Source organism: Arvicanthis niloticus, chromosome 5 (genome assembly GCF_011762505.2).
Source record: "Arvicanthis niloticus isolate mArvNil1 chromosome 5, mArvNil1.pat.X, whole genome shotgun sequence".
Lineage (NCBI taxonomy): Eukaryota > Metazoa > Chordata > Mammalia > Rodentia > Muridae > Arvicanthis > Arvicanthis niloticus.
Genome location: NC_047662.1, coordinates 92,321,444 through 92,393,532, shown reverse-complemented (window position 1 = coordinate 92,393,532; position 72,089 = coordinate 92,321,444). Strand labels below are relative to the sequence as shown.

General features: G+C 37.4%; 1 protein-coding gene across 1 annotated transcript; it reads left to right on the top strand.

The window, feature by feature from the left end:
• Nucleotides 1–22,517: 22,517 nt before the first annotated feature.
• On the top strand, nucleotides 22,518–67,320 carry Smc2 (structural maintenance of chromosomes 2). The gene is given in 27 exon segments (XM_034502727.2): nucleotides 22,518–22,660; nucleotides 23,617–23,839; nucleotides 24,973–25,122; nucleotides 27,757–27,879; nucleotides 29,487–29,525; nucleotides 30,725–30,776; nucleotides 30,779–30,834; nucleotides 31,014–31,058; nucleotides 32,275–32,455; nucleotides 32,458–32,507; nucleotides 32,707–32,856; nucleotides 36,990–37,223; nucleotides 38,160–38,319; nucleotides 38,771–38,888; nucleotides 39,741–39,879; nucleotides 40,571–40,690; nucleotides 42,311–42,515; nucleotides 44,793–44,928; nucleotides 47,753–47,877; nucleotides 48,974–49,167; nucleotides 49,976–50,119; nucleotides 54,442–54,636; nucleotides 56,209–56,409; nucleotides 57,754–57,870; nucleotides 62,141–62,301; nucleotides 64,557–64,704; nucleotides 67,022–67,320. Coding segments are annotated over 26 exon segments (3,570 nt in total). The 5' UTR covers nucleotides 22,518–22,660; nucleotides 23,617–23,671; the 3' UTR covers nucleotides 67,181–67,320.
• The last annotated feature ends 4,769 nt before the right edge of the window (nucleotides 67,321–72,089 follow it).

Genomic DNA, 72,089 nt, shown 5'->3' with positions numbered 1-72,089 from the left:
TTATTGTTCAAAAGGTATATAAAGGTTCTTAGGGCTACAGGCAGGAAAGGATAATTGGTCATAACAAACCACCAATCACACAGGTGGGGGAAAGAACAGTGCTTGCAAGAAGCTTTGTGCAAATACGGCCAGGCATTGTGCTCAGAGACACTCTCCAATCAAGGTTCAGCAGAGAAGAGGAAACCCCAACTAAAAAAAAAAAGGAGTCCTCCATTTGACACCAAGCTCAGAAAACTATGTGGACATGGTAGACTGCAGCATTAAAAACAGGGCCTAAATTAACATTTGTTGAATGTCTAGAGAAATTACACCAGTAGAAACATTGTAATAGAATGGGAAGATCCTAGATTTGAAACTAGATCACAATGGTCTTTCAAGAAAGCTTCAATTGATGTGAGACAAGATCACATGGGCAGACAGCCTTCTCCTTCCTGCACACTGAAGGCCTGACTCAGCTCTAGTTACCATTCTCATTTTTAAAGATCTACTCAATTTTTAAAATGTATATGAACATTTTATATACATGTATACATGTGCACCACATGCCTGCCAAAGTCAGAAGAGGGTGTTGGTGGAATCTCTGGTACTAAAGTAATAGTTGTGAAGCACCTTGTTGAAGCTGGTAATCAAGTGTTCATAAACACTGGGCATCCCCAGCCCTCATAATCATATTTCTTAAGGCCATACTCCTGTTGGTTCATATCTCATGACAGATCTATGAAAGAATATAAGTGCTGGAGCACTGTCTTATTTTTGTCAACTTGACACATTCTAGAATCACCTGGGAACAAAACCTCAAGTATGGAATTCTCTAGATCAGACTGACCTATAGGCATGTCTATACAGGATTGTCTTCAGCGTTAATAGATGTAGGATCCACTACATACATCCATTGTAGGCGGCACCATTCTTAGGCACATGGTCCTAGGCTATAGGGAGAATAGTCAACATGAGCATGAGTCACCAAACTTTGTTCTTCTGTAGTTTCTGCTTCATGTCCCAGCTTGAGCACTTGCTCTAACTTCTCATACTGATGGACTGTTGCCCAGAAGTATAAGCCTAATAAATAGACCTTTTCCTCTCCTAAATTGCTTTTGGTAAGAGGGTTTTATCTCAACATCAGAAATTAAGCTACCGTAGGCATCTAGACTTAGTTTGGTATGATGTTGTAAAGAACACTGAAGAATCATCCTGGTGGCATTTCCTATCCTTAGGACTTCCCATAGCACAGCTGTTCCCTGTAGTCAGTACTGTGCTACTCTTCCTGTCTTCACAGATGTTGATGTCAAAAGTTAGTCTTTAGTAAAGAGTCCAGACTACAATCCATGCTGGCACCTGCTCTTCAGAGTACCCAGCTCACAATGTCCCATGTTATTTTTCAGTTCTATTATTTACTACGTAAATATATTTGTGGTTGGTTAAAAATCCATTCACTAAGCTTTTGATACTATGACTAAATGGCAGAGCCTCCATCTCAACCTGTAAAAATGGGTTACAGCTCTTTCAGTGAAAAAAGAAACATAGTAGGAAAGGCATTAGTGTGATATATGATGCTAGAACTAGGAAGTAAAGGACATGTGGCTCTGTTTTTGTTAGGACATTCATTCTGAAAATCTTTTGCTATCATGTGAGGAATTTAACTTCCATGTAGCTGCTATGGATGTATAACAAGCAGTGAGACCATAATAAAACCCATATCTGAAGAAGTCTGTTCTTACCTCCCAGATGTTTGCATTGTCCTTGAGCAGTCACAAAATGTGAGGTAAACTCAGTTCCACCCAATATGAAGTTGCAACTTCATGAGAGCCACACCTAATGAATAGCAAGAGATTGCCTTGACTGGACAGCAAATGCTGCCAAATAAAACTACTGTGGTAGAAATGGGTTTCATCTTTTTAAATTGTTTTCCAAAGGTGTCCTATTAGATGCTCTTCAAACCTTATAGGTTGTTGTCAATGACATTGATTACCTTCTTCAACCTGAAAGTCAAAATACCTCTGAGGAGAAAAGTGATTATTGATTTTACTCAGGTATAGACCCTTTGCTGTTGTGATAGCAACTTGCCTACAAGATAAGCCCACTGATACAATAGTGGCACAGATGTTAAAGAAATATTGAACCACTTTTTAAAATTTGATTTAAGGCCTGTTCTGTGAGATGTAATTCATACCTGATACTGTTAATGAGGCCAAGAACCTAAGACTAGATAGGCTATGGGACCTAAGGAAAAGAAAACCTACTTCTGCTAAACAAACAAAACAATAGACTGACTTCTAATGACACATCACTATACCCATAGATCAGCTCAACCATCATCAGAGAAGACTTTTTTCAGTAGATGGTAATTGACATAGAGACATACAACTGAACAAGTGTAGAAAGTGAGAGACTTTAGAGCACTCAGCTCTAAAGAGGAGTCTTTATCACACTCCTCCTGGAAAGGCTCAGAGAATTAGGCAAAAGAGGAGGGTAGAAATATTAAGAGGTGCTGGACAACTCCAGGGAAACAGCAATTTTCAGACATAACAGAGGTGAAACACTTATGAACTGTGGCAGCATGCATAAGAACTTCACAAGTGCAAGCCAGACAAAATCCAGCATGAAGAATGGGAAGTGGGAACAAAGTCCCAACCCTAGCCAAGAAGCTGTTTGAAACCAATAATTCCTTTGAGAGAGAAAATTGGTCTTCTCTAATGGTGTGACACTGGATATATCAACCATGCCCCAGGGTAGGCTTCATGTTTAGGAAAAGTCGGCCAACATAAGTAAGACTTGTGTGTGTGTGTGTGTGTGTGTGTGTGTGTGTGTGTGTGTGTGTGTGTGTGTGTGAGAGAGAGAGAGAGAGTGTGTGTGTGTGTGAGAGAGAGAGAGAGAGAGAGTGTGTGTGTGTGTGTGTGTGTGTGTGTGTGTGTGTGAGAGAGAGAGAGAGAGAGAGAGAGAGAGAGAGAGAGAGTGTGTTCCTTTTGTTTAATTAAGAGAGAGAAAATATCAAGTAGAAGGAGGGGAGCCTGGAAAAAATTGGGGGAGGGAAATTATAATCAAAATATATTGTTACAAAAAAACCTGATTGAGCCATGGCAAATTTCCATTGAGCAAAATAAATGAATTATTGTGTTAAGCAATTGTTTTAGGGTACGCTGTTTGCAAATATAAAATAGATGAAAAATAATTTAGTGATATTGATTCTCTTATTCTCAATTTCTTGATCTATTACATGGGAATATTTACTAAGCCCCCTGAACTCATCTTACATATAACCATATTGAGGAGATAACATTAATAGTATGTGTAAACTTGTTTTACAAGCTATAAGAGGCATTCAAGGCACAATTTATTATAATTATCACCATAAATCTTCATTAGCTAGGAGTCAATTGTACAGAATACCAAAAAACCCAAGTTGCTAACCTCAAGGAGAATGATATTAGCTCTCAGTTTACAATTATTTACTCTAACCAAAAAAATGTAAATAGCCATTTCTTGAATAGAAATTGGAAAATGAAAAGCAAGTGGATTTAAAAGCAATGATGCAATGTTTGTCTTTGTTAATCTAGTCCTTCAGTTTAGCTCAGATTAAAAGGACATTTCTAAGGATATCTATGGGAAGTACAACTTTATCCTCTCTAGCTTTGAAAATGGAAACTTGGGACTTAATTCCCATATTATTCTTATTGAACACTGCCTGCCAGCCATCTGCTTTTTATTCCCTGTCCTATATAAATTGAATGCCTGTAACTCCAACTAGGTGTAAATGTCTTGAAACAGATAGGGTAGGGATTTTTCAAAGTCATGCCCTAAAAGCATCATGGTATTCTGCGGCAGGGGTAAGATGGGGTGGGGGGGAGTGAGAAGTACTTCAAACATGTTTATATAATAAACTTTTAAAAACACAAATATCTGTGGGGAAAAAAATCTCGTGGGGCAGGGGGAGGGAGAGGGAGTCCAGCGGCAGGGTCTCTCACGGCGGTCTGGCGTCAGGGTGCCGGGCGGGCTTCCCATGCTGCCAGCGGAGGGTCCCACATTGGTACAGCCACCATGGGCTGGCAGTGGGTGGCTCAAGTTTCCAAAGGCTGGGAACCTGGCGGTGGCAGATCAGGCGACACATGGAGTCCGGTTTTCCAAAGCTTTTATTGTTCATGGCATGGTAAATGGATGTAGGTGATACGCATTTCCCAACCCCCCCAAAAGCCAAGGGAGCCTAATTTTATAGGGAGGGGGGAAAGGTGAGGGAATAACTTAGTTAGCTACGCCCCTGGCCTTTTGATACTTCATTAATATTTAAATCTCTGGAGGTGGAGACTTGTTAATCACACCCTCTACCTGTGTCCTACATGACTGAAGGTGGCAGGTTAAATGGAGTTACCTTGTCCAAGGCCCAACAAATATCATTTGATTGATAAGGACCAGTGATTGTTCATTACTAATCTGCTGTTCATCAGAGAATTGAAAATTCAACTACCTACTTTCCCTAGTTCTCTTTGCTTATTCAGTTTTTGAAATTTTCTGTTTTCCAACAACCTACCAAATACTCCAGCTTCAGTGCATTCCTTCCCATCCAGGCTCTAGGCATATTTGGGATTTAGATTTCTGAGCTCCATGATGAAAAGTTGCAGTGAATTATAAATTGAGTGATGTGTGTTCCATTGGGTGGAGCACTTATGAAACCCAGAATTCATGTCTCTTATGTCAGAGACTCACAAAATCCTTGGTAGCTAATCCATTAGCCTTGTGTTAATGTTTGGTTTTTTTGCTTGTATTGTCATGCTAAATACTGGTCTTCAAGACTGGTTGCCCCCAGGGTCAAGGGAGACTGCAACTATCCAAATGACAAACCCAAGAAAGGCTATGTAATCTTGCCCCCCAAGTTATTCCTGCTTGGTGAATATAAATGCCTATAGCCAGTAGCTGGGCAGAAGAGAGATAGGTAGGTTTCTTGGGTTCCTGGGTTTGGGGTTGAAGGCAACCATGATGGGGAGAAGAAGAAGGAGAGAGGTGAAAGCTGCCACAGGGTGAGTTATGAATGCATGACCATGAGGGTTGACCAGTTGAAGTTAAGAGCAGCCCAGATGGAACATAGCAAATTATAAATTGAGGTTATTGATGGGGAAATAGATTCTAATAGCATAGAGAGTAGTTACCTGCCCCGCTCCTGTGCTGATTAATGCATATTATAATATTACAAGTTGCATGTGTTTTATCTGGAAACTGAATAATCAAATGTAGGGCAAAAGCACCTAATTGAGATTAAATATTTTCTACAACACCCCTGCTTCTTTAGTGTTTAACCAGAAATGTCTTCTCCCTCTTCTGACCAGAAACAGAAATGCAGCATCAATAGAAAACAAACTATTGTTGCTTTGTAAGCCTTGATATTTAGTCATCTGCCCTCCCCCTGAAGTATAACTTCCTGAAATAGCCTTGCTGATACACTTAGTGACCACAGTTGATCAATGAGTTTGGCAAAGCTTGATAGTAGAGAAATCACAGTTCAGGTACAATTTCTCTCCATTACAATTCTTTATCACTGCAATCTAAATTGCTTTAGCAATTTAGCACAGAAGTTGGGATGCCAAATTGTCACCGTAGAGACGATATAACACATCTAATGACTGAATCATATGCAGTCTATAGGCTTTCCAAATTCTACATTAAATTATGTTAAAATTGTATCCCAAATTACATATGGAGTCGTCTTTGATAATTTCCTCAGGGTGAAGGCTCAATAAAAAAATTTTATAGAGAGAGTTTCCTTGGGAGAGCTATCCAAAACATTTGTGCCCAAGTGAAGAAGATATAATTGGCCAGCAGGAGAATTTGAACTGCACTGTAGTCAGAAACAAAAGCCTCACCTGATGGGGATAGGGCCTGTTTGGAGGATGCTTTAGTGCTGCAGTGGGTAAAGCAGCATTTTTATACGCTTACATGAAATAGTCTCAGATATGGATCACCCTAGAGGAGGAGGTGAAATTCTCAGTTGGACAGCATCTCTCAGTGAAGGCAAGGTCTGGGGAGCGACTCAGTAGTCAGGTGTCAGTTGTCATGTTCAGACTGAAGGAACCTGTCCTGACAGGGTTTCTGCATGCTACAGTGTAGCACCCATCATATGAGCAATATACATTTCTTTTTCCATTTTATCATTTTTAAAATGTGCGTGTATGTGCACATGTCTGTGAGGGTACATATGCACATGTGTGCACATATAGGTGACAAAGATTAACACTGGGTACCTTCCTTTATTCCCATATGCCTTATATTCTAAGAAAAGTTCTCTCAACTTAGGCCTTACTATTTCTGCTAGACTGGCTGGCCACAGAGCCCCTGGTATTCACCTGACTCTATCCCCTGGGACCAAAGTTACAAGTTCATGTCTCTATACCTGACTTTTCTACATGGGTCCTAGAGAGTCTAACTCAGATGTTCGTCCCTATACAACAGTCATTTTGCCATCTCCCCAGCCCCATAAATTTCTAATAATATGATGGACAATTCAACACCAAGTCAATTTTTTCTTAAAATTATTACCTCAGTTTTGTCTACCATGGCATGTAAGATTGACTACTATTTCTGTCTCCAGCTAGAAAAAGTATATCTATAATAAAGATCCAGCCCAACTGTCACCTAAGAAAATTATTCCAGGAAGTCCTGTCTTGTGGCCACTCTTTTACTCTGTACTAATCCCATTGGATAAGTTTGATATGTATGATGAAAAGACTCTGTAAATGGATGATAGTAGAGCTGACATCTCCTCAGCTTTGAGAAAAATAATAAAAATGACAGGAGCCTGGAGCATGGTGGTAACAACATTCTAGGTCTCATGTGTTTTCTGAAGCCTTACACAGATAACTCTAATCCCGTGCATCCCAGATTATTTTCTAAACAGACATAATGTAAGCTAGATTCTCCTCTTTTCATCTCTTTCTGCAAACTGTTTCTCCAGTGTTACTCACAAAGCCTTGACTAAGGCTTCTTTAGTCTTATTGTTAACTTCAGGTCTCTAAACAGAACAGATCAGATTGTTGCAATTCCATCTTAGGCCTTTGGTCTTCTATCTTTGGCTTAATCCCTAGCCCTGGCTGCAGTGTGTGTGGTAGTCATGGTACTGATTATTGAAGACCTGTACCAAGGAAAAAGGCCACACTAACATCTGGGATGCATGGGATTAGAGTTTTCTGTGTGGGCAGTATGTCTGGGCTGCCATGCCTGTTTTTCCTAGTCCAATGTCTTCTTTTCCTATACAGTCAACCTTTGGTTATTTGTTTTAAACTTTATTTTCCAGAAAAGCAATTACTTCACACTTAGAATGAAAATTATTTGTACACAAGTTTTACTGCCTCATTAGACCTGAAGTTGCTTGAGATAAAAAGTAAATGTGGAGAAATCACCAGAAACCTTAATTTCCCCATTTGTGAAAATGAGTAGCTATAAGTGTGCAAAGGCCCTTCCGTCCGCAGACCTTGCTGATTGTATGTGAGTCAGCCTGACATGATAGGATTCAGCCAGGGTTCAAGGAGGATGTGAATACCGTTTCCGTGGTTCCCACATCAGTTTGCCAGCATATAGGCTGCCTACATCATTTTTGCTGCTGTCAGGAGAAATAACTGCTCTGGAAAAACACAGCGGGACAAGGCATCCTCACAAAAGCCGTCATTAGAAACTCAGGGGCAATTTGACTTAGAGCAGCTTGATATTTCAAAGGGAAAGCAGAAACCGGCAATCTGTTTTCTCATTTGCTTCCTGCTTCCTCTTTACCCAAGCAGGCTCTATCTCCCCAAAGATTTTCCCCTAAACAGCAAACACATTGCACAGCTTGACCTGTAATTTAAACCACAATTAAGCTTCCAGTTAGAATGTATCTTCATCATAAATCTGCTCTGGATCTCCCAGTGTTCTGTTTAATTCCCTTATCCTCTTAAACAGCATGACCTGAGTTTTATTTTCCCTCGACATAAAATGCTGAATTATAGCTTATTTATGAGTTTCATGAATAAGACTAATTTCGTTGCCATTTGCAGAGAAGTTCTCACCAGGTTATTATACTCCTAGATCCCATTAACTCATAAAATATACAAAAAATAAAAATTACTCTAAATTAGTCTTCCAAGCAGAATTGCAAACAACATTTCTTTGTATAAAAAGATGCCACCAACCAGCACTGATAGGAACATCTTGTCTTTCTCCCTTGCTCAGCACTGATACCTATACTATGTTCAATAGGGTTTTTAGAACAATTTCTAAAGCTGCCTATTAACTTGTTATAGCTATTAAAAATGAGGACATGATGAATATTGCAGGTAAATGGATAGAACTAGAAAATATCCTGAGTGAGGTAACCCAGATCCAAAAGGATGAACTCACTGATAAATGGATATTAGCTAAAACATACTGAATACCTAGGGTACAACCCACAGACTGGAAGACATTTAACAAACAGAAAGGTCCAAGTGAGGATGCGTCACTCCCACTTAGAAGGAGGAACAAAATAATCACAAGAAGCAGAAGGAGGGAGGAGCCTGAGTGAGAGAGGGGATGAGGAGAAGAAAACGGGAACAGGATCAGGTATTGAGGGGGAACAGGAGAATGAGGGTCAGCAGAATGAATGGAAATATGCAATCTGGAGGGGAGTAGTTAGGGGACCCTTTAGAAAATACCAGAGATCTGGGACATGAGAGACTGTCAGGACTCAATGGGGGTGACCTTAGCCAAAATGTTCAATGGTGGGGAGAGAGAACTTGTAGAGCCTACTTCCAGTAGATAGACAGGGCCTTGAGAGGAAGGAATGAGTTACTTACCCACAGTCAAAGTTTCTGACCCAGAACTATTCTTGTCTAAAGGAAATGCATGGACAAGAATGGAGAAGAGACTGAAGGAAAGGTGGTCCAATGACTGGCCAAACTTGGGATCCATTTCATGGGGGTTGGGCACCAACGCCTGACACTATTATTGATACTATGATGTGCTTACAGACAGGAGCCTAGCATGGCTATCCTCTGAGAAGCCCTACCAGCAGCTGACTGAGACAGACACAGATACTTACACCCAACCATTGGACTGAAATTGGAGAGCCCTTTGGTTGAATTAAAGGAAGGATTGAAGAAGGTGAAGGGGAAGACAAGCTCCATAGGAAGACCAGCAGCCTCTACTAACTTGGACCCCAAAGAGCTCCCAGAGACTAAGCCACCAACCAGGAGCATACACAGGTACCAGGGCACACTTATTGCAGGACTGTCTGGTCTGGCCCCAGTGGGAGAAGATAATCCTAGAGAAACTAACTGCCTCAGGGAAGGGGGATTCCTGGTGGAGGGAGCACCCACTTTGAGATAAAGGGGAAGAGGAATGGAATGAAGAATGGTAGGAGGGGGGTCTGGGAGGAAGGAAATGGCTGGACTGTAAAGAAAAAAATACATTTAAAAAGTTATCTGAACAGATATTTAGATTTATATCACTTATAACAACATTCTGGTTAGAAAAGAAAATACTTTAGGAATGTAGGCAAATAAGTGAATTGCCTTCTTAATATCATATTTTATTGGCTTTTATGTATGTGCCTAGTTTATACTAGGTCTGTACATTATTACTCGTTTTCATAAAAGCTGTGTTTTTCCCTTAAGTAATTATCCAAGGAAAAGTGGGAGAGGAATCCTTGAAGTAGCCAAAAGAACATGCAAACATGATTTTCATAATACTGAAAAGTCCTAAAAAGAACTAGGCACCAATGCTGATCTTGCCTGAACTGTACTGTATCGTACAAATGGCAACTCTTTTTAAGAAAAAAGAAATCCCAGACTCCAAAAAAATGTATTGATGGCACCCAGTCACATTTTCAAGACCATTAAAGTCCAAAGGGCAAAACCACTCTCTTTCTGGATAAGAAGAGTGGAGATTTAAAGGCAATAAGGAGCAGTGTATAGATTCTCAATCTGTCATCTGCCCACAGTTGAAGAGAGGTGAAACAGAAATCAATGTTCTAAGGTAAAGTCAGAATGAGAAAGAGAGGGGAAATAGTGACCAACATAAGTTCTGACTGCCCATCACTTTATTGTTAATGAGGTATGGAGATAATCACGAAGTTTAAATGTGGGAGAAAGGAATCCCACCAACTACCATCTGAAAAGTAAAGACAGGAAGGAAACAGGTACTCCCTGGCTTGGAAACGATGGCCATCTTTATGACTATGTTTACATAGTTTCTTGCCCACTCAATAAATGTTCATCAGCCATAATCCTGTCTAGATTCTAGATTCCCAGATACTAAGAAGGTAAGAGCAATGATGACAATGTACTCACAGGTAGATTTATAGGGATACCAATGGAGAATTAACTAGATTACTTCCTTTTTGTTGTTGTTGTTTTGTTTTGTTTTTTTTGTTTGTTTGTTTTTTGTTTTTTTGTTTTTTTTTCGAGACAGGGTTTCTCTGTGTAGTCCTGGCTGTCCTGGGACTCACTCTGTAGACCAGGCTGGCCTCGAACTCAGAAATCCACCTGCCTCTGCCTCTCGAGTGCTGGGATTAAAGGCGTGCGCCACCACTGCCTGGCAACTAGATTACTTTCAAATAAACTGGGATGATCCACCCACTTTGGGCAACATGCCCACTGTGATCATTAACTGTACACATAAGTGTTCTAGAAAAGGAGCTGAGCACTGTATGTTCTCATCTTTGTGTTCCTGATTGTGGATCTCATGTGACCACCTTCTTCAAGCTCCTATTGACTGGACTTCCTTGTCATTGTTGAGTTTACACTTGCACTCTGAGTTGAAATAAGCCCCTTTACCCTTTAAGATGGGTTTTTTTGTTGTTGTTGTTGTTGTTTTTTTTTTTTTTTTGGTTGGTTGGTTGGTTAGTTGTTTTTGTTGTTGTTGTTAGTGTGATTTATAAAAACAACATGAAATGAACCCAAGAAAGTGGGAAAATAACTTGGATGGGATATTCAGCAGGATTCTGATATGTGATAACGGTGCACAAAAGAGGGAGAGTGAGTCAGTGACAGCTGTTAAGGAGGTAAACCTTGTATTCCATCTTACAGACTCTTATTTATTTACAGAAAAGGCCATGTGTATCCCAGGCTGGCCTCAAACTCACTCAAATTACACAGAGAACTATCTTGAATGTCTGAAGCTTCTGCTTCTACCTAAGAGCTGTGATTACAGACGTGTGCATGATGTTGGCTTTAGAATCTTATTCTTTTGATCTGAAACTGCACATGACCTATAGCAGAGGAGAGGCTTGTTTTTACTCTATTGCCCTTTCTCCCCAGATGACACACGGAGAAGGATATGATGTGGAGAGTTCTCTGCAGCATAAAGTTGGAAGGTTATTCTGTGGCAGATACAGCTTTCTAAATGTTGCAGTTCCATTGATGGCATTACACAGTCAGTTCATTTAGCCAGTGAGGACTGCTCAAGGTCTTCAATACAAGATCTAAGAAAAATGGCCACTATTACTAACTTTTGGAACCTTCAAGTATTGAGTGTTTTGTGGACTATATATGATATGTGTGTGCATATATGTAAATATTGCACATTGTCATTGTCGGGTTCAAAGTTGGCCCCCAAAATAGAAGTGCCATTGACAATATCCTGAATGACAGTCTGGGCTCAGCTCAGGCTGCACTCAGACTGGGTAAATATGATTGCTAGCAAGTAAACGAAAACCTAAACTCAGCATTCCTCAGAAATCTTCTGAAACAGGTTTCTGTTTGTCAAAAAAAAAGCCATTACTTCCCTTATCTGCCCTGAAACAGCTGACCACCAGCAATGGGCATCTAGTTTCCAGTCAACTCAAACAAGTCTGTAACAGATCAAAATCCCCCACATTAGCCCTCAGGCTGTTCTGGCCCTCCCCTCCCCTCCCCTCCCCTCCCCTCCCCTCCCCTCCCCTCCCCTCCCCTCCCCTCCTCTCCCACTCTCTAACTCCCAAGCTATTCCACCACCTCTCTCTCTCTCTCTCTCTCTCTCTCTCTCTCTCTCTCTCTCTCTCTCTCTATCTCTTTCTCTCTCTCTCCTCTTTCTTCAAGATACAGTATCTCTGTGTGGCACTGGCTGTCTTGGCACTTGCTCTATAGACCTAGCTGGCGTCAAACTCACAGATATCCACCTGCCTCTGCCTCTTAACTGCTTAGATTAAAGGTGTGCCATCACCTCACTCCTTACTAAAACTGATGAAGCTTTCTTTGTTTGGGGGATTTTTTTTTCCTTGGGATGTTTTTTCTAGCTACTCTCTGAAAGACAACCCCAGTGGTTTGATTCCCCAGTAAACTTTCTATCCACAAAGTAGTCTAGTTCAGTGGTTTCACTAAGCCCTGGTTTACACACAAAAATAATAACTTGTTCACATTAACCTATGTTTTGTGTTTTTTAATAGGTGTTTGACATGGAGGTGTGTCCAAAGGTCTATTATAAAAGGAATATATGTCAGAAGTGCATAAAGAGTTAAATGAATAGATAAGCAGTTATAAGAAAATAGACAGAGATGTAAACATCAATGTATCAGGGATATCAAAGTTAAAGTTCAGATGGCACATTAAATGCTTCATAACTGGCTTCTGGACATTTGTTCTTTAATTTACCTATTCATGAGCAAAATTTTGAAGTACTTTCTTTCGTTATCATTTGGTGCTCGGCTACAATCATGCAAGAGATGAAAATCTGAAGCAAAATGACAATAGAAATATGCTTTGAGAAAAGATAATAAAAACTGTTTCTGCACAAAGAAGTCAAGTTTAATACAAATGCTCACCAAAGGTGTTTACAGAAGAGATGTATCATACCTGCCACAGTACCTGAAGAACCAGCCTGCCTCTAGCCTAGTCTTAAAAGCCATCTTACAGTTAAGACAAACTAGGTTTGTTTAGGATTAAATTTCTGTTTTCCAATTGTGCTAAGTTGTACCTGTAACCTTAACTATAAATGGTTTTCTCCTGCCTGTTCCAGGAATGGTAATCATGTCACTGTTTCAAAAGCTTGTTTATAACCTTCTTGCAATAATACCTTTGGTTCAAAAACATATATGATCACCTATCCCTACCTGTTGTTTTGACTACCTTGTTATGCCCACCTTGCAACCATGTCTTTTGTTTCAGGTCATTGGGAATGACTTGTTATCTTTAAGTTCTGCTCCTGTAACTCCACCTATTTTGCTCACCACATCTCCCATTTGGAAACCCTTTACCTTTGATCCCTGTACTGGCTATTTTTGTGTGTCAACATGATACAAGCTGGAGTTATCATAGAGAAAGGAGCTTCAGTTGAGGAAATGCCTCCATGAGATCTAGCTGTAAGGCATTTTCTCAATTAGTTATCAAGAGGGGCGGGCCCATTGTGGGTGGTGCCATCCCTGGGCTGGTAGTCTTGGGTTCTATAAGAAAGCAAGCTGAGCAAGGCAGAGGAAGCAAGCCAGTAAGTAACATCCCTCTGTGGCCTCTGCATCAGCTTTTGCTTCCTGACATGCTTGAGTTCCAGTCCTGACTTCCTTTGGTGATGAAGAGCAATGTGGAAGTGTAAGCTGAATAAACCCTTTCCTCCCCAACTTGCTCCTTGGTCATGATGTTGGTGCAGGAATAGAAACCCTGACTACGACAAGCTCCCAAAGCCTTGTCTTCCTCACACTCAATGCTGACCTCCTGAGCCCTGCCTTAGGAGGAGGCAGCCTGTGTACACAAATTTTAGAACACTTACTTCAATTGTTTCCTTTAATTAATTTGGTCATGATGATTTGTGTTGGTGGTCTTTCTACTCCAATTTATGGGATGAACGAAACAAACACTAGGGCTATAAAAGAACAGAGACTGGCTGCTACCAAGTCTTAGAGTTTCATTTAAAAAAAAAAAAGCTAGAATTTGAACAGGAGCTATTTTGACTGTGGAGGCCTGCAAAATTGTAGAACACATAGTAGAAGAGTATTTGCTTATCTTGTGGGGAAAATTATGTGTGCAGACTCTGATAGCATTTTGTCTAAGCTCCACCCCACAGTTACCTGGCCAGGCCAGGTATACCTGACTCACTATAAAAGGGGCTGTTGGCCCCTCCACTCCTTCTTGTTCTTGCCTTCTTGCTCCCACTCTGCCCCCCTTGCCCCTCCTCTTCCCATTCCTTCCCCCCACATGTTCATGGCTGGCCTCTAGTCCTCTTCTCTTCTCCTCTCCTCTTTTTCCCTCCCTCCCCCCGCCTTGTGCCTTTTTCTGTCTCTGCTACCCTTTCAACTCCCCTCCCCATGCCCTGAAAAAAACTCTATTCTATACCATACCATCATGTGGCTGGTCCCTCAGGGGAAGGGATGCCTCAGCATGAGCCTGAGGAGGCATCTCCTTCCCCCACACATGACTACACATCCACCAAACATATTCCTTCTCTTCCTATCTTTTGATAAACGCAACAGAGTCTATCTGGGGTCTGGTGAGGACTGAGTTAGGTGACAGAAAGAAACCAACTGGTGGAGGGACAGGTGAATCTGGTGTTGATTTAAAAAAACAAACAAACAAAAAACAAAGAAACTCAGTAAGGAGAACAATTAAGAGAAAATCAGGAAGAGGCAGTAAACATCTGGTAAAAGGAGCAGGTACTTGACCAGGAAAGAGAGAGGACACAGGCAGCACTGCCTGGAAGCCAGCAAAGAAGGACATTCTGAAAAAATAAATACAAAATGGGTAAGATCACACTAGATTTCATTAGTAACGCTTAAATATATTTTTGTAAGAGAAGGTACCAGACTTTTTTAGTAGTCACTGGGGTTTAGGAATAGCTATGTGAGAGAATGTGAGAATCTGTAAGTCAGAGTCAGCAAAAGACCATGGATGTTTGTTCTTGTACACAAGAGAGAGACCCACCCAGCAGCATCATTTGATCATCCCCCTTTGTGGCTGGATCTGATCAAAGAGCCAAAACAAAGAAGTTATACCAAGAAAGAAAGAAAGAAAGAAAGAAAGAAAGAAAGAAAGAAAGAAAGAAAGAAAGACAGGAAGGAAGGAAGGAAGGAAGGGGCAGAGAGAGACAGAGAGAGGAGAGAATGAAAGAAAGAAGGAAAGATGAAAAAAGTTTTTAAAACAATGCCATCACTGAAATTATAATTCATAGATCTAAGCATAGCCTTAAAGTGAAAGAGTACAATTATTAAAGGAAGTGGAAAGGTGGCAGAGCTCCATCATGCTAGGCAACCTGAGGGGTCCCACTATCCTTCAGTGACTAAAATTCAGGCCACATTTGTATTTAAATGAAATGGACCACTCCAAGGTATGATTGAAAAGAAGGTTTTTACTGTAGACATGAGGGAGGACAGCCAGAGACATCTGCAAGAGTCCAGACCAGGAAAACAGTGAACTGAGCCCACCAATAAGAGGCAGTGGAAGAGGAGAGCAAGAGAAGAGATACAGGTAAGAGAGAGAGAAAGGGACCGAGAGAGTCAAGGGAACCAAAAGGACCAAGAGAGCAGAGGAGAACACATGGCCAAAATGGCAGGTTTTTATAGGAAAGAGAAGCTAAGGGAAGGGAAGCCAAGCAGACAGACTGGAGAGGTTTAATGGGGGCTTGGTGAGAAGTGCTGAGTGGTGCCATAGGTACTGAAAGTCCTGGCTAGCAGCATGCACTATGGTAAGCTAATGGACACCACAGTGAGCCATCTCACAGTGTTCCTGTTGTTGTTTACCACATAATGACTTAAAGTCTACTACCTGCTCTTTAGGGGTCTGCAGTTTGAAGCATTCATAAGATTTTAGCCCAGGACAATGACACAAGAACACTGACATTCACACTGGATCTCCTTGGTGGTCTGTTGCTAGCCATCTCCTCTCCAAATTAGGGAGGATCACTGGGTTTGTGCCTTTTCATTCTCAATTTTCGATCTCAAAAGGCAAAGCCATAAAACTTTCACCTATTAACACTTCCTCAAGTCCCTCCAAACCACATATAGCAAGAATTCTTGTTTCTGGAATGTACCCAGGCTAAAACTGATGAGATCACAATCTTTGTGAGCAATTTTAATAAACAGTTCTGAGGGAAGCAAACATCTCAATGTCCTTATGCAGAAAAAGTTCATTCATAGACATAAACAGATGTCCAAGTTTCTCTTTTGTATGTTGACTTAGATTTCTTCATTCATAGGAAAAATGAATTACGTCATTTGCAGGAAAATAGACAGAATATGAGATCATCTTGTTAAGTGAAATAAAAGACTCAGAAAGACAAATACTATGTCTTCTCTTTTATCAGAGGTCCTCAACTTGTGGGTTGCAAATATTCCTTTCACAGGGGTCACATATCAGAAATCCTGCAATCAGATATTTACTTTATAATTCATAACAGTAGCAAAATTATAGTTATTAAGTAATTTTATATGTAATGAAATAATTTTATGGTTGGGGAATCACCTCAACATGAGGCTGTGTATTAAAGAGTCACAGCATCAGGAAGGTTTTGAAACACTATTTTATGTGCTTCTATGTGGAATCTAGATTTAAAAAAAAGTTCTTAGAAAGACTATTTAGAAAGAAGGAGATTAACACCAGGGAAGAGGGATAGACATTAAGGGAGGGGTGGTATGAGCAAAGTATATATACTGTACATATGCAAACATGCCATAATGAAACCCATCATTTTATAAGATAAATATAGCATAATAAAAAGTACACTTAAACACTTAAGTACCTGTACATTCTTATCCATTGACTTAAGAATATCACCTAAAAAAATCACCTAGCTATTAATCTATTAAAGTAACTAATGTACTAATAATGTCTGTCTTAATATCTGTCTTAAATTTTTATCCCCCAAGCAAGTTATACAATTTGGAAAAATCCACATTAGATTTGTCTAAAAATCAAAATTCCTTATTCATAAAAAGTGATCAAAGGAATATACCAGAGCTGAAGGTAAAAATGTATAATTCAACAGAGCCAATATAAATAAGTGAAGTCGTTGGAATTCAAAAGCAATAGGAATTATAGCAGACAAAATATCTTTATTAAAGTGGTGATTGCTAATGTCACAGGACAAATTGGCTGATACCACAGGAAAGCAGGTAGCATACTACTATAAATAGATGTACTGTTTCCTAAACAAACCTCCCTAAAACTTAGCTAAAGGTAGATAACAATTTCCAAATAAAAGATCTACACTTGGTCATTTAAAACTGGTTCCAAATTGCTGTAAAGCCAAGAGGGAAATGTTAAAATACATATCCATAATGCTATGATTTAAACTTCTCCCTATAATGTTCACATTCTGAAGTCCAAATCTAAAGCAATAGTATCAGCAAGTGGAGCCTTGGACAACTGATTAGGGATTCACTGGCCTTTATAAATTCAGCCTGCCAAGGCCTGTATCCTTCCAGTGAGTCTCAACCTTCCTAATGCTGTGACCCTTTAATACAGTTCCTCATGTTGTGGTGACCCCCAAACCATACAATTATTTTTGTTGCTACTTCATAACTGTAATTTTGCTACAGTTATGAATTAGAATGTAAATATCTGATACACAGCATATTTAATATGTAATTCCTGTGAGAGGATGATTTGACCCCCCCAATCGGGTTGTGACCCACAGGTTGAAAACCACTGCTCTGGAAAGTATGGACACAGCTAAGCATGAACTAAAAGGTAGACTTCACCATACATTGCCTCTGCTAATAAGTAGGACTTACTACTACTGTCTTTGCATTAGCTCCAGTCTCCAGGTTCCAGCCCTGATGCCACTGATGATTAACTATAATACAGAAATACAAATGAAATTAACTCTATTGCCCCAAGTTGCTTTTGGTCATAGTGTTTCAGAACAACAACAACAACAACAACAACAACAAAAAACAAAACAAAAGAAAAAAAAAAAAGAAAGAAACTTCTAAAAGTAATCACCTACAACAGAAGCCCCATTATAAAGCTAAGCTCCAGATGACAACCCGCAAAGGCCTGTGTTCCCAAACTTCCTCTCTTCTTTGGGGACTCCACAGACTCTAAAACAACTTGCCTAAAAGGTTCTCAGGTTCAGGAATGTGATCTTCACTTCCTCCCTGTTCACCACTGTAAATTTCCCAGTCTCATCCTCAGCCCTATAGCAGACCACCTATAGGGGCCTGCCTTCCCTCTCAGACTTTACTCCCTGGGGAATCAAACAGATCTTCCTGACAACTCCCACCCCTTCCTCCTTGTGGATGCTCTCACCACCCCCCCCCAACCCCCATTTTAGCCATTCCTCCCTACTCCTTCCTAATACCTAGAAACAGTTTCTCCCAAGGACTACTAGTGGCCACACTTGGCAGGGACTCAAAGCACTCCCTACCAGACAGACAACCCACACCTACTACACTCCAAGATCCAGAAACGGCAACAGAAACCAAAGAACCTAAAACCCAGGCAACAAAGAAAACACCTAGAATTACAATCGTCCTAAACCCAGATGCCTAGACACCAGCATAAAAACACAGTGAATAATGGCTAGGACAAGATGTCATCACCAGGACCCAGCAACCGTACTACAATAGGCCATGAGAAATGTTTAAGCAAAACATAAGACAAGGACTTACAACTATTGTGAATATGGTCATAGGTCTGAAAGAGAAAATTAATAAATCCATTAATGAAGTCTATGAAAGCAGAAGCCAAGTGGAATTAAGGGAAGAAAACAGCTCAAGAAAACAGGAGAGTGTTGGTTTTGGGTCTTCTCAAGGAGACTCAAACTGAGGGAAATATGGAAATGAAAAATCTAGAAACCCAAACAGGAACCTTAGAGACAAGCTTTACCAGCAGAATACAAGAAATGGATGAGAGAATCTCAGGTATTGAAAACATGATAGAAAAATATGGATTCCTTGGTCAAAGAAAATGTTAAATCTAAAAAACAAAACAAAACTCCTAACACAAAATATCTAGGGAATCTGGGAGTTGAAAAAATCCCAGATTTGAATTTTGATTTGAAAAAAAATCAAATCTAAGAATAATAGAAACAGAGGATGGAAATGAAACACAGAACAAAGGCACAGAAAACATTATCAACAGAATCATAGAAGAAAAATTCCCTAAATAGGAGATGCCTGTCAAGGTACAAGAAACATTAAAACACCAAATAGACTAGACTAAAATGAAAGTCCCCTAAGCACACAATAATCAAAACACTAAGTGTACAGAACAAAGAAAGACTATTAAAAGCTGCACGGGAAAAAGACCAAGTAACATATAAAGGCAGTTCTATTAGTATTACATCTGACTCTCTCTCTCTTTTTTTTTGGGGGGGGGGGGTCGAGACAGGGTTTCTTTGTATAGCCCTAGCTGTCCTGGAACTCACTCTGTAGACCAGGCTGGCCTTGAACTCAGAAATCCACCTGCCTCTGCCTCCCAAGTGCTGGGATTAAAGGCATGTGCCACCACTGCCCGGCTACATCTGACTTCTCAATGGAGACTCTAAAAGCTGGAAGAGCCTGGGCAGATGTGCTGCAGACTCTAAAGGAGACCACAAACGTCAGCCCAGACTACTATACCCAACAAAACTTTCAATCAACATAGATGGAAAAAACAAGGCATTTCATGATAAAGCCAAATTTAAGCACAATTTATTTATAAATCTAGCTCAGCCATGGTCATTACTACTCTAACCATAGTAGCCAGAAACTGGAAACGTCCATGAACAAATTAGTGGATAAACTGGTACATTTATGCAATAGAATATTAATTAGCTGTTAAAACCATAATGGATTTGGCAGGTAAATGAAGCTAGACAAAATCATGCTGAGTGAAGTAACCCAGACCCAGATAGAAAATATGGTATGTATTCATTTATATGTGGACTTACCTGTTAAGTCCTCAATAAAGAAGCTACAATCCATATAACCACAGAGGTTAGGTATAGCATAAGGGACTAGATGGGACAGTTCTCTTGGAAAGAGCAGGTAGTTCAACTTTTATGGATGGATGGGGTGAAGAGGCACTGCAACAGGAACATCAAATGAGCAGAAAGTGAGAAGAGGGAGGTAAAGGAGAGGATACAGCATGGCCCACTAAAACAAAGGTCCATTAGTGAAGGGTCTTATGGAAATTCAATATAACAGAGGCTTCATAAACACATATGTTTAAGATACCTAAATTGGAATCACCTATTAATGGGGGAGACAAAGCACCAATTAGACATCTCTCAAATGAAACCTCTAGTGCTGGTAATGGATCACGTCAAATGGAGTTTTCAACCCAAGGTACATATAGCAACTTCCAAACAACATGGACTATTGGTTTCTCTCCACAACTGATACTGAGGCCCAAATGCTGAAGACAGCACCTATATAACTCACCCAACACAGAGAAGTCAAGCTGGTGCCTACCTAGAACCTTCACCCCTACGGAATAATGTTCATAGTACAGGAAGGCACTCTGCACACCATCAGATCAGAAAGGTGAGTACCAACCCAGCTACAAAACCTCATTTCTACAATAGTGATCTACCTGTAAAATAAGCTGGTACAATAGTGGCACAAAAGTTGTGGGAGTAACCAACCACTATCTGACTGAAATTAATGCCCACTCCATGAGATGGAATTCATGCCCAACACTGCCTGGGTAGCAAAGAACCTGAGGCTATGTAGGAAATGGATCTAGGGGAAAACCAAATATTACTGTTCTGCTAAAGCAACATAGCAATAGCGAGTCTCCTAACATGATTCTGCTACACTCATATTTCTCAGCCATCATCAGAGAAGCTTCCTCATACAGTAGATGGGAGAATATAGAGACCCACAACTGCATAATGTGTAGAGTAAGACCTTGGGCACCACTCAGCCATAAATGGGATGTCTCCATTAAATCCCTCCCCTCAAGGCATGCTGCAGAAGAGGAGGCAGAAAGATCATAAGAGCTAGTGAGGATGGAAGACAGCAAAGCAAACAAGGTCCCCTACAGGACCTTCAGTTCTAAGCCAGTATTGAGAGGGGAAATAGAAACAATCCTCCAAGAAGCTATATACAATTGATAACTGCTCGCAGAGCAAGTATTTTTTTTCCAGTGATGTCTGAGAGTGTACAAACCGCACTTATGGGTAGTTCCAATGCCTACCAATACATAGCCAACACAAAACGAATTTAATGGTATTTTTAGAGGGTTTTTTTTTTTTTTTTGCTTTGTCTCACACTGCTTTGTCAGGATGTTTTCTTTTAACCTTAAAAATCTTTTGCTTACATATCATGGTTTCTGCCGTTGTTTTTATGTTGTGTGTGTGTGTGTGTGTATCTGTGTGTGAATGTGTCTCATTGTATTTCTAATACTTTCTTTGGGTCTTTTTTTATGTTTATTTGGTCTCATATTTTAAATCTTATTTTATTGATTATCATCATCATCATTTTAGATGTCTGTTTACATTCTTATGAGAAAGAGGAAAAAAGGGTGTGGATTTGGGCGACTGTGGAAGTGGAGTTGGTTCTCAGAGATATTGGGGAAGAGAAAACTAATCAAAATATACAGTGTGAAAATTTATATTTTCAATAAAAAATAACAAAGCTAAGCCCTTCCCTACTTAGTAGTGATCCTCAAATACAAATAACCCTAACACTTTTTTTTTTTTTTTTAATACTCATTGTTGACGGGGATCAGCTCTAACTAGCAACGTAAAATTAGCAGTTGTAGATAACAGTTTAAGAGCACACGCTCTGTAGTTACGCTGCCCGGAACAAAATTCTCTTACGAGTTGTTTAATCCAGTGGCTCAATATGCTCGTCTGTACAAAAGGAAACAAAAACCACAGGAAAGCACTAGGATTCCATCCATGTTTGTTGAGGAATTTTTTTTTTTTTTTTGACAGCCTTTGAAATAGGACAGAACTCTGTAAATACGAACTGTCATTAAGAAGCTTCAGCAAAAATTCGTGAATCGGTAAGTCAGCTATTGCTTACCATTAAACAAGTTTTCGGCATAAGGAATCTTACAGACATTTACCTAGCATCTGCTACCCAACTCCACGTTTTGCAATGGTCCCCTCTAGAAACTGGAAATGTTTTTGGTTAGTTTTTTCAAAGTCAGCGCCTTTTTCATTCAATTAGTTACAGCCTCCGGTTTTTTTTTTTTTTTTTTCATTAATATCAGTAGTCCGTAGAAAAAGAAGCCTCAGAGGATTTCTTTTCTGGCTAGTGTTGGTTTCCTTGCTGAAATATCCTCCGGAGGGGGAATCACACCCCAACCCCCCAAAACAACCTAAACATGGAGGAGGCGGAGCCTGCGGACAGTCACCGCGGGCGCGGACCCGTGGCTTGAAAGGGCCAGAAAGTGGGCGGGGCCGGTAACGCGCGAGGCCCAGACCAGGAAGAGGTGCTGCCCGAAGCATGCCTGACGCAATGTCAGCACAACCTATCTTCATTTTCACTTTTCATGCCCACAACGGTATAGTACCCTACCTTCCGATGTTAAAACTGTTATTTTCTGTCTCCTTGTCGTTTTTGTGTTTTTTCTTGAGGCAAAAGATGAAGCGCCTCAGTCAGGCATATACTAGGCACAAACAGAGGGCAGACGCCTCGAAGGTGGGGTCCTTTGCTCGCGCCGAAATTCAAAGGAACAGTTCCGGCACGGTTGTCGGCTGCGGCAGATGCTGTGTTCGGGATGGTGACGTTCACTCGGTAGCTCCCGAATACAGGTCGGGTGGCCTCGCTGTCCGCTTTCGCGTCGAGTCGGAACTGTGCTGGTTCCCCTGGCCAGCCGCTTTGTGGCGGGTGCGTAGTGCGGCCCTTGGCTTGGCCTGGTGTTCAGGCGGGGAGGGCAAGATTCCCAAGGAGGGACTTCAAGCGATAATTAGGGATGTTAACTGTTGTTATCCGTAAGGTAAGTCGAGAAAGGCTTAGGGAAGCGAGAGAACACGGAATTTTAAAACGAGGCTGTAGAATGGATTCACTTCGTCCGTAAGGTTCACTAACTACCCGAGTTCTGAGAGTAGTCGAGCGTTCACAGTTAAAGGTCATATGTAAGCAAAAAGCACAGCGGAACTGAGGATGAGTTGGAAAGACGGATGAATGCCGACTCATGTCATCTTTTACTGCTGTGAAGGAAAAGGGGAGGATGGTTGTGCGTGCTATTAGGGAGATCCAGAAGGACTCATGTAAGATGACATTTATGCAAACTGGTGTGCAGTAGAGTATCCAGTCCAATGTCATCTGTGGCAAGGAGAATGAAGTGAGACATAATCAGTCGTCTCTGTTATATAGTATGTTATATAGTTATGTTATATGTTATATAACATAACATATAATATGTTATATAGTTATGTTATATAACATATAACATAACATAATATATGTTATATAGTTATGTTATATAACATAACATAACATATATGTTATATAGTTATATAGTTATTTTATATAACATATAACATAACATATAATATATAGTTATAGTTAACAGAGTTATATAGTTAACAGTATTATAGTGCAACACCAGCCTTGGAAAGTGGACAGGAGTGATAAAGGTGATTTTTCAGGTTGAATGGTTTAACTTCCTGGCAGTGGCTTAACGGCTGAATGTTTTAAAATCTGAGCCAGCTGTTTTTAGGAGAAAAAGTAGTTTGGCAGGTGTAATTTTTCTTTACATTACTGTGTATCCTGTCATATTTGCTGTGATTTAGGGGGTTTCTAACATTCTACTTATATGATCTTATTTTTGTTTTATACAGACCTGGTTTGTAGCTTGTTGCTTAACAGGCTTACCAAGCCTAGACAGTAACGAAAATGTATGTTAAATCAATCATTCTCGAAGGATTCAAGTCCTATGCACAAAGGACTGAAGTCAATGGTTTTGACCCCCTCTTCAATGCAATCACTGGTTTAAATGGTAGTGGAAAATCCAACATACTGGATTCCATATGCTTTCTCCTAGGCATCTCCAACCTGTCTCAGGTAAAGTGTAAACTTTTTAACATGTGAAATTGGCAAGAGAATCTGCTACTCTGTGGAGACTTTGAGTTTTCTTCCTTTGCATGTTTGCACTTCATGTGAATTCGTTTGTTCTTCATATGAATTATGTTGTGTTGCAGTGCAGCCGTTTAAGCAAATACTATTGCTATTCCGTCCTGTAGACAAAAAGATAGAAACAGAGGCCTTGCCTCAGGTTGGTCCTCTTAAGCTGTTGGGAGTAACGCCCATACCAGCACTGTTACTTCAGGTGGTGTCTGTCCTCAGTCTATACCTGCTCTTCTTGAAGGGACTCTAGCTGGCCTATCATGGAAACATGGCTCTGGCAGGCCTTGCCTTTCTACACATTTTCTCTGCCTTGCTAAAAACCATTAGATTACATTCCTAAAGCTAGCCACCATGGTCCGTTCCCCTATTTTGGCCACTTCCTCCTGCTGAGGCTGACTACCAAGGGCCAGCTTTCAAAGTACTGAAGTCCAGCAATCAAAAGCCTCCTTTTGACTCACCTAATTAAAATGCCCAATCAAAATTAACCGATTCATCCTAACATGGTGGTTTCCCCTTTATGTTTATAAAGTGCCATTTGCCTGTGGACCACAGCTGTCTCCTGTCTACCCAAAGGCAGTCCTTTGTTGTCTCTAACCCCAACCCCAACCCCAGGACAAATACCCCTTTCCCCTCTCCCTCGTCCCATTCCCCCTTCTCCCTCACTCTTCCTTTATCTCCTATCTTTGTCTCTTATTCCTTTCCTTGCTCAGAACATTGTCTTGGGATGTCTTGAGCCAATACTTGTCCTTTCCCTTCTGCTTGCAGTACCCTTTTAGAGTGAACTAATGGATGGGATGGCTAGAGAAGTCTAGAGACACTATTTCCTTGAGTTTTGCAAATTAACTTTTGCTAAGTCAGTAGAATTCAGAACAGAAAGAAAAAGCTATTGAAAAAAGTGCATATTATAAATTATTGTCTGTAGTCCTTGCTTTGCTTGCTGACGGATGTGACTACCTGTTTTTACTTAACACTACACAGTGGTTTTCCAGAGCAAGAGATATAGTATTAATCCTGCTCTTGAACAATATGATGCTTTGTCAGTGAACTTTCCTTTCCCTCTTTAATTATAGGTTCGGGCTTCAAATTTACAAGATCTAGTTTATAAAAATGGACAGGCTGGAATTACCAAAGCCTCTGTTTCAATCACTTTTGATAATTCTGATAAAAAGCAGAGTCCATTAGGATTTGAAGCTCATGATGAAATCACAGTGACAAGGCAGGTGAGTAGCTGTCAAATATCTGTTGTGTGACATTGTTTCTTGGGAGATCTACACACAGCAGATAGGAAAACAACAATGGACCAAAATATCTTCTTTACACCTCCACTTCCTAGGGGAAGTCAGCTTTTATTGCTTGCCCTCACAGGAAGGCACCTAGTGAATCTGCTTAGTTTCAGGGATATCCTGAAGCTACCTGGAGTTGTTTGTTTGTTTACTTTTGTTCTGTTCAAACTTCCCAGGTAAATGGAACATTTCAATCTTGAAAGTTACAGCAGTGGTTCTCAACCTGGAGGTCAAATGACCCTTTCATGGAGTCACCTAAGATCATGGGAAAACAAAAATATTTACATTATAAATTCACAACAATAGCAAAGTGACTTATGAAGTAACAACAAAAATAATTTTATGGTGGGGGGGGTTCATCACAACCCAAGTAACAATATTAGATCATTATTATGTAGATCCATCATTAGTAAGGCTGAGGACCACTGAGTTAAAAGTTTCTCATCAAGGCAGCTCAGCTGACCCCAGCATCTTTCAAGCAGTTGCTGGTTTGCAACTAACTTACTTGAGAGTATCTCTTAACAGTACTTCTTACATAAGTTTAATGGGTGTGGGAGTGGACAGTGAGTCTGGTCAGTTCCAGGGATTTCCTGAAGGTTTTAAATGGTTTACCTCCTAATTTTAAGGACCTTTGCTGTAGGATGGAATGTTTCACCTCCTTTTAGAAATAACACCCTGAGTCTGAAATTGCTTCTCACCAAGAAGGAATGTTGTCTCTTAGAGGAAATTGCTACATAGCACCTTGCAAACTTTTCAAATCTAATGTGTTTGGCAGTATGGCTCAGTAAAAACTGCCTGGGCAGTTCTTAAGAATACTGATTAGAATCCGTTAGAATACTTATCATATAGAGTCTTGGACAACTGTATAGTGTTGCTTTAGTCAATAATGAAGTGTATACTTGGCCTATAAGCTATGTCATCTTTAAGAGAAGTGAAAGATATCATGAGAGTCCTTCTCATGTAAGCACTCAGCTGTGATTAGAACTTAAGCTATGCTACGTTTAACTGTCTTTGCTGGGAACGCCTCCTGTTACCTCAGATCTTGCACTCTAGTCTGGTTTTGTAAAGAGGTTAGTAAAAACTAATCTTAAATTCAACAGAAGTCTGCAAACTTAAAGTTTTATGCATTAATCTTGGGTCTCTTGAAACTTCCAAGATGAAATCTGAATTTTCTGTATATTTCAGTATTTGAGTTGTCTGCAGGTCTAACTATTTTAGCCTTACCAGGGCGTTCACTCAGCTTATTTCCACTTCCTTCATTTGCCTCATCACACAAGTACGCAGCCTCTCTATCCCTTTCCCTCAGATAGATAACATTTTCTTTGAGCTATGTGACCTCAGGTTTAGAGTGACAAAAAGGGCTAGTGAAAACAGGCATGAACAAAATTAGCGTTGCTTCCTTTAGACACTCCCCTAGCTGTCAGGGTTTCATTTCAGTATGCAGCATAGGACGTGCAACCTCTCTGAATTTTGTTATGTGTCATTACTTAGCTTCATTACTGCTGTTTTAAACTTATTAAGGGCCTGTCGTTAGTCCTTAATTGTCTTATATCAATGTTTTTAGCCTCTCAGCTTTATTTTTATTAATTTTATTAATTCTGTTTTTAAAAGTAGAATTTATATCATTGTATGTTAACAATATAATTATTTCATTGTATAATTAAATTAACTAAGTGTAAAACTAATTCTAAAATTCATACTAATTTTATAAATTCTGTTGTCTCACTTTTTATCTTAGCTTGTTAATATAATATAGGCTTTCTCCTATATTTTATCAAGCTTCTGATTTTATTTATTTATTTTAATAGATCAGAACAGAATTCACCTCTTTGTTGAGTTTTTAGATAGCCATAAACAGCTACTTTTTGGAGGTTGTCTATATCCATATTTAATGTACATAAAATTTACTTTCTTTTTCCTGAAAAGAAAGTAAATTAACTTTATTAAGCATTTACTAATTACTGATGTATACTGGAGATTGTTGAATGCAGTGAGCTAAGTCTTTCATACTGGTAGATGTGGCAGTCATACCCTAAATAGCAGTTGTGGAATTACTGTGAAATTTAAACAAGACAAGTTCTAGAATGTGATGATGAGACCAAGCTGAATTACTGTTACTCTCTCTCTTTTTGAGATCGTCAAATGTCATTTAATGAACTTCTTTTAGAGTTTTGTCAAGAATTCATACCAAAATGCACATGTCTTTACCTTTTAGTATCTCCTGTTCTTATTGGAAAGACAAATAATAACTTCTAAGTGTGCTCAATTTGGGAACATGATCAGGAAAGAAAATGCATTGTATACATATTGGAAAAATGGAGTTAGATGAGAACTGAGATACTTAGTACAATGCAGGTCAGGAGGCTTATGCATAATTAATTAACTAGTTAGTGAAGTACCTGAGTTGTCCTAACCCAAATCAGTAGTCCTTTTGACTGTGTCATATCTACTATTATTCCATTTTGGGTGTGCCGTTAGTTATACAGAATAGTGTAAATTAATAGACTAATTTATTATTTTGGTACAAAGTGTTTCTGTATCTTTAAAGCTTTTGAAACGCTTCCTTTTTAGGTGGTTATTGGTGGCAGAAATAAATACTTAATCAATGGAGTGAATGCCAACAACACCAGAGTCCAGGATCTATTTTGTTCTGTGGGCCTGAACGTGAACAACCCTCACTTTCTCATCATGCAGGTATCTTGTTGGCATCATTTTGTGTCTTTCAGACTAGTTTTATGACCTGTTACCTTCAGTTTATTACATAAGAGAACTGTGGAATTTTTCTTTATATCTGTTTTCTATTTCCATTTTTATTTGTATTTTCTGAATTTTTGCTATTGCGTGTTTTGTTTGCAGATTTTTCTTTTTAAGTGAAGCCAATATGTACTGAGTTAGGAGGAAAAAGTCATGTGCCAGACTTCTATAGTTGACAAAGTCACGCACCACCTGTAACCCGGAAAAAAAGTGAGGAGGAAAGATTTTTCCTTATAGTTTCCAATTGTTGCTCATTGTTGAGCAGCTCTACTGCTGTGTGCCCGAGGTGAGGCTGAAGCCCCACAGTGGGACAGCATGACAGAGGAAAGCTGCCCACGGGAGAGAGTGAGACAGATGTGCCTTGAAAACCCAGTTCTCCAGTGACACTGCCACATTCCCTAGTTTCTGCTTTCTGACATCCCAATGATTAATGCAATTAATAAATGCATCAGTCATTAGACTATTGATTAGGTCAGTGTTCTCATGATCCAGTCATGTCCCTACAGCCTCACCTCTGTATGTTTCATTGAGGATGATGACTTTGACTCATGAATACTTGATATCAAAACCATGGAATTCTTATCTTATTTTCAGTGATCCGTTTTAAAGCATTTTAATATTTCAAGAATAAACTGAAAACTGTTCTTCCAAGACTTAAGCAGATGTAAAGTAATATACTGCTAATAAATAAATAAAACACAGTGTTATTTTATCTGGTTCATCTAACCCTGAAGAGAAGTAAAACAGGAGTCAAAGCCAGGGTCTTGTTGGGAACCATGTGTTTGTCCACTTTAGGTTGCTATAAGGAACAGCACAGACTAGGTGCTTTCTAAACAACAAAATTTTTTGTTTATTTGATTTTGTCAGTTCATGGCTATTGTTGCAGACAATGAACATGACACAGGTGTATCAAGGGGAAAAGAATAAGAAGTATGGCTGAACTCACTTTTTATTATGTGTTTAGTCAACAGCAAACTACTCTGTATCATTAATCTCCTCACTAAGCAGCTGTCACTAAGTCTCTCTCAGCATTGTCCCATTGTTGATTAAGTCCCTAACATGAATTATGAGGGACATAGCCAAACTAACTACAATAAAAATATATTCACTGTAGTCTGACTTTAAAGCTAACAGCTTACTTTCAGGCTACTCTGAATTGTGACTTGTAATCTGAGGCCTGAGTAGATTGGTTTTGGAAATGAATGTAGTAGTTGATTTCCTGCCACTGAGCAAAATACAATTTCACTGACCTGGAATCAGGTGATCTGTTTTCTGAAGCTATATTTGCAGGGTTTAAAAAAAAAAAAATCAAGAAATACTTAATAAGCCCACATATTTTAAAATCTCTTCTATGTTTTTATTACTGATTAAAATGTCCTGAGACAAACTTGTGGAATTTGTATCATTATCCTTTGTATCATTTAATAACTTAATTTGTATCACACCAATGAGTAACAGCCACTTCCACTTAAACATTGAATGTCCAACTTAGATGACATTTTCTATAGCTCATTGTAGTTATATTAAATTTGCTGTTTTCTTTTTAGGGCAGAATTACGAAAGTATTAAATATGAAACCACCAGAGGTAAGTGTACTGAGAGTGATTAGAAAATAGCTTCACATTTAGTACTGTGTCCATAGTTAAAAGATCTTGACTGTAGATAGCAGCCTAGCTAGCTAGTATTCTTTCTATGTTGGAATGAATTGCTAAAGAAAAAACAGGTAGAAAACCAATACATATGAAGTTACTTTCTTTTCTAGAATACATTACATGAAACAAAGAACTTTCGAGTACCTTGAAAGTAGTTGACATGATCAAGTGAATTTTCTATTTTTACTCTTGTTATTGAAAATAGCTAAAGAGAGTGTAATTGACCTTATTATTGTATTTAAGTAAGGTCAAGTTTATTTACACTCAGGTACTACCTTAATGAGAAATTGTTAGTTTACAGCTTGGCTAACATGTACAAATTATAATGGATTCAGGGGGAAAAAAATCTTCTAGAGCAGTGGTTCTCAACCTGTGGGCAGCAACCCCCTTTTGGTGGTCAGATGACCCTTTCACAGGGGTTACATATCAGATACCCTGCATATCAGGTATTTATGTTATTATTCATAATAGTAGCAACATTATAGTTATGAAATAGCAATGAAAATAATTTTATGGTTGTGGGTCACCACAAATGAGGAACTGTATTAAGGGGTCATAGCATTAGGAAGGTTGAGAAAACTGTCTAGAGATTGGGGTTGAAGAATAGAAGCTGTTTTAAAAGGTGCTGGCATGCATTTGCATTGCTTTGTTTAGTCATTAGAGATGGTATAAGACACTCTGTAGAGAAATGGAAGTATAGAGAAAGTTACTTCTTATAAGTCTTAATGCATGTACCATAGTCAGTAAGCAAATATGTCATGCTTCCACCTTGGAATAAAATACTGAAGTCCAATGTAAAACAGTTTTAAGAGCAAACTTTAAAAATAGAAGCTGAATGGGGCTACTTTCTTTTTTGTTGCCTTTTATTAGACTTCTGTTTGAAAGAAAATAAGAATTAGCAGCTTCAGTTTTAGAGATAAACAGTGGTAAATTAGTGTAGCAGGCTTGATTCAGGAACAAGACTGAAGCTATAAATATTAAATGTCATGGTCATATATATTTTAATCTGGTTAACTTTTATTGTATGGTATATGTTATATAGTAAAGTTTTGTTGAGGTCAATGTATTGATATAATTTATGTTAAATTCCAGTGAGACAATGCTTTGAATTCTTAATACAATTGTTATTCCAGATATTATCAATGATTGAAGAAGCTGCTGGAACCAGGATGTATGAGTACAAAAAATAGCTGCCCAGAAAACTATAGAAAAAAAGGAAGCTAAGCTGAAAGAAATAAAAACGGTAATTAAAAAACATGAAGCAGTTTGGAAGAAGAATCTTGCATTTGGAGTTTTATGCTGTAAATCAAGAAAATGTTTCTCTTCTCAATTGTTTTCTGTGTCTTAAGAAAATGGATGCTTAGATGTGTTTTGTGTTGGTACCTGATGTACTGAAAATACTGGCTTTCTTTTGTATTCTAGATTCTGGAAGAAGAGATTACTCCAACAATTCAAAAATTAAAAGAGGTATACACTATATCTTTGATATATAGTTGGAATTATTGTCAGAATTGGTGACAGATCCTATGTTATACAAGAACTGATGAAGTATTTACCATTTCTTGGGAGTTTTTCTGTGATATGAAATGCATTGAAATTACTGCTCTCTAATCAGCCTTCTTGTTGCAGTGGATATGTATTTCTTCTGTCAAATCATAATGATACTAGAGAATCATCTTCATAACCTTAGAAATGTTAATGACAGATTATAATACTTTATTGAAGAGTCGCAAATCCAGTTTTACTGGATACTTAGTATTGACTAGAACATTTTAAAAGCTAGAACTCAACATTGATCCTTGTCAGAGTGAATTCCTAGTATAATAGTAGCTATCACAGTAATTATCACAGTTCATGTGCAACATTTTATGGTAGGATTGGGTTTTCTATATATGTAACCACAGTTTATGTACAACATTTGATGGTAGGATTGGGTTTTCTATATAATATTTGCAAGCCCAGGCATCTTAAAACTTGGCAATATTGGAATGTTTGTAAAACATTTTTTTCCCACTTAGACTTACTAACTGTTCTTTAAAATTGGTATTCCTTAACTCTTTATAGTGTAGGTAATTTGGAAAGGCTGAAAAACTGGCAAATTTTAAGTTAGAAGTTTAAGCCTGGCCTTCAGATCCCTTTTTTGTCATATTCTTTCAAAATCTGTGGCAGGGAGAGGCAGTGAAGCTACTGTGAAGTTTTCTTCATCTGCAGCTTACAGAGTTTAGTTGCTATGTTGCTCTGTGGGTCCTTATGTGAATCAGCTTTACTAATGTGGTTGTTGTACTCAGAAGTTCTGTAGGTATCATAGTAACGCCACTGCCAGTATGTTTAATAATGTGTCCTGGTGGCTGTGTGCACTTTGTAGACTGCTACCACCAATATGTGAACCATGGAACACATTTCCTTGTTAAATAGACTGCTTGATCATATTTTATACACACACACACACACACACACACACAAACACAAAGGCATTATAGAATTCTATGCAGATGGCATCATGTTGTCTTAAAAGCTAGAGTTCTGAGGTTACAATTTCTAAGTTTTAAATAACATCCTTAATGACAAAAAACTATCAGATCATATAAAGAGATAATGACCTAAGTTTGCTAGAGTGAGGTTCTCCCTAAATTTGTTTTAAAAGTTGAATTTGAATCACTCTTTATTGTGACTTTTCTTTCAGGAAAGATCTTCTTACTTGGAGTACCAAAAAGTAATGCGAGAGATAGAGCATCTGAGTCGTTTATATATTGCCTATCAGTTTTTGCTGGCTGAAGATACCAAGGAACGCTCAGCTGAGGAGCTAAAGGAAATGCAGGATAAAATATTAAAGCTTCAAGAAGTGCTGTCAGAGAATGAAAAAAAATAAAGGCTCTCAATTGTGAAATAGAAGAGTTGGAGAAAAGAAAAGATAAGGTCAGAACAAACAAATTAGATAAACACTCTGGAAAAACTACTGTAACTTCAGGATTCACTGAGCAATGTTTTACACATTGTTTTGTTAGTCAAAAAAGTAATGATATAGCATGTAAAAAGTAAGCACATCATAAAAACCACAGAAGAGAACTGTAACATGGTATGATAAAGTGATATGAATTATGTGTGTTGATTATAGGAAACTGGAGGCATACTCCGATCTTTAGAGGATGCTTTTGCAGAAGCTCAGCGAGTTAATACTAAATCTCAAAGTGCATTTGACCTCAAGAAGAAAAACCTAGCTAGTGAACAAGACAAGCGCAAAAAGCTAGAAAAAAACATGGCTGAGGTAAGCAAATAAGATTTACTTCCAGTAATGATCATTTGTCTATATTGTTCATATTTAATGTCAGCTGCGGGGTAAGTTTAGTTGTTTGAGTCAGGAATACAAAATTGAAAAAAAATAATTAAAAAAAAAATCTCTGCCTTTTTGGTCCAGTTGGGGAAATGCTGAAGTAAGTAAACAGATAGTTATTGTACAGTGATACTGATGTGGATAAGAAAATAAAGTGGGAATAAAGAAGAGATATAAGGAAGTTGTGCCCATAAGTGTTCTGAAGGCCAAGTGAGATCCTGATTATAGTACAGAAAAATACATGAGTGAGTCTGAATGATTCTTCCTTATTGAGGCTAGGTTCTACCTTCCTAGCACACACTACTCAGACACCCCTTATAGTTGGGGATGATCTTGAACTTCTGATCTCCTGACTGTACCTCCCAAATGCTAGGATTACAGGGCTACACTGTCATGCCTAGTTCATGCTAGGCAGAACTCCACCAGCAAAGCTGCATCTGCTAACCCTTATCCCCCCTCCTCATTTTGTTTATATTTTTTAAGGCCCCTACTTTGTACTCTAGTCTGTTCTGGAATTCTCTGTGTACTGAACACCAATGTGATTCTCATACATTAGCCTTGCCAGTGAATAAAAATAATTCTTAAGGTATATTTTCTTGAAAAGAAAAGGATAGACATAATGACTGACTGGTAATACAGGAGAATTTGGAGGGGCTTGGTTTTACTTGGAATAATTAATAAAATGTACTAAATAATAAAATAGACACTGGTAGTAAAAATCCAGTAGTGATGGACAGAGTAACTCAGACTTCTATCCCAACACTCAAGAGGCTGAAGTACCAGTTTGAGGTTAGCTTTGGTTTCAGTGAGACACTGTCTTTAAAAAAAGAGAGGAAAAGAAACATTCATGATTTAGAAACTGATGGAAGAAGGTGGGAATAGGATAGACGTGAGTATAAACTTTGAGAAGGTATCCTATCCAAGGGCTGGTAAAGGTAAATAGAAGTTAAGTGTGTAATCTCAAAGGTGGTGTTTGTGACAGAGCACATGAGTGTCTGAAGGATGCTCCCATTGGGTGATTGAAAGTAGACATGCTTTAAAGTCAGGAAAACAAAATATTTTTTCACACTGTCCTATCAGATACTGTTGTTATAGGTAAAATAATTATAAATACAAGCAATGGAAAGATTTTAAATAAAATGTCAAAGCATGTTCATGTTTTAATAGTTCTGTTTGTGGTACTCAGCAGCAGAAATCTATTGATATTATGTTTGTTTGTTGTTTAAATTGGGTTTATTAAGGCTTAAATATGTGGTTCTCTGCCTTGCTTTTGGCTCATTTTCCCCTATTTTTGCTTGGTCCTTTAGCTTCAACACAGGGTTACAAGATTGTTCCATTTACTTTCTTTCTTTTTGGTTTCCTTTTCTGTATCCTTTATCTTGATCTGTAAGTGTTTGCATGCCCCAGGCTAGTGATTAGAATCTCCATCTTCTATTTATACTTGTTTCTATACTCCTCTATCTCTAAATACAGTCAATTTTATGCTTTCAAACTGAAGCTAGGGCCCCGCTCAGAACAGAAGCACTGAACCTCACTGCAGTCATCTTACGATCTGATGTCATCATCTTAATTTTCTCCCTAAGAAAGCCCTGAAAAGTGAATTCATTTCTTTTTTGTCCTTTGTCTTGACATAGGAATAGGAATAATAGGAATAACAGGAATAATAGTCAGTGACTACTGTCTTAGTGTCTTTTCCTGTTGCTCTTTATAGACTATCTTGAGAAACAACCTGAAGGAGAAAGTGCTGAAGGGTTGAATTGGCTGCTCACATTGCACTCAGTCATGAAGCAAATCATGATGAATGCTTGTGCTCACCTCACTTTCTGGTTCAGAATACCAGCCCAGGGAATGGTGCCACCCTCAGTGGGTGGACATTCCTACCTCAGTTAACCTAGTCAAGATGCAGGCACATCCAGAGACTATCTGTCAGGTGACTGATTTTCATCAGGTTGATAATTGAGATGAAAAATCAAGCAAGGTTGGATCTACAGTATTCCTTTATCAAAGAGATACCTTAGCTGGGTGATAAAAATCTTTCTTAGCCTTTCCCTATCTTTCTTTCCCTATCTTTCTTCTAGATAGTCTGTTTTTCTGTGTATTATTTCCCTACCAGATGGCTCAGGGCCTGCCAGCCTACTTCTTAATAATTCTAACACTTGAGATGAGAAATTACATGTTTCCCCAAAATTTGATCTTAGGCTGAACTCCCACCCCCATCAGATGTGTGTAGCAAGCTCATTAACATTTGGAGAGAGTAACCGAATTCAAATTTACTATGTCTTCCTCCCTGAATTGTCAGGCCATGTATCTATGTCCACAAACTGAGACACGTCTGTTCTGTACTGTGAATCAGGGGTTAAGGCCATTTTGGCTTTTTCAGTAAACCAAATTGGATCCCTGGTGTTATGAAGCATTCTTATTCACTGCACTGGTTACCAGACTGGCTAAATCAACATCACTCAGCAAGTTATAAGAATCAGATCTATAGCTTACATGTAGATGGTAATTATATAGAAGCCTGGGTTGCATTGTGGACTATTTCTATATGACCTTGGAAAGTTGCCATGAGTGAATGGAGTCACCTACAGCTGAGGGATACCAGGAAGCATTCTGATCAGCGATCACTGGAGTGAAATGGGATGTACCTATAGTGATGTTAAAGACTGTGTTAAAGCATTACAGGATATTATATTTCTGAGGAGGAGAGGGGATTAGAACACAGGCTTAGGAAGTTACATTGCCAACACATTCTGCAGTTACTTTTAAGAACTGCGTCTAAACAGGAGCAATGAACTAGGTCAATCAAAGCCATCTGAGGAATAGTCTTTTAGTTATATTTTTATTTTCCAACTACTTAATATTTTTACCTGAGGGACTAACAAAGTATGTAAATTTAACACATATACTATGGGAAGCCATAAATTTTCCCCACTAGTGCTGAATTTTCCACATTAGTTAGTGGCACCACTATTCTCCTTGTTATTTAGGCCGGAAAGCTTAGAGTTGTTTGTGAGCTCACATCCGTCACTACAAGCTCATTTGAACTATTACCTCCCATTAGGGCTTTGCAGTACTGGCTTAGTAGTTGCCCGGCCTTGACTCTAGCCATTCTATAGTTTGTTCTCTGTAGAGAATAAAATGTAAGTTTGTTTATATCACAATTTATTTCACAGTCAATGTTGATTAAATTAATGTTGATCATAGCCTCCTGTGTGCTTTGTACTATGACTTCTGGCTCCTTTTATATTCTTGCTCTAAGTGCTCCAGCCACAGTTCCTCAAAGCCCTGTCACCAAGAACATGCTGACGCTTTTTATGCTCAGTCTTCAGCCACAGTTCTCAAATGTCTTGTCATCCAGGTTTCCCTTTATTCCTAAAATGGTGCCTTCCACTACTTGCTGTCTCCTGACCCTGATATATTTTAACATGTTTTCTACTGTAGAATACAGACTCTCTGCACATACAGTTTTAACCTATTTAATATCTTGGGACAGTATCTAGTGTATAGTAAACTAGTAAATATTAGATGAATCTCAATCAAGTGGTTCAAAATACCTGGCCACCTTCATGTAAATAAGAATTTTTTTCCTCTAATAGTTGGTATCTATTCTCATATCAGATACCTGATAAATATTACTTAAAAGGTGTTAAGTATTAGCAGTGTAATGCTTTGTCTGTAATGCTTAAACCTTAATGCTACCTTATAAAAAATATTTCTATGTATTCTTCATCCGAAAACATTTAAGTGTGACATAAGGAGACTATCATTTTACTTTCATAGATTTCAGAACTAGTTTTTTTAAGTTTTCTTAAGAGATTTCTTTAAATATATGATAACTTTATCCCGTTTTCTCTTTGATTTTACTATCCCATTTGGAATGAAAATACTGAGTTTTACAGGTGTAACATCCCCAAAACAGCCTGTTTCAAAGTAAGAATTCAGTATTTAAAGTTAGGATGATTAAATTACTTTTTTTTACTATGCCCCCTCAAAATTATGAAACGTAATAACAGTAAGTTGAAAATTGTTTTCTAAAATACCCTTTCACTTTGACATTCTTCCTAAAGGACTCTAAAGCATTAGCAGCAAAGGAAAAAGAAGTTAAAAAGATAACAGATGGACTGCATGGCCTTCAAGAAGCAAGTAATAAAGATGCCGAGGCTTTGACTGCTGCACAGCAGCACTTCAATGCTGTTTCTGCTGGCTTGTCCAGTAATGAAGATGGAGCAGAAGCAACTCTGGCTGGTCAGATGATAGTCTGTAAAAACGATATCAGCAAAGCTCAAACTGAGGCCAAGCAGGTAATTACAGATACTAAGCATGGTGTGGTAGCTGCTGCTGTATGTAAACCCTAATCTCTGATATATATTAGTTCATTGTTGTATATTGGTAATGATGACTGTCAAGAGCTATAATGCAATAAGTCCTTTGCTCAGCCTGTAGCAGTGCTTGTGACTGCATGTGTATATATGCTTTTATGCAGTAAAGGGCCAACTTTAAAATATTTACATGGAAACATTTATATGTTTATTAATTAATCCTAATCACTTAAAATGTATTTTCAACTTCAGAATTGATAAGCATAGAGTTTGTAAAAACTCAGTACTGCAAAAGCTTTAAATTACTGTTTTTAATTAACTTACTTTGAAGAAATTGGGAAAAACTAATCATTAACCATTCAGTTATAGGGCAGGGATACCTTGAGGATAAAAGTATGGCTTTAAGAAGCAGTGTTCACTTGTATAAATTCATAAGAGTAAAAATTGTCACCTTTGGACATGAGATTTGTGGCATTGAATTTCTGTCAGCTTAGCTTTCCTTTTCTGTATTGTCTTGTTTTTCTCATCACTCAATGCAACTTCTTTGCTGTGGAGCGATGGGATTCACAAAGACAGGCGAATAAAGTTTAAAAAGGCATGAGATGAAAAGAGAATAAAAATAGTGATATGCCGCTGTCTGGTGTCTGGATAACTAGCTTCTAGAGTCATTCTATCAGGAAATTTCTCAACTTTGTTAATATGTCACACTTTGTGCTAAAGGCTGGCTATTAATACAGAATAAAGTACTAATTCATTCATATTAATATTTTTAAGACAAAATGCAGACAAATGACTACTTTTTTAAACATCAGTCTAGGATACTATGCAATTACGTTTTCAATTCCCATGTCTCTTCATTAAATCAATTTGAATCTTGGTTTACTTAACTACCACGATTGTTACATTTATCCGTCACAGGCCCAGATGAAGTTGAAGCATGCCCAACAAGAACTAAAGACTAAACAAGCAGAAGTTAGGAAGATGGACAGTGGCTACAAGAAGGATCAAGAAGCTTTTGAAGCTGTGAAAAAAGCTAAAGAAAAAATTGAAACTGAAATGCAGAAGCTAAATTACGAAGGTTCGTCTTAAATGTCCTTAAGGTCCAATCTTTAGGAGGTTTTTATGTATAGAAACTAAAAAAGGAAGTGAATAAGCATTATTTTACCTATTCATTAGAGACGTATTTGTAAATGCAGCCATAAAAGTATCTAAAATAATCCTGTAAATTTTTGATAATATCTTATTTAATCACTTGAATGCTTAAAACTGGCATTTGTCTCTTTTCACTTAGTAGGCATTAATTTTATATGTTGTTTCTTGGATTGAAAATTATATGATTTTGATGTTGGAAACATGACCATTTGATACTTGATAGGAATTTTATGGTAAACAACCTTTTATTTAATACTAGCTAGAAGTTTACATTTTACAGTCTTCTTTGAGTACTTGATAGAGGTGGAAGCTCTTCTTTTTTTAAGTGGTAATGTCTTTCAGACCTGGTTTCAAACTACTAATGATTTATTCTTCAGAAAACAAAGAGGAAAGCCTTTTGGAAAAGCACAGGCAGCTGTCTCGTGACATCAGTAATCTAAAAGGAACATATGAAGCTCTCTTGGCCAAATTTCCTAATCTTCGATTTGCATACAAGTAAGAGATTTAAACCTCACAAGTTAAACAGGACTAGCACTGTACATTTTTATGTAAGCTGAAAAGCAGTATGAAAACTTTTCACAAAAAGATTTTTAAGTTGTGTTTTTTCTTAAATATTAATTGATTAATTGAAATATATGAAATGTTGGGTGGCAGGTTCTTCTGAAAATAACAGATACTAGTATCCTTAATTTTAAATCAAACAGGGTAATTGATTTAGTCTCAGTTCATACTACCTTCAAAGTTATTCTGCCATTACTCTTGAATTTTCTGATTTGTTTTACTACATAGGACTCTTAAGACATTCATTTTTCATCTGTCTTCAGTAGCAGTATTGAACATTGAATCCTGGGTATCAGGCATGTGAGGGAAGTACCTAACTACTGACCTACCACTACTGCTTTGTTAGGGCAGACTTAGCAGAGTTATGTGTTAGATTAGAACACCAGAGTTGTTCCATTACATGGAAAATTTGCAGAAAGGGACTGGAGAGATGGCTCAGTGGTTAAGAGCACACACTGCTTGCCCTTTCAGAGGACCCAAGTTCAGTTTTCATCATCTACATCGGGTGGCTTACCCTAAGTCCAACTCTTGGGGACCCAACACCCAACACCCTCTTGTTGGCCTCCATAAGAAACTGCACTCACATGCATTTACCCCACACAGGACACCTGCATGTACATAATTAAAGGTAAACAATAAACCTGTGTTAATTTACTGAAATATTTTAGTTGCAATTCAGAAAATAGCTGACATTTTCTAACTATTCTAATTTATTTGTTAGGAGCTCTTTACTAGGGTAGTACAGTATTTATCTAACATTAATTTTGGTAACTTCTCTATTTTTAGGGACCCAGAGAAGAACTGGAATCGAAATTGTGTGAAAGGACTTGTAGCTTCTCTGATAAGTGTGAAAGATAATTCTGCAGCCACAGCTCTGGAATTGGTGGCTGGTGAACGACTCTACAATGTTGTAGTAGACACAGAGGTATGTGAGTTTTAATTAAAGAAAATTTAAAATTAATATTCTGCCTCAAAAATCATATGACGCTAGAAGAATTCTGTGCTTTTGTTGCTCTCCAAGCCACTTAATCTCCTTAGTTAAATTTTTTTTTACAAATTTAATTCTAATTTATTTTCTGTTTTGCTGTGCAAATTTATATTTACTTAAATTTGAAAAATAATCTGCCAGTTTTTTATTACCATAACATTGGACTTATTTACATTTTTTCAGTTTTCACTGTTCTTGTTCATGTAAATTAACCTCACCACATGTTTGTGTGTACACACAGAAGCCAGAAGAAGGCATCCTACATAAACATTATATTTCCCTTTTCTGATTTCAAACTTGTACCCCTTTACCTGCTTCTATGTACTTGTTCCTCCCTCCTTGTCATGTCTTACCTTCTGTTCTCTCTCCATCAGTTTTTTCTTGTAAGATTCTGTATGTAGACTGCATTGTGCAGTATTTTTTCTGACTTACATCACGTAGCAAGATACCTTTCAAGTTCATTTATATGCCCACAAAACATTTATTTTGTGTACTTTTAAAATCTACATAGACAAAAACACACCACAGATACATTTGATGATGTATTCCTAAACTTGTATGCATTCCATTTTAATGTTTGTAATCATCATTATTTTTTTTTTCTTACAATTTTATATGCGTGTTTTAGGTTACTGGTAAGAAGCTACTAGAAAAGGGGGAATTGAAACGTCGATACACAATAATTCCTCTCAATAAGATTTCAGCCAGATGTATTGCTCCTGAAACTCTGAGGGTCGCTCAGGATCTTGTAAGTCTTATTTTATCTTCATTAAATGTTATCTCTTTCTTTTAGCTTTAGCAAATAGTAATTTTAAGGGATATACTCATGGAATTCTGGTAAACTGGAAAGATAGCCCCTATTGTAGTGTATGTGCTAGTAAGAAAATAGATGTGTACAAGAAATACATTTTTATTTTACCATACATTTTTATTTATAAAAAGATTTATTTTTATTATTGTTTGTGTTATTTAAGGATATGTATGAATATATGCTGTATGCTCTTGTCCTTGGATGCCCTAGAGCTGGGGTTACAAGCTGTCTGACTGGGTCCTAAAAACTGAACTGTCCTAGAAGAACAACCAGTGTTCTTAACAGCCTTCTCTCCAGCGCCCCCCTTGGGTGTTGAATGCTGATTAAAAATGTGAAGCTGGGCTGGAGGGATGGCTCAGCAGTTAAGACAACTGACTGTTCTTCCAGAGGATCCACGTTCCATTCCCAGTACCCACATGGCAGCTCACAACTGTCTGTAACTAACTTCTGGGAGTTTAACACCCTCATACAGACATAACATACAGGAAAATACCAATTCACATAAAAAGAAATCATTTTAAAGAAGAAGCCAATGATGTTTTCAACAAAATTATCTTATTGAGCAGCTTTGTAAAGGGTTTTGAGTTCAAAAGTTATGTGAAACCCAAAAATAGCATTAGTAGTTAAGACACTGAGCAGATAGTCAGTGTCTTTAGTATTATTGAGAAAATAGCAATCAAAATAATTTCAAAATGCCCTTGTAGTTAAAGTGGTTTTTGTTTGCTTGTTTTAGTTCGTGTGGTTTAGTGAGTTGGAATTTTAAACACCAGCAAGAACACTTTGTCCTAGAGTTTGTAGCCAGATCTGTTAATGGTGTCTGCTGGCTCAGAAGGTTTCAGCATGGTGCTGCCATTGTTGTTTTGCTGTTGTCATAATTATGCTTAGTTTTTCTAAGAACATGGGAAAGTTGGCCATTGTAAGCACAGTTCACAAAGGCTGTTATTACAGTGAAGATAGGGCTTTGCCTATTCTTTTTATCCTTTCCATTAGTCATTGCGTTTATTTCTTGTTTTTCAAAGTGGCTACTGTAGTTCATTTGAATAAAAAAGCATTCACTGAAACAAATTACTAATAATTGAAACCAAACATTCTGTAGCTATGCTGATATAGAGATTAGTGTACTTTAATTAACAGTTGTATTTGTATAGCCCATTTAGATGTGCAAACTTAGTATCGCCTTCTTGACAGTGCTTTGTGTTTTGTTGTGTTTTTTATTTGTTTGATTTTTGTTTTTTTTCCCCCCAATACAAGGTTTTTCTGTGTAGCCCTGGCTATTTTGGAACTCATTTTGTAGACCAGGCTGGCCTCAAACTCAAAGATTCACCTGCCTTTGCCTTCCAAGTGCTGGAATTAAAGGGGTTAGGTACCACCACCCTGGTGCTTAGTATTTAAACTATTTTAGTTGATAATAGGTCTTTCAGTGTTAAAACTATATTTTAAATAAAAAAAATATTACTAGGTATTTATATAATTTAAATATATATTGTTGCAGTTCTTACTAGTTTATATTTCAAAGAAAGTAGTGTGTCCTGTGATACATCTTTTGTTTCCCTGTAGGTTGGTCCTAACAATGTTCATGTAGCTCTTTCCTTGGTTAACTACAAACCAGAACTTCAGAAAGCAATGGAATTTGTCTTTGGAACAACATTTGTTTGTAACAATATGGATAATGCCAAAAAAGTGGCCTTTGATAAAAGGATAATGACCAGAACTGTAACACTTGGGGGTGATGTATTTGATCCTCATGGAACATTGAGTGGAGGTATGTTGTGTATCCACGTGTGTTAACAATTTGATGGTAAATAGTTTGTAGAACTACAATAGAAAAACCTCTAAAACGGTTTTTTTCTCTATTTTCCAGTTGTTTTTTAAAGTATAGAATAGTGCCAAAGCCCTCAAGTGGCTTATCATCCACTATCATGGATCAACTCAGGAGCTCATTCCTCTAAAGTCTATTCCTCTTTGTTCTTAGACTAGTCCAGGTCACTGGGATAGTGTCTTAGGGTTTTACTGCTATGAAGAGACACTATGATCAAGGCAACTCTTAATAGGCCAACATTTAATTGGGGCTGGCTTACGGGTTTAGAGGTTCAATCCAATTATCATCAAGGCGGGAACATGGCAGCATCCAGACAGACATAGTGCAGGAGCTGAGAGTTCTACATCTTCATCTGAAGGCTGCTAAGAGAATACTGGCTTCTAGGCAGCTAGGACTAGGGTCTTAAAGCCCACACCCACAGTGACACACCTACTCCAACAAGGCCATATTCATTCCAACAAGGCCATAGCTCCTAATAGTACTACTTCCTGGACCAAGCATATACAAACCTTCACAGGTACTGATGGGAATTGGAGCATGCTTATACATACTTTCTACTCAGTTACAGTCACAAAGGTTAATTTTTACTTTGTAAGTTCTTAGCCTAACTACCCATTTTCTCAAGAAATTGAATAACTCACTTTCTAGTGTGCTGTTACCCATGTTGAATCTTAAAGTGGTGCCTTAATGAATTGAAAACAATGATTATCCTCTAATACTCTGGCCTAATAATAGAATAACAATGAATAATATTTATTCTGTACCAGGAAATACTGAAGACAGTGTTGTCTTGAGTACAGTATCCACTAGCCACATGTGATTCTTCACAATTGATAAAATGAGAGTAATTTTTTTACATGTGCTAGCTACTTTTCAGTATCCTAAAACTGGTAATTAGATAATAATTGTATAGTGAATTTTATAAAGCCCCTTTCTATGAGTCTTATGAATACATAAATAATCCTTATAATAACTTTAAGATAGGAATATAATAGAATATTTATCAGAATATAATATCAGAATATAATCAGAATATCTCTGATATTCAGTTGCAGAAATTAAAAACCACTAGTTAAGTAATTTAGTAATTTGCACAAGTTTGGAGTTGGAATCCCAGGCTGTAGCTTGTATTTTTAACCTAATTTAATATCTTTTAACATGTTCATTTGTAAGAATTGCTGTTATTTATGTATATGATAGTACGTGTGTGTTTATGTATGTGGTTGCCATCAGAAACCAGAATCTGGCATCAGATCTCCTGGAGCGTGTAGTTACTTGTGAGCCCCCTAAGTCGGGTGCTAAGAATTAAACTCTGGTCATGTGAATGAGCAGGAAACACTCTTAGCTACTGAGCCATTTCTCCAGCCCAAGACTTAGTATCTTTGTAGGTCAGTTGTATTGATTAAATGATCAAGTATCACACTCCTAAAACATTATCAAATGAGTATTGTCTGTATGGAAGATAATAATGTAAAGCAGAAGAAATTCTTAAGAGTTTATTGTTTCAGATGTGCTTGGAGTTTCTGTGTAAGCAGTGGCATATAATGATACTGTATTTTATTAGTTCTGATGGCATCATTAACATTAGCAGCCTTCCATCCAAGCTACAGAGCTTCCTTGTTTGCACAAGTATTTCAAGCTGTCACTGCTAGATGAGTATCTTTGCTCCTATAGTACGTGAAAGCAGTAGATTCTGATGGTTTTACTGCATTCTGAGAGCCGAGGCCAAGTTATGAGGTGGTAACATAATAGCTCTGCTAGCTTGAACTAGTTTATTTTATTTATTTATATTATGTCTACTACAGGTCATTTGGCTCTGCTCCCTGTTATCATACTGTAACTTATTCTGAAGAATTCTTTTCAGCATGTGTTCCTTAAGTCAAATGGTAAATTATATACTAATGTTCAAGGGTTAGGGTTCTTTCATTGGACAGAACAGATCATGGCCAAGTTCAATGTCTGGAGTGAAAACTTTAGCAAGATAGATCCAGTAGATAAAGCATTGGTTATTTTGAGTCAATAAACTACCACATCTACCAAGAATTGTCTTTTGTCAGCTATGTATTACGGCTTGCGTATTGGAATAGATATCTTAACGTTGTAAGTTTACTGTAGGATTCACTGTTTCATCTGTTCTAGTATCATTCTTTGAGAAAACAGTGTTTAATAAGGATGTGGTAACTTAGGATCTAAAGCCTCTGTTAATTTGCTTCAATTCAGGTGCTAGGTCCCAGGCAGCTTCTATTTTAACCAAGTTTCAAGAACTCAAAGATGTTCAAGATGAGCTGAGGACCAAGGAGAATGAACTGCACACGCTAGAAGAGGAATTAGCGGGCCTTAAAAATGTTGCTGAAAAGTAAGAGTCTATATTGGATTAAGCTATACACATTCTGCATGATAGAAAATTATTGGAAATTGACTATTTGATTTTATTTTTAAGTTTAGAATAAATTTTGAGTCTAATTTTTTTTTACCCACTTTTTTTTTTCCTGATTTATCTTTGTTATAAAGTTACCAGGGTCTAATTAAGTAAATACAAAAAAAATTCCTTTCTTGAAAAAGTATGTGGTGTTGGTGACCAGCTGGGTTTGGTGGGGCATGCTTTGATATACTGACCTACTCCAGAGGACACACTCAGTGCAGTTGTCAGCCCTAAGTGAGCAGTATTGTGGCTGTCCTTCAAATACTGAAATCATTGTGCTGCCTGAGGAACAGACAGACCAACCAGTTCATGCCAGAAAGTAAGCAGCAAAGTTATTTTATTTATTTATTTTATTTTTATTTAACATACCATGTAGCAGGGTTTCTTTGGTGGTTCTGCCCAGCTTTCTGCCTACAAAATCCTCGTCTTCATCTCCGTCATCAATTTGACTGTGAACTCTATAATTTCATTTTTAATGACTGAATATAATCCTGTTGTGTATATGCATCACACAGGTGAACATCTAAGTTGTTTTTACCATTTTGCTGTTGTGATTAAAACGTGAATGGTAGAATCTGAGTATGTGTAGGTGCAGGTTTGTTTTTTTTTTTTTTGAGAAAGTTTTTTTTTAGGTGCAGGAGATTAGTTATTCTTTAGACTTGCTTATTGGCTAGTTATAGCACTGAGGTAAAAGAAACTAATTTTGAAAATTTAAAAATATAAGGACCAGCAAAAGCTTTATATATTGTATCAGGACATGGGTATAGTTTTCTTTAAACTTTCTGTGTTTCACAAATGTTTAGTGACTTGGAAAAAAAAAGTGCTGTTTTATTTACTGTTAAGCAGTTAGGTTTTTTAAATCATTTAATTATTTATTTGGACCAGCTTCTTACTCTGATGTTTACACATTAGATAAGCTAGTAAATTACTTTCCTAAGCTTCAATTTCTTTTTATTAAAGATACATAAGTTTCTGTGGAGTCCAGATTCTGTGTTCTAGGATTGGGAGCATTTTTTCTTTCTTTTTTTTTCTTTTCTATTTTATTTTGTTTGTTTGTTTGTTTGGTTTTTCAAGACAGGGTTTCTCTGTGTAGCCCTGGCTGTCCTGGAACTCACTCTGTAGACCAGGCTGGCCTCGAACTCAGAAATTTGCCTGCCTCTGCCTCCCAAGTGCTGGGATTAAAGGCGTGTACCACCACCGTCCGGCTCTTTTTTTTTTTTTTTTCTTTTTTTTTTTCTCTTTACTTTTTTTTTTTTTGGATATTATATTTACATTTCAGATTTTCCCCCTACCACCTAGGAACCTTTTATTTCAACCCCCCTCCTCCTGCTTCTATGAGGATGTGCCCCCACCTACACTCCACTCCCACCTCCCCACCCTCAAATTCCTCCACACTCGGCATCTAGCCTTCTTGGGACCAAGGATCTCCTCTCCCACCTATGCCAGACAAGGCCATCCTCCCCTACACATACAGCTGGAGCCATGGGTCCCTCCCTATGTGCTCCCTGGCTGGCGATTTAGACCCTGGGGAGCTCTGGTTGGCTGGTATTGTTGCTCTCTTCATGGAGCCACCAACTCTTTCAGCTCCTTCAGTCTTCTAACTTCTCCATTGGGAACTCTTGATCAGATTAATGGTTAGCTGTGCCCATCTGCCTCTGGATATGTCAGACTCTGGTAGACTTCTAAGGAGACAACTATATCAGGCTCTGGTCAGCATGCACTTCCTGACATCCATATCAGCATCTATCTTTGGTGACTGCACATGGGATGGATACCAAGGTGGAATGGTCTCCAGATGGCCCCTCCTTGAGTTTCTGTCCCACACCTTGTCTCCATATTTGCTCCCTTGAGTATTTTGTTACTACTCCTAAGTAGGACTGAGGCATCCACACTTGGTCTTCCTTCTTCATGAGCTTCATGTGGTCTGTTAGTTGAATCTTGGCTATTTTGAGCTTTTGGGCTAATATCCGTTTATCAGTGAGTAAATACCATGTGTGTTCTTTTGTGATTGGGTTACCTCACTCGGGATGATATTTTCTAGTTCCATCCATTTACCTAAGAATTTCTTGAATTCGTTATTTTTAATAGCTGAGTAAGAATACTCAAGATAGTGTTTATTTTTAGGTCAATCCTTTCTTCTCAGAGCTTATGAATTTCTAGTGTTGTGAATTTGTATGAACTTGAAGTTTCACTGCAACTTAGTTTGCTAAATACTTTGCAAAGAGATGAGGAACCAGAACATGAGTAGAAGTAGAGCATTTCTAAAAAAGTTTATTACAGGTGCTTATGGTGAATCCCATGACTTCTTAAACTATTGGTTTCACTATAAAAAATGGGTAACATTATTATCACTGACATTTGAAAGTGGGAATTAATAAGTTAGGTAGCCAGATTTAGGCAATTTTACATATATTGTTTATGCATTTTTATGTATTGTTTGTATATTATAAATTAGCATTAACTTTTTTTTAGTAAATAGTGGTTGTATAGATACAGGTATATTAATGCATTTACATAAACTTCATTTACTCAGAGATCACTTCTAGTGCTTTGTAAAATTAAGGGTTGTTTGAAAATAGTTGTTTGGTGTTCTGATCATTTACAGTTTACCTTAAGTGATAGCTTTCCACGGCAACCACTGTCATCACATTCTGTTTATATTATGTGAGGTTATTTTATTTGTATTGCTCAGGTAAGAGCCTCACATTTAAATGCATGTCTCAGACACCAAGGATATTTATAAACTTGTCTTTTCGAGGTATCGCCAACTGAAACAGCAGTGGGAGATGAAGACAGAGGAGGGAGACTTATTGCAAACTAAACTTCAGCAAAGCTCTTATCATAAGCAACAAGAAGAATTAGATGCCCTTAAAAAAACCATTGGTAAGATGAAACCCACTGTGCCTAATCTCTGTGCTGCTCTCATTTGTTTTAAACTCAGAAGATTTGATGCTCAGAACACACATGGGTGTTTTTTCTGTAGGATAGAATCAAGCATGGGACACTTGGGTCTTAGGTTGTGATCATCCTCATTTTTATTATGCATTGCCAAAATTGTCTTTTTTAAAAAAATAAACTAATATTCACTAACATCAGTATGGAAAAGATCTCATTTCTAGATGTTTTAGGATTCTCTAATCTTACCGTTGTTAGCAGGTGACATGAGTAAGGAAGTATTGGAGTATTGAGTATTTAATTTGCACTTTGTTCATCATTTAAGTTTGGGATACTTTTTGTATGCTTGTCGGATCTTTGGGTTTCTATTCTTGTAAGTTTCCTATTTGCACATTTTTTCTGTAGGTGATTTGTTTTCTCTCATTGTTTACATACAAAATGTTCAGTAAATGCATTTTATAGCTACTTTTGTGTTGCTACTTTATTTGGCAATGTGAACCTGGAAGAGTGGATCCTAAAATTGAGATGAACTGAAGTCTCATGCAATAACCAACTTTATTCAGAGCAGCAGACAGTTTATACCCTGAGGGTATTCTTGAAGGTTAAGCAAGGTCATGTGAACAAAAGTCACTTGAGTTTGGGCTGCATATAATTAGGAGGGCAGGGTCACATTAGTTTAAGCTGTATGCTATCAGGCCAGTTCTTACTTGGAAACATTCTGAATAATAATGATAAGATGATGGGTAATCTGTAAGGTAGGAAGTGTAATTCAGTAGTCCAGCATAGGCTTTATTAGTGCAAGGTTGAGTTGTATCCTTATCAATTTAAAAATAAAAACACAACTCTGCCTCCCCAAATACAAACTAATCTCTTAGAGGAAATAACTTCAGAGATCTTCAGATAATTCAAATACCACTTTTAATAGGATTTATGTTTCATTATGCCAGTTCCAAAACATAGCTAAATGATTTCAAATACTCAAACTCTAGCTTTTAATTTTTCAAAACATTTCTTAAATTGATTTAATATATAAGGTTTTGTCTGTGTTATTAAGTTAGCCATGTTTAATTACCTTGTAATTCAGAGGAAAGTGAGGAGACATTAAAAAACACAAAAGAAATTCAAAAGAAAGCTGAAGAAAAGTATGAAGCATTGGAGAATAAAATGAAAAATGCAGAAGCCGAAAGAGAGAAAGAACTAAAGGATGCTCAGAAAAAACTGGATTGTGCCAAAACAAAGGCAGATGCATCTAGCAAGAAAATGAAAGAAAAACAACAGGTAAGACTTTACTTAGCAATCTCTTATTAAAATCGGTGTAGAACAGAAGGTGATGATATGTCAGGAGCTGACCACTCATCAGTGTTGATTCCAAAACTTAAGCAAGATATATAAGTTGTAAATTATGTATCTTACAAGCCAGGCACTGTTCTGTAAATGCTGCATTTGAGTCAAGCACATCAGGAGCAAATCATGATGATGTGTGTGTCTTTGATCAGAGGATTAACAGATTGATGTTCCTGTTTATCATTACCTTGTGGATATGAACTGTTGGATACTGAAGTTCAGTGTGCCATATTATCAAGGCGTCATAAAATTGTAGACTGATCTTTAATACTTCTTACATAGCAGCAGAGCTGTTATTTGAATGTATTTATGTCTCCAAAGACTACACTCTGAATTTTACAAACTCTGCCCAGCTCAAAATTCTTTCATTACATAGCTTCACAAAAATTTTCCAGTGAACTAAAAATCTATATTGGGAAACAAAATCAAGATACAAAGGCTTTTTGCATACTGAAAAATTTTGTCACTAAAACTCACTACTTCGTATGATACGTAGAATTTTATAACTTTTCTATAGTATAATTACAGATAAATGAAATAATTATACAATTTTCTAAACTCAAAATTTAGAGGATTTTAAAAGGAATTAGCTTCTGTTTTCTTTTTCTTCTGAGATAACAGCTTGGTTTGTTGGTAGTTTAATACTAAACAGTCATACTTAAATGAGAATAATGTTAATTTTTATCTCTGTATGAAGCTAAATTACTTGCCAGCAGTTAACCTTAAATGTGTGTTTTCGTAGGAGGTTGAAGCTATCACTCTGGAGCTGGAGGAGCTCAAAAGAGAGCATGCCTCTAATGAACAGCAGCTTGATGCTGTGAATGAAGCCATTAAAGCCTACGAAGGTCAGATTGAAATAATGGCAGCCGAGGTGGCTAAAAATAAGGTAAGATTTGTTACCAAATTGGAGAAATTTAAAATCATTCATAGAAAGGTTTCTGTTTGAGTTTAAGAAACACACTGAAGTAGATTGTCCTTTGTGGTTAGAAACTTATTAGGAGTCTGATTATTAACTTCACAGATGGAGGCATGTTGTGCATGTACATGGGGTGGGGCTCTGAGAGTCCAAGCCCCGGGGCTATAGATCCACTGCATGATCGGTAGATAGCTCCGGGGAGAGTTTGGGTCCCTTCTTTGATTTCAGAGAAAGGGAAGAGGTCCCTTGTCAAGTGGTTGCTGAGTATTTTTACAGAATTGTCTTTCAGGTGAGCTATGGGTCTTAGGCTGGCCAAAATTGGGGACTGGGGTTAGGTAGGGAGCTCGTAGTATAAGGAAGAAAGGCAGGTATCTTGTTACTGACTTACAGGAAGTAGAGAGAAGAAGTTATGGTGTACCCATTATCAGTGAGGGATGTGTCAGGGTTGCACTCTTTCTCTCACAGTTTTATAACCTGAGCCTGTAAGTCTCTTAAGAAAGTGAGAATTATATCCCTGCTATTGTCCTGGAATTGGTCACCTGGGGAGTCTGTTACAGTTTCAGATTCAGAAGTTCTTGGTGTGGTGTTGCCATATTCTGCACAGCAGCTTTGATGCTATGGGTGGGCCTGGCCCCTAGCCCAAAATTTAATGCTCATCTACTTATGAAATGTTGAATTAACATAATTGATTTAGTGCTTTAAGTCTTTTTGTTTATGATCAGAGCATGAGGCGAAATGGGGATTCTAGAAAGTTATAAAATCACAGGAAATTTTCATTCTGAGTCTACTCAAGTAAATCCATATAGTGAACAGAGTTTAAAGAAAAAAAATTAACTGAGTGAAAGGATTGATCACCAGAGGTAAAGAGAATTAATTCTATGGTACATAAGAACAACAAAAAGAAGTAGGTATTACCCCCAGGACTGAAGTGACTGATCCACAGATACAGCCTTGGAGTCCCACTTTACTCACAAGGCTGAGGACCAGATCTAACTGCAGAGTCCTGACTAATTTGGCAATGATTTGGGTTTGCTAAAAAAAAAAAAAAAAAAGCTGTCCACAGAAAGGTTGTGTGTGTGGCTACTGAGAAACAAATTTCTATGAGCACTGGTCTTTGGGTGATATCCAGCCTGGAAGCATGTAAAGCCCTATGCTAGGATGTGCATGGTAATGTTCCCTGTACTTGGTAAGCCTACCTTTTAGACAAGCAACACTGAGACCAGCAAGTACAGTTCTGCCTTCCTCCAGTGTCTCTATAGTGATGCAACACTGTAAAGCAGCAATAGTGTTGCAACTGAGAAGGGAGAAATGGACAGTTCTCAGAAGTTGGGCTATGAACACTAAGATTCACACTCTTTAGTTCTCAGACCTGTTTTAATCATTTTAAATTGTTGTTTGTAATATTCCTACTTTTGCATCTGTAGTCTAACCTTCATTTTTCAAGTATTTGGGTTTTTAGCTGAGATGCTGTTCTTGAGTTTTGTGTTAACTAAATACACATACTATTTACAGAGGTCCTCCATCCACATAGGAACTTTACAGTAAAAGCATATATAGCAAACTTTATAGTAAAGAGCATTTTACCTTCGCCAGGTACTTCCGTTGTTTCCTGTTATCTTTTCTCTTGAATGCTTGCTTTTTTAAATTTTTTTTTATTTTACATCCCAATTACAGTCCTCTTCTCTTCCCAGTCCCACCCATACAAATCACTCCCTCCAATGCTCCCTCCCCTTCTCTGAAGAGAAGGGAATCCCTCTTGTACCACCCCACCCTGAAACATCTAGTCCCAGCAGGACTAGACACATCCTCTCCCACTGAGGCCCAACCAGGCAGTCGAGGAAGGGGATCCGATGGCAGGGAGCAGAGACTGAGACAGCCCCCACTCCACTTGTTAGAGACCCACATGAAGACCAATTAGCGCATTCGCCACAAATGTGTAAGGGATCTAGGTCCGCCCCTACATGCTCCCTGGTTAGTGGTCTAGGCTCTGTGAGCCCCCATGGTCCTAGTTTAGTTGACTGTGTAGGTCTCCTTCACTTGTATCCCTGATTCTTCCACAAGACTCCCCAAACTCCTCCTGATGTTTGGTGCTGGGACTCTGTATCTGCCTTCGTCTGCTGCCGTATGAAGCTTCTCAGGAGACAGTTCCTGACTGCAAACATAGCAGAGTATCATTAATAGTGTCAGGTTGACTCTTACATGGGATGGGTCTTGATTTGAAGCAGTCAGTGGTTGGCTGTTCCTATCCATAGTCTCTGCTCCATCTTTATCCCTATGCATCTTGGAGGTAAGACAAAAAAATTTGGGTTGAAGATTTCGTGAGTGGATTGATGGCACCCTCCGTCCTGGAAGTCTTTTGCCTACAAGAGGTGGCCACTTTAGTTTTCATACCCCTTCTTGTAGGAATCTCAGCTTGAGTCACCCCCATAGGCTCCCTGTATCCTCTCCCTGTCCCAGGAGAGCTAGTCACTGGAGATGTTCATCAATGGTTTCCATGAGAATGATTGCTTCTTCATGTAGCCTATGGTATTTTAGGAAGTGTTTGCTTCGCTTTTGACATTATTTCTGATTACATTTCATTTTGCTAACACATTATTATATACTACATTACATACTATATATAGTTACATACTACATAGTACCAGAATAGCAATTTTAACTACTCCTTTTCTGACTAAGAATTTATAATTTGTCTCAACTTTATAGTTAATGTTAATTAGATGTTTTGCAGTTTCTGCTCAATTTTGCTTTCTTGCCTCCAAGGTAAATTTTAATTTTTGTTGTTCTAGTTTCCATTATTTTAAATTTTTTTCATCTTAATTTCTTCCTCTTATACTATGCTCTATCAACATCATAATCATTTTTCTTTTACTAGGAGATTGTAAGACAGATGAGTTAGTTTTTAAAGGTTGTTCAGTCAAGCTTTACCTTACAAATTATTTCCTTTTGCTGATAGAGCAGATAAGCGCACTCCCTGGGAGCTAAGGAAAGAAATTCACTTCCTCCTAACTAATTGGCTTGAGACAAACAAGGTTAAAACTCCATTTCTGCTCAGTCTGAAGTGATGGGGCTCACGTGTCTTTTCTCCCAGTGCAGAAAACAGTGGCAGCTGTGTCTGCAGTGCTCCTTTCCAGGCTCAGCACGATCTTTATAAGCCTGCCTCTGTCGCAGGGACTTCGAGTTGATAAGACTGTGTCTATTAGTTCCCCTTTCATATATCAATTTTACTCTTTGACTTTTTTCTTCAAAGGGTTTTAAGAGCTAAATATCTTTAGATTTTGAAATGAGTCTTGAAATTTTTTCCTTGTGCAGAAGACCATTAATGAACACAGCTAGGCAATATAAAGAAATGAAACCTCTCTAAGCACATGTAACAGTCTGAGGTGTAGAACACTGTTGCTCGGAATTCTGTTCCTTCCCTAATGCACCCCTCCCCATCTAAATTATTGACGCTTAAGGAAGTCATTTCTTAGAGTCTTTTTGCAGATCATTGTACTTACTACAATTGTAAAGTATTGTCTTACTTTTCTTCCCCCACCTCTGTAAGTATGTAATGAGCTAGGGTTTTTCTCCTTTTGTCTCATGTAAACATTGTCCTGTGAGTTTGTGATCTTATCTTTACTACAAGGACATTCAAAATCCAGGATAAAGCAAAAGGGCTTGAGGGAGTTGATAGGAAATCACACCTGTAATTAGTCTTTTGAAACTTAGGTAGCCTCCACTTAGTTGGAGCAGGAGGCCCTGAAAGTCAAGGTAAGACATTTTTCTTTGCAACTAGTCTCTTGGTTTCAACAAAAAGGGTTCTCTCTTTATTTTTCTTTTGACTCTTTTATTTTCAAATCAAATGCTGTGATTCTGTATCATCATACTCTTAACACCTTACACCTACAAAATGGAAATTTCCTAAATTAGGACATCTTATCTTGAGCCTCTTATCTTTGCCCTTCCTTTGCCCTTCCTCCTGTTCTTTGGAGATCTCTCAGTTTATCTTCTTGTTAACTGCTCACTCAGCAGAGACCTAGCAGGTCAGCTTTTGTAGTCCCTCCCCCTATACTATATGTAGTAAAATGTCTTATTTATAGTGTGGAATGTCTATCAGCCCAGCTCTTTTAGTAGTAATCTGACTCATTTTATTTATTCTGGGTTTAAAATGTGAAGGGTTATAAAACCATTACATCTAGTCATATTGACACACTTTCCAAAAGTCTGTCAGACATACTTGGAGCAGAATTAAAATACTTACTTATTACTTTACTTATATTCATTAATTTTTCTTTTTGTTGTTATTTTAGGAATCAGTAAATAAAGCTCAAGATGAGCTGACGAAGCAGAAGGAAATAATAACAGCCCAGGACAACATAATTAAAGATAAATATGCAGAAGTGGCAAAACACAATTTGCAAAACAATGATTCTCAGCTTAAAATTAAGGAGTTAGACCACAACATAAGCAAACATAAGCGGGAAGCGGATGATGCTGCTGCAAAGGTATGCTTGGGCTGAGTTTTTCAACCTGGATAATCAAGTTCTTGTTTCTGAGCTCTTGACCAATTCTAGTGACTGCTCAATAGGACACTTGCTATAAATGGCAGAAGTATAGCCTAAGGTATACTTGAGTTTACAGCTGTGATAACTGCCTATCACTAACAGTCATTTTTTGTGTTTTTAAATTTAATTGTAGACATTTATTCCTCTCTATAAGATGTATTTTTGCAATATTTAATGATATCCAATGGGATTGCTATTCTAATACTTACTGATAAAACTTATTAGTAATAATAATATACATTATCTTACTACAAGTTAAATTTGAAGAATTCACAAATGGTTGTGTGTGCGTGTCTCATTTTAAAAGATACTGGTTTTTCAGGTATCCAATACGATTTGATGCAGTGCAAAAAAAAAGTATTATCCCAGTTTTTAATCGCACATGAAATGTCTTCCTTTGCTGTGTCACAGTTTAAGTGTTTTGAAGAGTATATGGTTGCCTTTGTAAAAAAATTATTATATCAGACACTATACTGAAGATACAGGGATAGGTAAAACATCTATCCAGCACCTTCAAAGATCTTACCAGTCATCTCAGAAGCTAGACTGTAGTTGAAAGTTTACTTTCTGTTTTAGAGCTACCACACAGTTGAAGTAAATAAACTTGACAAGGACACACTCTACTGATGACAATGAATCTCACACAGTTTTAGAGGAAATCAATTAAGGGTTATAATTCCAAATCTGAAGTGCTTGTATTATATGAAAAGGTTAGATTTTACCTTTCCAGAAGAGGTGGAAGTAGGGATAGTCAGCATTCAGGGCTTTTTTTTTTTCTTCGATTATAATTCTGAGAAAATTATTATGTAGTCACAATTAGGCTTTCATTACTAATATTGTGGCTGTTTCTAAGGAATTTTAGCTCCACACAAATTACTTTTTGAAGTAATAGATTGAATTAGGTAAAATCCGAATGAGCTTCATCTGACTTAATTTTAATAGAGATGTCTTGAATATACAAATGAAGCATCTTCAATCTGGAAATCTTAAATGCTTCAAAATTTAAAACATTTTGTGTGCCAACATGCCATATGGAGAAAATTCAACACCTGGTTTACTGTAATGGGTCAGAACAAAATTAAAGACATAGTAAAAGTGTCATGTAAAATCATCTTCAGATTTCCTGTGAATTTTCTGTTTTGACTTAGATCCTATCTCAGATATATGTAAATATTCTAAAATTGGAATAACAAAACAAGAGCATTTCTGGGCCAGAGTATTTTGGAACAAAGGACACTCAATTTGACTTCATAAAAAACTTTGTTTTTCACTCATCCTTGCTAATGCCTGGTGGGAGGACTCTATTCTGTGTAGTCTGCTTCTTCAGTCCACAGTCCCCAGAAAGGAATTCTTCCTCATTCCTGCAGGGGAGCCATCCACCCTTCCTTTTTCTGTGCCATTGTGATTTTTTTTTCTTCCGAAATATTTGTTTTAAAAATAGTAAACCTTTAGGAAACTGGCTTGAAAATGTTTGGTTTGAATATAATTTTTTTCTTTCATATACCTGGCCAGGTATCCAAAATGTTGAATGATTATGATTGGATTAATGCTGAGAAACACCTCTTTGGCCAACCTAATAGTGCCTATGATTTCAAAACAAACAACCCTAAAGAAGCTGGCCAGAGACTTCAGAAGTTACAAGAAGTAAAAGAGAAACTAGGGAGAAATGTCAACATGAAGGCTATGAATGTGCTGACAGAAGCTGAAGAGCGGGTGAGTCTGCTTCCTAGCACTGTCGGCCGTATTAGAACAATGTAGCGTCTGATGGTATAATGGCCTCTTTTGCCTAATGTAGTAGGATCTTTCTGTCCTCCATTTCTTCGTTGGTATTTTGCTCTTTTTGTAGATGAGTTCCCTTCATGCTGTCTTGTATTGGTGGCTTTTGTCATTTGCTAGAAGCTTGTTTGCCTTGCTGTGATGAGATCACCAAGGCAGATTTTATGAAAGAAAGCATTTCATTGGAGTTGCTTACAGTTTCAGAAGTTCATTATCATCATGATGGCAGCATGGGCTTCATGCTTACAGGGCCTGAAGCAGTAGCTGATAATTATATCCTGCTCTGTGTAGGCAGCAAGAGAGAAACTCTGGTTGTGGCTTGGGCTCTTGAAACCTCAAAGCCCACCCCTAGTGATCCACTTTGTTCAACAAGGCCACACCTAATCCTTTTAATATTTTCAAATAGTTCTATAGCATGGTGACTAAGTGTTCAAATATATGAGCATATAAGGCCATTCTTACGCAAACCACTTACTCTTAGACTTGCCTTGTGAATATGGTTTGCTGTTGGTCTGTACCCTCACTCCTTATACTCTAGGTAAGGTCTGAGTTCTGTGTCTAGTATGTACTAAAACCATTGTATAAATAATGACTAAAACTGCTAAGTGGGTATTGTGCACCATTTTACTACTCTATAAATCCAGCAGCATCTTCTCGCTTTTAATACTCTCAGTTACTTGATAGTATATCCATCTCTTCTGTAGTGACAAAATTTTATAGTCTAGTATGAGAATTTAGTATCACTTAATGATGAGCCTGATATGAAGTAGTATAAGGAAAACTCCCTACTCCTGAGAATCTCACAAAGAAAGCATTCTCAGGAACTGTATTTATGCTTTGTGTTTTTCTTTTAGTTCAGCAAAAATTCATTTTGTGTTTTATAATATGTATAGAATTGATACTAATTCAAAACATGGGACATATACATCACTGCAAAGAATTAAGTTTATTCCTGGCAGTGGTAAAACTGGCCAATTTGTGCTTGAGTTTTTATGTGACATTTTTCAGTTTGCCTCAAATGCTAGGAAGAAAAGGGACTATTAATATAGCCTAAATATTTTTAGGACTTAACAAATTCTTGGTTTTGGTAGTTGAATTTTTCTGTATGTTGGAATAGGAGAAAGAAATATATTTACTTTTCTCATACTTTTGTTTGTATTATAGTTCTGGTACATTGTATCTTTCTAGTAAATAGGATAAAACTTTTTTATGGCTGACTAAACTCGTGAATGAGGAAGAAATTTTGTATATTACAAATAAATTGTCCCATTTTCTTTTCAGTATAATGATTTGATGAAGAAGAAAAGAATTGTAGAAAATGACAAATCCAAAATCCTTGCAACTATAGAAGATCTTGACCAAAAGAAAAATCAGGCCCTAAATATCGCTTGGCAAAAGGTACTTAAATCCCAAAATGTAATCCATAGGAAAGGATAGGTCTACACTGTAAAGCAGCTCAGTGGGGCTGGAATTTGGGCACGTGTTCACAACCCAAGGTAAAGCCTTAGAGATATTTTTAAATGTGCTTTGTCTTTTGACTTTACTACAAGAGGTAGGTAAGTTCATGTCATCATCATCTATCATGACTGTTACTTTCAAAGGGAACAACATTTGTTCTCTTTTCTCTTAGAAACGTCACTTCACAACTACTTAACACTGAAAGCAGCATATTACGCTTTGACAGTAGAGGTAGAAATAAGAACCTTATAAGGACTCAGTTTTACCATCCATTGTTTTTCTTGCCGTTTCCAAAACATCTCTATACTCCCAACTTATATATCTCAATAAACTAGCATGCTAAAACACAAGTTTGGGAATAGTGAGTTTTAGTGTAATGATGATGATGATTTGCAAGTTCTGTAAATTGACACTGAAAAATAAATGGCAAGACTTTTAAAAAATTATCTTTTTGATTGCCATATAGTAACTGTACATATTTAAAGGGTATGTGTAATATGTAAAATACATAATGTGTAATAATGAGATACAGGCATTCAGCATGCTCACTTCAAACATCAAATACTTATGCTAAGAACCATCAGAAAGTCTGTTTTTTTTAACTATTTAATTTATCCATTAATTGCAGTTAGCAGTAGTTCATCCTGTGATATAAAACAGGAAAATTTAATCCTCTTATCTAAAGGCACACTTGAATCTATTGGCCATCTTCCCTCTAGTCCCCTTTCCTGGGGAATTCTTACCAGGCTCCTAATGGCTCTTTCCTTCTAATGCTTTACCCTTCATGTCGTTAACTTTTCTCATTGCTGTGACAAAAAGAAGGGTTATTTTGGTTCACATTTTGGGGGTATACTCCATCACAGCAGGGAAGTCCTGGGCAGGAGTAGCAGGCCACTGATCACATTGTTCCACAGTCAGGAAGCAGGGAGAGAGGTGTCATAGTTTGCTCAGTCTTTAGTTCAGTCTGGGAGGTACCACCCACATTCAGGATAGGCCTTGTTTCTTGCTTCTGTTAAACCTCCCTACAAGTGACCTTCGAAATATGACCAGGGAGTTGTCTTCTAAGTGACTGTAAATCTTGTCAGCTTGCCAGGCAAGACTACATCAAAAAATAAAGTGTTTGTATTTCTGTGCTAAGCATTTCATTTACCGTAATCTTTATCAGAATGTTACATCTTTTGTGGCTAGTTAATATTCTGCTCTGTTTGTCTAGCAGGTATATCACATTTTCATTATATACATATTTATCAATAGGCCTCTATGTTGGTTTCATATTTGACCCTTTGTACATTTTTGATGGCACTGCAATTTTTTTCATGTCGACCATTTTACCTTAAGTGAGATGGTAGGTCATTATTGTTTTCATTTATGTTAGTGATGTTGATACTTTTTCCTTTCCTTTTTTGCCTTTGTGTAACTGTTTTGGAGAAATTTCTGTTCAGGTCATTTACCCATTTTTAAATCAGGTTTTGTTCTTAAGTTTAAGTTACATGTAATTCAATATAGTAATGCTTTGTAAGTTTATAGATCTCCCCATTGTTCAGATTTTTTTCCTAATTCTTGATTGTTCTTAGTTTTAGTTTTTAATGTCATATTCTAAATCTCTCTCTTCAGAGTGTTTGTTAAGGTCTATTATAGCTGGTTTAAGTATGGCTACTGCTGCTCCCTTTCAGTTTTTGCTTGCATGTTCTGTTTTCATTTTCAGTCTTTGTTTATATAGTTTATAGGCAAACTTGAGTTTCCTGTAGGTATTGCATCACTGTATCTAGCTGTTGTCTTTATCCATCACCCAGTCTGTATTTTAAAGAATTCTAACCCTTTTACCTTCAAAGGTGTTAGTGATGAAGATGTGTTACCTCATTCTGTTAAACATTTCCATTTTCATAGCTTCTTCATTTCTTTTTTCCTCCCTTGGTCACCTTTGTGGTTTGGTAATTTTTCTGTGTTGATTGAATTTTCCTCTCTCATTTAAGTATTATTTGCATCTGTTCTACTGTGTTGTGACTTGTGTTTGTTTTCTGTATTGTATTCAGTGTTCCTTTACTTCTAGTGGAGAACCTAAAGCAGGACCATTTGGGTGCTGACAAATCCTGTAGTCTGTTTTACCTCAGAAAGTTTTTTTTCCTCATGGAAGGTTTGCTGATTAGCTTTGTCTTAATTAATATGGGTTTTTTTGGTTTTTGTTTTCATGAATTTGAATATCATTCCATATTAGCAAAATTAAAATAATTTCATGTATTATCTGAGTATCATGTATATTTGAGTACACAGTAAAAATATTAAAGTAGCAAAAAAAAAAAACCTATGGAATATACACAGATTTATGGACACTTAGTATCCAGCTACTGAATCATGAGTGGTCATTACAAAACTTTAAGGAACTTTTTAAACCTAGAACTGAATGAGATACAGCATACCCAAATGAAAGGGACATAATAAGACAGTGTAGTGATGGAAACTTTGACCTAACAGTGCAGCTCAGGGCCTTAGAAAAACGATCAGCCAAAGGCCAAATCAGTGTTTAGAATGCCAGTATTAGGGCAGAAATTACTGAATTAAAAGAAAATATAACAGGGAAGAAAAGAGAGTTAATACAACAGATAACAGTGTAATTCAGAAAATATTGGGTCCTATTTTAATATATATTCTACTAAGTTAGAAAGCTAAAAGAAAGGGACTTCTAGACTCATACTCAGGACCTCGGTCCTGTTATGAAGAAACACTGTGACCACAGCAATTTATACAAGGAGGTATTCTGTTGGGGACTTAGGGTTTCAGCGGGTTCATGATCATCATGGTAGGAAGCACAGGCATGTCATGCAGCAAAGATGTAGCTGAAAGCTATATCCTGATACACCGGTAGGAATCTGGGACTCAGCCTGGTATGGGCTTTTGAAACCTCAAAGCCAACCTCCAATGACATACTTCTCCTCCAACAAGGCCATACCCCCTTATCTCTTCTAAACAGTCCAACTGAGGACGACCTCTGATGTATGAGCCTGTGGGAGCTATCTTCATTCTAACCACCATATCTACCAAAATTAAACCAAGACGAGATGAATGGCCAAATATATAACAAGTAATAGAACTAAATAAAGTATTGCTTAACAATTGTTAGCTGCATTTTGCTCTTTTCTGATTCTCAAGATTCACCAGTGCAACTAATGTCTGTCGAATATACAGCCTCTAAGTCATCATTCCTCTCTCCGTATTCAACAGTAACCTACTGTTTTAGAAGCTATTATTATTAGCATCTATAGCTTTTTGGCTGAGATAATATAAGTTCTCTAGTTCATATTCAGTAATACTGCTAGTCTTAAGCTACATCTTTTTAAGCTACTTATAGAATATCTATAATTACTTATATAATATCTAGAATAATTGCATGACCAGATGGAATGAATGCTGAATCTTACCAAATCTTTAAAGAAACTAATACCAGTGCTTCTCAAATTATTCTATAAAATCAAAAGGGATGAAATGCTGCCAAACCATTTTATCAAATCCTATGAAAATTATACTCTCAAGAAAACAGAAAATTATAGCTAGATCTTTTCATATGCAGAAACATGTATTCCTATAAAGCATGTGAAGTTAATACTGGGTCGTAGAAAATGTCCCCCAGTGGTTTCCAGATTTTGCTCTTTTCTAATTTCCAAGGTTTTCATAGTGCCACTGACGTTTACTGAATATTCAGCATGGCAGCTGTTCTTCTTCATTTTCTCAATTTTGAACACTAACTTAGTGTGATAGAAGCTATTGGTATTGCCTAAGGTACAATGTGTTTCTTAGTTAGGCCCATATTCAGAAATACTGCTTGATTCTAGGAGATTTTTTCATATATTTACTCATCTATTTTGTGTGCCTGCCCCTGAATCTGAGGATTTCCCTAGAGAACATGGCTGTTAAATCCTGGAAGACACACATTGACAAGGGGCAATGCTGGTTTCTCTGTGGTATACTCATATTTATCTTCTGGACTCTAAAACTTATTGATCATATTCATAAGAAAGATGGCTAGATGCTGATCAAAAGTATATGTATGTGCATTGAATCATCCCGTTTGCACTTGCTGTGGCAATTCAGACTGGTCAAGTGGCTTCCCCCAGACCTTTTCTTCCCAACAACGCAGTGGGTCTGTTGAATTGTATGTAAAAGTTCTAACGATTGGAAAGTATTCTGATGCTGTAACGTGATTTTTTTAATCTAGGTGAACAAAGACTTTGGCTCTATTTTTTCTACCCTTTTGCCTGGTGCCAATGCTATGCTTGCACCACCAGAAGGGCAGACAGTTTTAGATGGCCTGGAGTTCAAGGTTGCCTTAGGAAATACGTGGAAAGAAAACCTAACTGAGCTTAGTGGTGGTCAGAGGTACGTAATCCCCTTACAGTTTATAATTTCTCATGGTTATTATATTTCATCATTTTATCTACTTTGTAATTCTGTTTCAGTTTTTATTTGGTTGACTGCCTTTGAAGAATTTCTGAAGTCCAATTATGGGACTACAGATTTGGTTAAAATATTTGTTTAAATTGGCAGACAGTAACCACCATAGCTAAGAGTTGAATGTAGTTAAATGTTTGTAAACAAACAGAAAACCCAGCCAGATAACTAAACAAAATCTAATAGCAACAACTTGTTAAATGTTTAAGATCGAGCAAGCCCTGTAGGTTCCTGAGTACCTGAAAGGAAAAATGGAGATGTCAGGCCTGTTTCCCCATGTTCTCCCTCCTCACCACTAGAATTTAGCAGCCTCACTACATGAAGGACACTTGGACTGTAGTTTGAGGATGGAGCCAAGAAGTTAACGTTAGGTCTGTGTGTTCCTAAAGTGAACACTGTTTTAGACAAACCCTAGAAAACTGAACAGTGGGGCCTGACATCAATTTTATCACAAAAAGAACACTACCCCCTTAAAGAACATAACAAAATAGACACTAAACATGGTGTACAATTAATAAGAATTACAATACACTAAGATGGGATGGCTGACATCTGAATTCTCGGGACTCCAAGGGCAAAGGAAAAAAGACTGCCACAAATTTGAGTCCATCTTCATATACAACTGTGAGCTCAGTCTGGGCTACACAGCAAAACTGATTTTACAATAAAAATAATATTCATAAGTTTGCAAGAGAAAACTTGAAGTGTCGTGACCTAGAGAATAATTCTTTAAAAGAAGCTGACCCGGTGAGATTAATAAGTGTGAAATTTAGAGTAACTTTTTCAAGAATTACACTGAAAAAATGCTAATAAATAGATAAAGCCCTTTAAACAATAATGAAGTGAAAATGTAGTGATAAAACATAAGTGAAATCTAAAGTTCACAAGATTAATGAATTAGACACCATAAAATGAAGAAGAGTTAGCTTGTTGTACCAGTCTTATCTACTCAAGCTTAACTGAAGAGGAGAAAAAAAAACTCTCAACAATCAACATCAGTTTAGTGTCCTGTGGAATCTGCCTGAGACATGAAATTAGTATTTCAGAACTACAGGAAAATAGGAGACAGAACTACTTAAAGAAATAATGACATCAGGTCTCCCACATATGATGAATTCTGTAGAGACAGCCAGTCATTTGAGCTAGTGGCAAGATAAGCTCATAGACACACACAACAAAACTTACAAGATTACTGGAAACCCATGTAATATATTAGAAAACTTTCAGAGGCAGCCAGCAAAAAACAAACAAAAAACCCCACATAGCATAGAGGTAAGAATGATTTGAGACTTTAGACTTCTTATCCCAAACTGCCAGCTGGAAGTTTCAGAGCACTTAGAAAGTACTGAATGGGTCAACCTAGAATTCTGTGTCTAATGTTGAAGCCACTAGGCTTTTTCCAACAGAAGCCAAAAGACATAACTAAGAAAATTATTAAAAAAAAATATTGATACCCGAGAGGTATTTTTAATGAAGTTGTCATCTTTTAAGTAGAAATATAATCTATAATTTATATATGCATATATAACACACACATATATATACATATATATATAAACACACATATATATAGTGTATATAGTATATATGTATGGGTACATGTATAAAAAAATTTCAAAGGGGGTAACTAAGTTGATATTGTTCCCTTAATAAATATATAGCCACTCTCCTACCTGATACCTAGGCTCTAAATAAGCAATTGAGACAGGGATAAATGTCACTTGTTATAAAGTAACATGACCTGGTGCTGTCTGGAAAGCTAGCTACTAGGTAGGAATACTGGCTGATTTTCTAGAAGACATAGATTTAATTGCAGCACCCACATGATGACTCACTACCATCTGTAACTTCACTGGTCAGGGTTATAACGCCCTCTTCTGGCGTTTGAGGGCAGCAGGCAGGTGTGTGGCGTACAAACATACATGTAGGTAAAACACCAGTACATATAAATAAAATGTTATTTTTTAAAAGTAACTTGATCTTTAGTATAAATACCAAATGTAATGAAAGTATTAAAGTTGTCTCAGGAAAATAATATGCTTGTGAAGAGAAGTTTACAACCTAGGATCTTTATGACTTTAAGATGAGTCTACTGTTTATTATGTTAAAAATACTGCAAATTTGCTTTAGTGTTTTGGTTCAATGTCTTGTATATGACTTTCCTTCCTCCAATATTTCCTCAGGTCTCTGGTGGCTCTCTCACTAATATTGTCCATGCTCCTCTTCAAACCTGCTCCAATTTATATCTTGGATGAGGTGGATGCGGCCTTGGATCTTTCTCATACCCAGAATATTGGACAGATGCTGCGCACTCACTTCACACATTCTCAAGTAAGGACCACTCCAAAGCTCTCTCAGTAGAAGTAAAATAGTTTTTTGGTTTGTTTTACAAAACTATGACTTTATTAGTAATCATTGTTAAGTTAGATATTTGAAATTAGGGCTTTAGCTCAATGCTATACAAATCATCAAAAAGAAGGATCAGTCTCCCTTGAAGGAAAGAACCAGACATTAACACTACTGGTTCTAGTATGATGAAGAGTACAATTTAAAATGGATTTAATGATGATATAATTGTTTTCTCTAGCTATTTGCCACAAGAATGCCGCTCAAATACAACTGCGTCAAGAATGTACTTAAGGCATCAAAAAGATGTGGCACAAAATAGAGAACTTGGCTAAACATAAAGAAAATCCCTTAAAACTAAAAAGAGAGGTTTTGGTTTGGGGTTTGGTTTGGTTTGGGCTTTTTTGGTATTGTTACAACAGCCATAGCTTCCAAATGTGGTTGAATAAAACTATTATACAGTTCTGGGACCTCTACTCATCCTGTTCACTGTAAAATATATGTTTATTATGGCAGTGTTTAGTGGCGCCTTTTCCTATTTATATGAGGTGTTGTTTGGACAGAGATAGAACTGTAGAAACTAGCAATCTTCTTTGGTATTATTAAATTTATCACAGAAAATTATTTCACTAAATGATTTAGAGGTACCAATAAAATAGGGAATGCCAACCACAAAATTCAGCTACTGGGAAATAATAGACTTAAGTAATAAAACACTGAAGGTAAAATTTAGAAACTTCTAAAATAAAAGAACATTGCTATTTATTTAGGTACATAGTGCCACAACTGTCTTCAGTTGTTACTTGAAAATGTTCGTTTTCTTGGTGTTATTTAAGGAGAGAACAGAGTGACTTCCAGATAAATCTTTTTGTTGTTGTTGTTTTAATACATTTTCTTTTTTTCTTACTCCCCTCCTATTTAACCCCCAACCTGGCTCTCTAAAATTCATGGCCTCTTTTGTTAGACACACACCACAAACATGTATATTCCTAAGTATATAAATATAACTTGTTTGGCCCATATAATGTTACTGGTATGTGAGGGCTCTTAGGAGCGGGGAGCATTGTTAGTCCAGATGTGAAAATTTATATTTACACAGACAAGCACGCACACATTCACACTTGCACATGCATGCACACACACATCACTTGGTATTGAACAGCCAGCTATTGAGGAAGCTCTTCCTTAGTTATCTGTAGTTCTTGGTCTGCAGTGGGCTCCCAGGACATTTCTCTCTTCTATGTAAGCATGTCTATTTGTATCTTGTTTAGGCAACCATGCCATTGAGATTTCATGGGTGTGTAGCTTCTTGGACATTTCAGGAAACACAGCCTCGGGAGAATTTCTGTTCCTTTAGCTCTTAGAACCTTTCTGCCTCTTCATTGGCTTGCCTGGCTCTGAGATGCAGGAGTTGCGTTACAAATGTCTCAGTACTGTGCACTGTAAAATCACTTGTTCTCTGCATTCTGATCACCTATGGTTGTTTAAGAGAAGCTTCTTTGATAAGGCATGAGAGGTATATTCATCCGTGAATAAAAGGGTAAATATTTAGAATAAGTTAGGAATTATGATAGTTTAGTAAAGTGGCAGATGTAGATCCATGACCTTGTTAGTCCTGTGAAGTTGGTCAAGCTTCCACTACCAGACATGATTTTTCTCTTGTCATGTCTTTCCTTCCTTTTCTTGATGACTGCCAAGATGTACATGCCTTAGGGTTATCATTGCCATGCTGGGTAGGATTATTGGTTGACTACCTTCCTTGAAAATTTGCATGGTACCTTCTGATACCATGAAAGCTAAGCCTCAGAAAAGAGACTTTCAGGACAGAATCAATCAGCAAGTATCCTACAGATCCTTTGTCCTTAGCAATAGGGTACCTTCCACTTCTGGGAGGTAACCAGGGGCAATAGTAATGGCCTATATGTTTTACAAGTTACTTGGAAAATCCTGACCATCAACTCAGAAAGCTTCTCATGTTTATATGCCTAATATTATTGTGTTAGTCCTTAGCTCATAGGAGAGGGTAGCATTGTCAGTCCAGATGGGGAAATTTAAACACACACACACACACACACACACACACACACACACACACACACGCATGTGCACACACATGTGCACACCACCACAGTTTACCATTTACCTTGCTGTTTTCTCTATGCCCCCACCACCATATCCCATCGCATGGTCTGTTTTTAGTTTTTTGCTTTTGTACTCCATTCAATTCTTAAATCCTCTTTAGAGAGTGAACTTCTTTAAGAATATTTTCTTTAATGGTTTTCTTTCTTTCTCTTTTCTTAAGTTTATTGTGGTATCCCTCAAAGAAGGTATGTTCAACAATGCAAACGTACTCTTCAAAACCAAGTTTGTGGATGGTGTTTCTACCGTAGCCAGATTTACACAGATTCAAAATGGGAGGATTCCAAAGGAAGCAAAGTCCAAGGGAAAAGGACCCAACTGAGTGTGTGCTAGAAGTTCAGAGTACAGACTTCTCGCCTTAACCTTCCTACACATGAACTTTCAAGAATTTGGCATCTAAGTTGTTTATATAATAATGTTAACATTATTTTCATATGTAATTCTTTTTAGCATTCGTAAAAGAGCAGATTCCTCTTTTCTTACCTACTGTGATTATGGTCCAATTATTGTAGTTGTGATTGCATGTATATCATCAATTTTTCTTACAAAAATCTTTTTTATGTATTAAAGAACCTGAGGTACATCTAGTTGGTAAATTCTATATGCAAATGCCAAAACTACAAGGAAACAGATGAAGTTATACGATAAATATAGCTGATAGTCAGCTTTTAACTAATTTCTAAGGACAATATTAAGTTTTCTTTTGTTTGTAAAATCATTTGAATACAGAATATTTGTAAGGAAAGTCACTGGACCAACAAAAGGAACACATAGCAATTATGCATACACTGAGCTACCTGAGGTCAGTCATGTGGGGATACCATGCCAGATCCTAGGATGGCAAATGGATCTGGAGATGGTTTTTCACTTTAATGATGTTGGACTATCATGTTTATGTATGTTTAATAATTGATCTTCACAGGCTTGAAATTTGGGTTTTTTAGCTTTGAGTATTTAAGTAGAAACTTGGGAAGAAATGTGTTACACAGTATTATACTTGGATTGATCTATCTAAAGTCCTGTAATATTTTTTAAGATTTTTATCAGACTTCTCATAATTTAATAATCTTTTGGTGAATGTAGGACCTACCAGATTAAATGAAAAACATATTTTATTAGAGTCTTGTAAATGTAAACAAGTCTGCCTTTTCTACCAAGAAAACCTTCAAAGCTTGATGATTGATGAAATTCTTGGGACCTTCTGCTTTTTTGGATCAAAGGTCAAACTCCTTTAGAAAGCAGCAAGGGGCCAGTAGATACCCTGAGATCCTGCAGCTCTTATTGTCTCTACATACATTTCCACATTAGCACCTCATGCTCATAATTCTCAGATCTAACGTGATCTAATTGGGTGTTACAGATTTTGTCCCCATGTTTCTTCCTGATACTTAGTTCCTTGATGTTCTATTTTCTTTGTTGTATCATTCAGGCCCTGAGTTGGACTTTTCTCAAACTTCATTTGCCGTATATATCTGTGATGTTATATAGAACTTAAGTAATTTGTACCCTGGAACATTTTGGAAATTATTTCATCTGGAGGGAAGAGACAGTAAGCTGTAAATACTGACTGACTGATAGTATAGATCACAGATAATGGACCTACACAATGCTTTGTTTTCCAAGGTGTTATAAAGGGTTGGTCAAAGCAGTTGTGTTTATTTACACTGTCACTTATACAGTATTCTAATTTGATCATAATCTAATCAATGCCAGCTGTTAATATTCTGTATTAGGCAGTAATAAAATAGCATTGAATTGCTGTCTTATAAGTTTGACTATTTTGTATGATTTCCTTTGTCTGTAAATTATTTTCTCGTATGCACTTCTGTTTTGTTTTCTTTTGGTTTTTGTATTTTATATATAATTTCACTCTTAAAATTTTTGTGCATATATTAAATTTCTGTGAGACATTAAATTTTTGTAGTACTACTGTTTTTTTTTTCAATATATCAAAGCTGTTAAATAGTGACATTTCTTATATTCATAAGAAGGTGGGTTAACTAACATTAATAACTTAAGCCAAACACTTGTTGTTTATATGTATTTTCTTCTTCAGTCTGCACATAACTCAATAAAGTAATCCTTATCAGAATTTGGTTACTGAGGAAAGTGAACAGAGGTTACGTAAATTGCACACAGTAACAACACAGTGGTGTCAGATTTTCCTGATTCTGTATATCCATGAACTTTCCCACTGTGCCCCAGTTCCCAAATATCTACTCAAAGGCTTAATATCATTAATAAATGCCTAGACCATGAGCTAGGCTTGTTCCCTGACTAACTCTTAACTTACACTGTTTATTCTAACCTGGGTTCAGCTACGTGGCTGATTTCCTCTCCTTCGCTGTCCTTCAAAGTCTCCCCTGACTCTCCCAGCTGGAATTGGCACCTTCTAATCCTGCCTTGCCTTATTGGCTATTAGATTTTATTGACAGGTGATCCTTCCACACAATAAACAGGTGTTTATCTTTACAATACTGTGAGGAAACTCTGTGAAAGGCATCTTATACAAGAAAATATTTGAGGCAAGTGGTTCCAGAGAACTTAGAGTCTATGACTGTCATTGCTAAGAACATCACTGCAAGTGAGCAGACATGACATTGAAGTAGAAGCTATGAGCTCACATTTGGATCCATAGTAACTTGGCCAGTTTTTAAAAAAGACTATATGGACAAACTTTATATTAATGAGTAGTATTATAAGGTTACTATATTTTATACTTTATATTACCAAGGAAGAAACAGTACCTCCTGGGCCTGCTCTGATTCTGAAAGACAGCAGATTAAACAATTTGGAATACTATTTAACCTTTGTACCAAGTGACATTGTAGCTTCAAGGACACAATAAGAGAAGGCTCAGTAAAATGTAAAGCAGCACATACGACAAGGCAGTATTCACAACACAGATCGATCCCTAAGGCAAGACCATGCTATCTACAGCAGCCACTTCACTACCTTCTGAAGAACACTGGTGTGTAACCAGATGCTTGTAGAGAAGTCTAACCATGGGCTATAAAATAATCATATGCTGTAAAATTCATGTTTAGCTCTGTTTCACCAGATCCACTGACTCAATTGGGAGCAAGAATACATTTTAAGATGAAGTTAGTACTAACTATAAATCCCTTCAGTGAGCCCAAGTTTCCCAGATAATCCACCATCACCTATGTGAATCCATGATTTGAGGGAAATCCCATACAGCCAGTTGACAGACAAGAGGAGAAAGCATGATTTCAGGTCAGATGAAAGCACTGCCTGTGGATTAAGTTTAAAGGAAAAGTATCATAGGTGTGAATACCCTGAAAGATAGTGGCAGGTGAAAAATCCAATGGGTAGATTTAAATGTTGCAGTTGGCCTTGTACTTTGTGTGGAAACAAGACCTAAGGTTAATAATATCCAAAGATTCATAGGCAATGGTTAATGGCTTGTCTGATTACAGAAACTCTTAAGAGAAGTAGTGGCCAAATTAGTACAACCAACCCTCAGACAAAGATATGCAGAAGGAAGTACGTGGGAAGATAGAGGAATGGTGCGAGGCTTGAATAGAGTACTACCACTGGAGGATCTCCACCGGGGAAGAGGTACCAAATAGCTAATGGTCAATGAGCTGAGCAGCTGTCAGCAAGATTGTGCTTCCAGCCTTTCCAGCATGGGTACAGAGGTGTAGACTTTGTTACAGTTCACTGTGCTGCTGATGCTGTCCAGAATGGAGATAGTGGTTCAGCCTGTGGAAGGAGCCTTGGTTTGGAAACCAGCTACTGTGACTGGTGTTTGTCAGTGTTCTACAGAGTTTATTCAGTAAAGTTAGCTATGACCTTTTGGAAACTATTTACAGATTGTACATAAATTTGATTGGGATAGGAGTAGATCTGGTTAAAGGGTGACTGCTTGTCACAGTTGTTGGGAGTGTTACTGGTTAGGAGTCTTCAGCTGACGTGTTTCGTGTTTTGGTTTAGTTCCCAAGAATTTCTTTGCCTCAAGATTGTATCTTGGCAGGTAGGGAAGATCTACATCTAACAAGTGATGGACAAAAATGGACCCAAGAAACAAGCCCATGTAGCCATTTTAATGCCTAACCAAATAGACTTCAAAACTAATCAGAAGAGATGAGGGAAAGACACTTACCAAAACAAACAAACAAACAAACAAAAAAACCCACCACCAACAACAACATCCACCAAGAGGATATTGCAGTTTTTAACATATATGCACCAAACTCAAGGGCACACGAATTCATAAAAGAAACTACAGCTTAAATCATGTAGAGACCTTCACTGGGCACTAAAGTCTCCCAGTTTCACTAATAGACAAGGTCACCAAGACAAAAACAAAATGTGCTGGAGTTAAATCATGTCACAAACCAAATGGACCTAACACATTACAGAACATTTCACCCAAACAAAACAGAATCCACCTATCTCAGCACCTCACAGAAAGTTCTAGAAAATTAGCTACATGCTCAGACACAAAGCAAGTCCCAACAGATACAAGAAAATTGAAATTGAAACAACCCCCTGCATCCTGTCTGACCGCCAAAGAGTAAAGCTGAATATCAGCCACAGAAAGCTTACAAACTCATGGAAACTGAACAACTCTCTACTGAATGACAGATGGATCAATATACAAATTAAGAAATTTGAAACTGTAGAATTGAATGAACACGAAAACACAACAAACCCAAGTATAGGACACGAGGCAGTTTTAAGAGTTCATAGATTTAAGAGTTTTAAGAGTTCATAATACTAAGTGTCAACAACAACAACAACAAAAAAAAAACTTTAGAGACCTCATATTAATAACACATTACCTGGAAGCTCTAGAACAAAAATGAACAAATAATACCAAAAAAATGGGTAGATGTCAAGAAATACTCAGGGCTAAACTCGGTAAAATAGAAACCAAACAATACAAATAATGTAACAGTTCTTTGATTAAAATAATAGGATGTACAAACCCTTAGCCAAATTAACTAAAGACAGAGAGAAAATAACCAGATTAACAAAATTAGAGATGAGGGAAAAGGACATATTGAGATACTGAGGAAATCCAGAGGATCATAGGACAAACTAAAAACCAGTACCCCACAAAATTGAAAAATCTAAACGAAATCAATAATTTTCTCAATGCATACCACTTACCAAAGGTAAATCAAGATCAGATAAGCACTTAATCATACCTATAATACACAGTAAAATAGAATCTGTAATTAAAAGTCTCCCAACCAACCAAA